Here is a 72,089-nt window from a genome sequence, read left to right as displayed (position 1 = left end):
AGAAGACAGAGTTGGAAAAATGTTCAGTACCTGAGTAAAAATCAATGACACATGGAATGTCAGTGTAACAGAACATGGGTGAGTTATACTGAGAGGGTTAGGCAATAAAGACAGTGTCAGCAAATTAAATGATCTAAGAGTTATTAAGAAGGTAAGGGGGTATATGAATGCTACATAACAGATTATGAAGGAAACACAGATATGTGGATCCAAGCTGCATAATCTGTGATCCAGTAACAGACAGGTGGGCAAAGGAAGAGAAAGAAGGAAAGGCAATACAATCCTAATAGACCAGAAAATGTGTAAGGTCAGATAGGTAAACAAGATGCAATATGAAGAGGACAGTGCAAAGTCAGAAATCAGATGAAAGAGTGCATGGACAAGGCTTAATATGACTGCCTAGGCCTGAGAGCTCAGTCTACCATCAGAAGAAAAAAGTGAACTAAAGATGGAGGAGAACCAACCACAAAGCATTCTATAGCTATGTCAAGAGTTTCAGTGGCAACACTCAACTCTGCTGTGAGTTACAGCACAATGGCACTAAATCTACATAAATACTAAATATACAGAACCAGCTGATATTGCCAGCATCCTGGCAGATAGGTTCAGTGCTAACTTTACCCCCTTCTCACCCCCTAAAGGGCCCATCTCTATACCAGAAGAATACAAAGTTCCTGAAATCACGGCTGCACAGGTAAAAACCATACTCTCCAAAGCAAGAACACAGCATCCATGTGACCTGACAACATCCCAGGCTGCATTCTACATGAACTACAGAACGAACTGGCACCCCACCTAAGTACCATGTTCAATCATAGCCTCATCTCAGGCTTTGTGCCAAATGAATGGCACACGGTGACAGTTATCCCACTCCACAAAGGGGGAGCCACCACGGACCCCGGGAACTACCACCCCATTAGCCTGATGAGCCTGGTCTGTAAGGGTATAGAACACATCATCATGGAACTTATAAGCAATGTCAATGGTAATCTCCAAACTCTGGACCCCACCCATTTCGGGTTTGTAAAAGGCAGATCATGTCTCCTAAACCTGATAGACTTCTTTGAAGTGGTCACCAAAGCTGTAGATGAGGGTAAGGTGGTTCACACAACCTATCTAGATCTCGCCAAGGCTTTCGACACCATCCTCCACTTGGGAATTATAGATAAACTCACTAAACTAGGTATAAATCCCTATGTCACAAGATGGGTTGCCAACTGGCTCACTGACAGAACCCACACTGTGAAAGTAGCAGACTCTAAATCCAACTTCAGGCCAGTGACAAGTGGAGTACCACAGGGTTCAGTCCTGGGTCCTCTCCTGTTTGATATCTACTTCTCAGAAGTACAGGCTAACACAGAAGGTCTTTGGCTAACGAAGTTCGTTGATGACTGCAAACTAGGAGCCATAATCAAAACTCCTAATGATGTGGACATCCTACAAAACGGCCTCACTGAGACAGATGCCTGGTGTCAAAGCCATGGCCTCAAGCTGAATGACAAAAAAGTGCATTGTCATCCCTTTTGGTAAAAACTCTGGACCCATAAACTACCACATAGGCAGTGGTTTACTTAACACCAAAAGTGTGATGAGACCTTGGGACACAGGTGGACAGTAGTCTCTCCTTTGATAATCCCATAGCCACAGTAGTCAGGAAATCCTTCTATGTGGCACACCTCATCACAAAAGGTTTCTCATCCAGGAAAAAAGAGGTCATTGTTCCCCTCTGCTCATCACTCATTAGACCCATTATAGAGTACAACTCCCCTTTTGGTATGCACCTCACAAGACATCTACAACAGCTAGAAAGGCTGCAGAAATACCTCAAAAGAGGATTACTGGCCTCAAACAGATGTCCTACGCCGACCGTCTCAAAAAACTCCAGCTTTACTCCATCACATATTGCCTACTCAGAGGCGATCTCTGCCTAACATACAAAGCTATGTCAAACCCAAAACTGTTGGACATGCTCCACTTAAAGAAATCCCAATCCCTCTGAGCTACACGCTCTAGGGACCAAAACCTTGTCACCACAATAAACAGAACATGTTGGAGGGATAGATTCCTGTCCCAGAGACTTCCCATGCTCTGGAACAAACTACCTATCTATGTCAAACAGAGCTCCTCATTAGCACTCTTCAAGAAAAATCTTGATAATTGGATGGGAGATAGGAAATTCACTCCGGGGATCACTTCTGTGGCTCTGCTCGACAGGGGCACAGGAAAATAATTTTCTTGGGTTACGAAAGCCAGGGTACCTTTTTGGCTTGGCTTATATAGGCCCTAGGGCCAATAGCCTAGTATCTACCTATAAACCTATGAACCTATGAGAAAATATGTGTAGTATAAAATGCATAGTCAAGAGAAGAAGAATTATAGACCTGGAATGGTTTTCTTTTGATCAGAAATTGATATGGTTATGAAAATTGTGGTGGGATGGCATCTAAACAGGTGTGATTACATGCCAGCAGCTGAGAGTGAACTGGACAGAGGTGAAGGAAAAAGTTGTAAAAAAAATCCAGAAATTAAATGGAGATGCTGGAAAAGAAAAGAAAAATGAACAATTTGTAAAACCTGTCACACACAGCACTCCTGTTATTGCTTAGAGTCCCTGGAAGGTGCAGAGACCAAGCTTTGTGACAAGAAATTAGCAAAATGTTGAAAGACTAGCTGAAACTATCAGACATAATGAACAAGAATCTGGTGAGAGAAAGAGAGATTATGGTTTAATGAGAGATCGGAGAGCCAAGTCAGCAGCACCATGTGCTAGTATTTGGTTTAATTTTGCCAAATCTTTTGGGTTTCTAATATTGTAACAGGAATGAACCCCATTCCTAAATCAAAGTATGATTAAAGTTCAAGAAATTAGTATTGCTTCAGTCTTTGATGTTAGTCAGTAGTGCTCTTCACAGCACCTGCAATGTCTCCAGAAGGGACTCTTTCTGCAATTTTGTATGGCGTTACATGTATAGGTAGCATATCTAAATACGAAACTTGATTATTTTTTATTATGAACTACTATTAGAACTTCCTGGGGATCTTTCTTCTACATTGCTCTCATCTCTCCCTGCAAATCCTGATATTTCATGACTTTGCATCTCTTTGTAAGTGAAACACTGTAATTGCTAGGTGTAGCAGTTTCAATGATCAATGCTATTTTTGTCTTTTTTTCATAGACTACTGTATCTAGTTTTCTTGCATCTATTTTTTGAACTGTTAGTAATGGGTGATCCCATGTGATATACACTTCATCATGTTGTATAATGCTTTGTGGTCCAGGTTTACAATGCTTCTCAGCTACTTCTGTATTGTAGTGTTTGCACAATCCTCAGTGAACAGTCTTACCACATTATTGTGCCATACAGTATACAGGCCTTAAGCCATGAGTGTAACACACCCAGCAACAAGGTGTGCAACTGTTTGCAATTCTTTTTTACATAACCTATATTTATCTGTTTCTCCCACATGTTCAATGGACTTTATAAACCAATGTGTAACCTTTCATCCTGTTGTTTCAATTCACCTCTCCTTAACCATTCCTCCATCAAATCCTGATCAACATGAAATTGTTCCAGGAGATCTCTATACTTGTCTCTGTATTTATGGCTTTTCCACATTTCTTTCCTTCTCGTCTGATCTTTCTCCTTATATTCTTTCTTTTGTTTATGGCACATTCAGTTGCTGTCTGGTTTTTGGCTACTTTTCTGGTTTGATTTCCATTCCCTCCTGACACCAGAATGCTTGAAATAAACTTAGCAAAGAGATCATCTTAGACTTCCTCTCCTCAGTTTTTAAAACATTCACTATGCTTGGATCTGATGAGGCAAGCAGATATGCATTGCAGCCCCATGACCGCACATCTATACATGTAATCAGTTTTGAGTAGGCCCATATGCCCTTCAGAGGTGGAATCTTGGTATACACTGATTTTTATATATTGCTTGATAAATGTGAAGAATTTTACTTGTTTTTATGTCCAGCTGATGCAATACCTTTTGAAACTGGTCAGTCACATCAAAACTGTAAGTTAGAACAGGAAGAGTAAATTGGTTTATAGCTTGGACTTTATTCCTAGGTATCAATGCCATTTTCAATAATACTTTAAGTCTTCTGAAGTATTCATTACTGAGTTTTATTCATATTTGTTCATATGTTATTGCTAACCCTTTATCAATTCCCAGCTATTTATAGACTCATTCCTGCTCAAGTTACTTTATATAACATTCCTATCCCAGATTAATATTTTGTCCACACTGCAACGTTCCTACTTTAAATTGCTTTTGCACATTTATTAAGACCAAATGTCATTCTTATATCATCTGAGAACGTTTTAACCACTTGCAGTTGTGCTTTCAACTCATCATCTGATGAACTGTACAGTTTTAAGTGATCCACAGAAAGTAGGTGAGAAGTCTTTAAGAAAGGCTTTTTTCTGGAAGCCAAATTGTAACCGATACCTAATCTGTTAAGAAAACTGCTTAATGGATTAAGGGCAAGACAAAACAACAGGGATGACAAAGAATCACCCTGGAATATCCTCCCTTTGAATTTTTATCCCTGGAATAATAATATGCCTTTTGTCATGGCTTAATTGCAAAGTGGTTTTCAACTTTTTCATGGTCACTGTAATGTAATTGATCAATGTAGAATGTATCATATACATCTGTAAGCACTCTTTTAAACATGAATGTGGTATACTGTCAAATGCTTTTTTGTAATCTATCTATGCCATACTTAGATTTCTCCATTCCTTACAATTCTCTATTATGGCTTTACTTAGCAATAAACGATCCTTTATTCCATATGACTTTCTTTTCTTATCCTTTTGTTCTAAAGCCATGATTGAATTTTTTTCTAAATGACCATAAACTTGGTCTGCATCAATTCCACTATATAGTTTGTACATTGTCAGAAGGCAGGTTTTGGTCTATACTCTATAACTTTTTGGATGGCTTACAGGAGGAGTATAATTTTTTCCTGTTGTTAACCAGGTTGGTGTCTGTTTGGGATGTGAATTTAGGTAATTCTTAACTCAGAAGTAGATCTTTGTTTAAAGATGCTAATACTTTTAGCCATAAGTTAGGTACTAAATCTTGGCCTAGGGCTTTCCATTTAGGAGTTTTCCTTAATTTTGTTTCAATTTCTCTGGCTGTTACTTAATTCTTGTTCATATTCTGTAGATTTGAACTTCTTAATATTTCCTTTAATCTTTCTGTCCATTCAGCATCTGTGTTATATTCTACAGGGTCTTCATAAATATTTCTCAAAATGTGTCTATTTCTTCTTTTCTGGTGGTGTTTCTATTCCTTTTGCTTTGTTTCCCAGTTCTCTATAAAACTTTTTGGGGTCATCAATGAATTGCTTATTTTGCATTTTTACTTTATATTTATCTGTGTACTTTTTAAGGTTTTTCTGCCTCTGCTGATATCTTCAGTTTATTATTTGCAATAGTATAGGATAAACCAGGGTCTATCATGCACTATTTGCAATAGCATATGACAGATCCTGGTGTGTTTTGATACTGTGCATTGGTTTTACTACATCTGTTTTTCTAAGTATTCTTGTTGATCTGTTCCCTCTTCTATATTCTTCTAATAGTGACACTTGTAGTCTTAATTGCTTTTTAGTTTTCTCTGTGTGATGCTTCCATGATGCCATTTGATTTCTTCTCTTCCTTTCCCTTATTGCTCTCTATTTTTCGGTAAGAATTTATGTTATTAATTTAGTCACGCAGTAATATACCCTATTTAATTCTGTTATAACACATGAATTTCTGTTAATTGTCTTGATAACTGTGTTCATCTGTTTTATCAGACTTCTAATATTTTGGGTCTTATTTACTTTCTGTAATCTATTTCTTTCATCAGTCTTAGTATGTCTAGCCATCTTTGTTAAATCAAGTAACTCTTCCCTTAGATCATTTTCTTCTAAATTAAGAGCACATTTATTTGTTCTGTTTCCTGCAGGAATACTACAGAAAGCTCCAGAATGTCTTCCTGTAACATTTCCTCTTCAGTTATATCCAGTGTCTTTTGCTGCTCCTTCATATTTGAACTCATTGGCTCATCACTCCACAACATATCCTGCGTCAGAATTGCCACTGTTTCCTGTTCCTTCCCTTGCTGTGCAACACCAGCTGAACTTTTGTCCTGGTTTCCTACAGAAGGCTTCAGAGCATCATCATGTGGCAAGTCATTAGATGCTTCCAGTTACACCCGTTCCACCTTAGATTGGGGATAAATTTTTTCCATCATGCTGTGACAATACCCGAGTTTGATTTTCTACTCTAAATCTCTTCACTTCGCAAATAATCCATACTTCAGTTTCTATTTCTTTAACTTCCCCATTACTAATCCTCTTTTCTACTTTCCCCCTTTGATTTTTGTGTTGTGAAATGTTCCATATCCAGGTGCTTTTGCCTGTATTTCTCTTCAAATATCTTTGGTGCTCCTTTTTTCCTATTGAATAGCTTTGCTTTCTACTTTGTTTAAATATTGTACAATTACAAATGTCTTTTTCTTCCCCATGTCCATATTTCTTCTTCAGATGTCTCCAGTCCACCTCTTTCTCATTAATTTGGAGACTCTTTGTTCTTTCATGCTGTGACATTACTTGTGTTGTACTTTCCACACTAAATCCTTCACTTTGCAGGTATTCCATAATGTCAGTTTATATTTCTTTAACTTCTACCTTACTAATCTCCTGTTCTGCATTCCCAGTTTGTGTTCTTATTTTTTCTTCTGTGAAATTTTCCATATGTTGGTGCCATTCCTGTATTTCTCTTTGAATATCTTTGGAGCTGCCTTTTTTGTTATTGACTATTTTGCCTTTCTCCTTGGGATAAATAGTGCTCCATATCAGATCTCTTTTTCTCTCTCATGTCTATGTTTCTTTTTTTATACTATAAAAAATCTCTGAATTTTGTTCTTTATATTTTCACACTTCCTCTGTCATTTCTTTTTCCATAGTTTCTTTGTCTATGTAATGTTTTTTTATGAATCTATTGTATTAATGAATGCAAATTTGCATTTGAAGCTTTTGACAGTTTTTTTTTTTGCACAAGTATTTTACTTTCTTCTAATTTCTCTCTTAATCTTTATAAATATCTTCTATCTAGAAATTCTAGACTTCTTGCATAATAGAAACAATACATAATTTCTTCCTTATCCTGTGGAGTCCTACTTCTACAACAGGGGAGCCATCCTACCCCGAGTCTGGCCTAACCCCATTGTAGGAATGTGTGCACACCAGGATTATAAGCTTCTTTAGAGTGAGACTCGTGCACACAGCTATCTTTTTTATTTTTTAACCTATTTCTCACCATGATATGTACTATATAAGATACGGTCTGTAGATCAGAGTTGTCTGGGTGAGATTTTGTGAAAACATGGTCCACCACATGAAGGTACTCACCAAAACTTGAGGATGAATTTAAGTCCAGCAATGCTTCATATCTTCATTCGGACCCCTAGGATGTTTTCCTTTTGAGATGATGTGTACACTGATTAAGTGTAAAGAACACTTGAACCTGGATAGAAGTTAATTGACCTGCAGGAAACAGTGATGGTGATCTTCATGCCAATAATGCATGAAAACAAGAATGCAATGAGCGTGGTTTGGTTGTAAAGTATGGCTGCTGTGACCCTTATGTGAAAAAGTCACAGATCTGCTATGTTCTTTGAAGACCATCTCCTGTCCACAATGAATAAATCAAAAGGGCTAAGAAAAGATGGAGGTGCAGGACTGGAACAGGAACATGTGTTTGTAGAGTGTCAGAGCCAAAGATACAGGCTGTACAATCTGATGTTGTTCCCCAACCTGGCCAGCTAAATATTGTTCCCAATAAGCATCACCAGAGAGGAAGAGCAGAAAAGAGTCAGTTAATGCAAGGAAAGGCTCAAAAATGAAAAAAAAAAAGTGGTTTATCAATACTGACAACCCGAAAAGAAAGTGGAATTAACAGGACTGAAGCAGGAGGAAGAAGGTTTAGGGAATGAAATATTGTGGCATGAGATGACAGCTATATGCAGGACAAACAGAAAGAAACAGGCAGAAGCAGAATTCAGGGCATACTTAGAAAAGCACAAAGCACGCAAGGCCAACCTGGAGTCACTGAAATATGGGTCCATAGCTATGGGCTGCTGGACTGAAGAATGCCTGATCTATCCATCTAGATGACAGAGTGTGGGAGAACATGTGGTGAAGGTAGAGGTGGAGAATTGGAGCTCAAAAGTGTGTATGGACTGATGGAACAGAAAAGGTAAAACATGTTAATAGGGATGAGAGGCAAAGGTGCAGAGCACATTGAGTACAGGACAGTGAGAGAGTAATGGACATTATATAAGAAATATTGAAGGCAGGACTTAGAAGAATAAGGATGCCCATTTTGCAGCTGCGGGTGGCCTGAGCAGCTGAAGTTACAAACATCACTAATGGTACAATTAGTGCATGGTGGGTGGCATGAGCAGAGGTACAATGTAGCTGAAGTTACAAACATCACTAATGGTACAATTAGTGCATGGCGTGTGGCATGAGCAGAGGTACAATGCAGCTGAAGTTACAAACATCACTAATGGTGCAATTAGTGCATGGCAGGTGGCATGAGCAGAGGTACAATGTAGCTGAAGTTACAAACATCACTAATGGTACAATTAGTGCATGCACCAAATGGGATGGAGCAATGTAGCTGAAGTTGCAAACATCACTAATGGTACAATTAGTGCATGTCGGGTGGCATGAGCAGAGGTACAATGTACCTGAAGTTACAAACATCATTAATGGTACAATTAGTGCATGTCGAGTGGCATGAGCAGAGGTGCAATGTAGCTGAAGTTACAGACATCACTAATGGTACAATTAGTGCATGGCAGGTGGCATGAGCAGAGGTACAATGTAGCTGAAGTTACAAACATCACTAATGGTGCAATTAGTGCATGACGGGTGGCATGAGCAGAGGTACAATGTAGCTGAAGTTACAAACATCACTAATGGTACAATCAGTGCATGGCGGGTGGCATGAGCAGAGGTACAATGTAGCTGAAGTTACAAACATCACTAATGGTACAATTAGTGCATGGCGGGTGGCATGAGCAGAGGTACAATGTAGCTGAAGTTACAAACATCACTAATGGTACAATTAGTGCATGGCAGGTGGCATTAGCAGAGGTACAATGTAGCTGAAGTTACAGACATCACTAATGGTTCAATTAGTGCATGCACCAAATGGGATGGAGCAATGTAGCTGAAGTTGCAAACATCACTAATGGTGCAATTAGTACATGTCGGGTGGCATGAGCAGAGGTACAATGTACCTGAAGTTACAAACATCATTAATGGTACAATTAGTGCATGTCGGGTGGCATGAGCAGAGGTACAATGTAGCTGAAGTTACAAACATCACTAATGGTACAATTAGTGCATGGCAGGTGGCATGAGCAGAGGTACAATGTAGCTGAAGTTACAAACATCACTAATGGTGCAATTAGTGCATGGCGGGTGGCATGAGCAGAGGTACAATGTAGCTGAAGTTACAAACATCACTAATGGTACAATTAGTGCATGGCAGGTGGCATGAGCAGAGGTACAATGTAGCTGAAGTTACAGACATCACTAATGGTTCAATTAGTGCATGGTGGGTGGCATAAGCAGAGGTACAATGTAGCTGAAGTTACAAACATCACTAATGGTAAAATTAGTGCATTATGCACCAAATGGGATAGAGTCGGCACAGATAATAAGGAGTAAAGAAAAAAGGAAGAGTCCACTCACCAGTGACTAAAGAAATGGATGCAGAAGAATCAGGTTGATGCTTGAAATAAAAAATAGGGGTGGGAGCAGACATTATAAGAAGGGGAGAGAGAAAATGGATGGATGCTAACTTAACAGTATTTTTCAGTTACATAGGGCTGATTTCAAAAATATAAATCCTCATACAGCCTGTTTTAAAGTCTGAAAAAAAAACACATGCCCTTCATGACAATTACTTTTCAGTTTCATTTTCAGAGTGTATCTAAACGGCAACAGAAAATAATTATAATAGCTTAAAATGTATTTTTGCATGGAGGCAGCAACTTGCAAACCTCTCCATGAGGACAGCTGCAGTCTCAAAGCTATATTGACTTAAAGGAATGACTATCTTAGAATAAAGAGAATATTTTTTGTAATTTTTATTAATTTGAGGTTAGTTAAAGGGAGTATCTCCCCCCTACACACACACACGATGGAGTAAGGAAACTATGCCGTCTTGCAAAAATATATCCATGTTTTGTTTTATATTTGTTTTGTTCTATAGCAATGCCACATGAAACTTGAAAGATCACATTAAATTTGTTAATACAGAGCTAAACTACATTTGCTTTGTCTGGCCACCATATGTTTTGATGTCTCCAAGCTTTCACTAAGCTCATGTCTTGAGCTCATGTCTTCTCACTAAGCTCATGTCTTGAGCTGCTAGCATGATTATTTTTTTGTGGACTGAGTTCAACCACAGTATCATTTTCATCCACAAAGTCCTGCTGTTGTCAGTTGATACAGTCTGTGCATTTAACATACACTGAGAGGATGGTGGTCTTGACTGCACATGGCTGCTAGCATTTTCTGCAGTGATTCAAAGACAGACTCTTTCACCATTCCAACTCATGTCATTGCATCAGCCTTGTTCTGAGTGTTCCTAATAATCACCTTAATCTTCACCAAAGACTACATTTCCACTAGGAATTTTATTGGCTAGTGACTAGATGGAGAGCTATTCAGTTCATAATTTCCAAAGCATCTCTCACTCACCTGCTCTGTGCTTATGACATGCAGTTTTGGTATGATAATGTAGTAGCTTCCTTAATGCACTAGTAGCAGCTGAAAAGTGTGACACAAACTATGGTTGGTATTCAAATATTTGGTGCATAATGTTAACAGAAATAGCATGAACAGCAGTGACAAGGAACTGAGGGCCTATATGTAAATGAGTCTCATCCCATTTGCAAATGATGAAGTAAAGCACGGCAGGTTGATTCAGAAACTTAGCACTAAGAATCATGGTGCTTAATCATTTTGGATGTAGGGGTATCTTCAATGTGCAGGAATTAGACCTGTTGCAAAAGGTTAAGAGATCATTGTAGATATTTTTGAACAACAGGTGCCAGAGGCCACGTCTAGGGGCATTGTTCACTATACTGCCCGTTCTCATCATCTGGGGTACAGGCAGGCCTTCCAACAGCTAACATACCATCACATCCAAAGCTAGGACATTGTAACCACCTTAGTGTATAGAGCAAGACTACATGGCAGTTAGTAGACAAGTGTAACCCACATATGAAATTAAGGAGCTTGCAAAGACTAGCCATCTCTATGGTCACAAAAGCATATCTAACATTATCCATTCTTGTCACAAGGGCTTTCAAGCATCTAATAGGTGAATTTTGCAGGTATCTGCCTTGCAGATCAAGTTCTTTGAGATGATGTTGCAGTATGTGCAAGAGATTTCAACAGACAGTAGGGAAGAGAGACAACAATATTAGGGCATTTTTAAACATAGTCCATTTCTCTGAGGTGCTGAGAGCTGTGGCTTGAACACATATCTCTATCAAGGCCCTATACAGTGTCTGATACATAAAGCAAAAGGACTTCCACTCCATCAACTACCAGGTGATGTACAATGTAAAGAGTAGCATATACAATGAGTCTGTGCACTGCCCAAGCAGTTCCCATGATTCCCACATCTGGTACACATCTGACCTCTATCAACATTTCTAGCAGGGTGACTTCCAACAAGGTCATCTGGTTAGCAGATACACAGATTGGTGAATACATAGACCATTATATAGATTTCCATTTCTAGCTGGCAGGTGGCCAGCCACACATAATTATATCTGCTGCTGTGTGTTGCAGTTGCTTACTCCCATATGACTTCCCAAACAAAGGCTGAGATTGACTTGTACCACTGCATACAGTGCACTGACTGACCATGCTGTGTAGTGGCTGAGCTGGGCACAGTTAACATCATGTGAACAGATGGGTAGTGCACAGTGACAGATGACAGCAATGCTATCATATGGTCAAGAGTCATGGGAGGTGGATGTGGTAGCCACTCAAGTGGGTATCAGGTTGGGGAAGCTGGGGATCACATCCTCTCATGGTAGGATGGAGCTGCCATGTTATGAATTTTGGCTATGTGTACTGTGTTAGCTTACTGTTTCAGGGCTTGATGCAGTTCATGGTAAGAAAAATGTTGAACCTTAGCATTACACAGAGGAATTCCAATGTCATATCCCCTGTTGACACCCAATAAATGTATGGCATCCGTGACCTAGATCTTAGCCTTGGAGAGGTGCCCTATTCTGTTGGCCAACAAAGGATATTGATGGATTACAACTTGAGATTGGGCATAAGGGGATGTTGGCTGATGTGGTCAGAGGTGACAGAAATGTGTTCTCAGGAATGGTGCATGTCTTCTTTGTATAGCTGGACTGTGATCTTCCCCCCCCTTACCCCAAGTCTCCCAATGTCATGGCCAACATGGCTGCCAGAGGCAGAAGGGAGAGCAGTTCTCATGGTTATACAAATGGATGTTGTGTGACCCACCAGGGATCTCATCAGCACTATCTGCTCCTGCTTTCTTTACACCATTTCACTCTGCAGCTGCTGGAGGTCATCCTGCATGTCATATAGGTATCAAACATCATGACATAGGCCACTCAAGACAGCCACAAATTTTATAATGATATATGTGGTAGCTGTCTGTGATTGGATCACTGACCTGTTCATATGTTGTTCCGTACCGCATGTTATACTCAGGTCAGGGAAAAGTCCATAATTATTAATCATGCAGCTTCAAAAAAGGTAAGCATGACTGCAAAAGAAATGCATTTCAAAATTTGTAAAGGCTTCACTCTCTGTACTCGCACAGTACTGATGCTTCTGTATATTCACTCCATGACCAATGTATTACTGAAAAGGGGAGAATACCAAGGCACTGAAATTTTGGATTATTAATTAATTAATGTCTGTTCATTATATTTGCACAATTATTCGCATTATTCTGAAAGTCCTCAGGATTTCAGCAAGCACCTGCACCAGTTCTTATTTTAGAAGGTGTTGCAATAAATAGATTGTATTATCATTCTAGTTTTAGTCATTTTAGCTTGCACATCTAGGTTTAAAACATCAAGTCTTCATCTACACATATTTTTGGAAAGTTCAGCAATGTGATAATTTATTTCTTATAAGTAGCTGTTCGTGAAACATTAACAGTGTGTGTGTGTGTGTGTGTGTGTGTGTGTGTGTGTGTGTGTGTGTGTGTGTGTGTGTGTGTGTGTGTGTGTGTGCGTGTTATTTTTGGTATTTTTTTCTGTTATTCTAGTAACTTTCTAAGTTTATAAGAGCAATTTTTTAAACAATGTATCTCTATTTTGGGGTCTTTATCCTCTCATCATGTTTGAGCTTGCCCCAATTTCTTACACTAAGTGGTTGAGAAGTATGGACAGCTACCACATCCAAATATGCTTTGCACTGTATAACTGAATAATGGAGGTTGAAACACTGGATTTCTAGAAATTCACCTGTTTCACTCTGTATCCAAGTGCCTTTCAGTGCAAATATATGACCAGTAACTGAAACTTGCTGAAACTATTATGTTTTACAAACATACAGTCTTAATGGTAACATGGGCCACCAGTCAGAACTATCTGGTACATCACGTACTTTTAAAATGAGTTGACTGAAAAAACATTAACTAGAAGAAACTATAGAAAAGTAGTCACTCTGCAAAAGGCCAATAGTTAATAATTCACCGTTTTTTGTGATTCCCTTATACACACTAATAAACAACCAGACACAAGTTTTTTTTTAAACTGAATAATACAGTTCTTTCACTGAAATTAATAAAATTAAGCAATGCACTTTGAAATTAAATTTACAAGCAAATATATTATGCAAATGGAAGTGCAAGCTAAAAGGATCAAATAGTCAGATGACATTTAGAAAAACACAGTGTGTCAGCTGTCTAGTCCTACCACGATAAGACAATAATTCATTTATCATTAACTTTTATAATAATTTTATATTTGCAGTGCAGTCACAAGTAGGAATTTATAGAGAATGAGATCATTGACTTCAGGTAGCAGGCCGTCTGTTTCCAGTCCATAAATTTTACAATACATACACCTAAAGGTAAGCAAAGAGTCCAAATGACAACTTGAATAGTTGAGATGGACTAGATTCTCTATGAAGGTCACTTGAAGAAGTCTGGATGGCTATCCTGGAGTGAGTATCACTGGATAAATACAGTTAGAGCAGTCCTTTTTAGGCATATCCTCCTTCCTCTTCACTGATAGGTCACTAGGTCTATTTCCCATTCAGTTTAGATTTCTGATCTAAGTATCCTTTCTACAAACTTACTCAGCTCTGTTGGAAGTTCTAGTCCATTTATCATGATGATGCATTCAGCAGGGAATGGCAGACATGGAAAGAAATTCTGCTAATATGTGTGTCTCTTGAAATCAGTTTCACTTCCAAAACTTTAACGCATTTAACAGAAGAAAAAAAAAACTGCACAATTCCTATGCAGCTTTACATAGCTTTACATTTGTTTACATCTCTGCATGTTTTTGTAGAAAGAATAATGTGTCGCATACAGGTTTTACAGTTCACATGTTTTTGGAAAACAAACTGCGTGTTTAATACATCTTTACATTTCTCTATTGAAAGTGATCATGTTTGCATTGACTTATTCCTACTATTCTGCACCATAATGGAGTGCAGTAAAGGTAGGGATTTTGAGAAAAGCTATGAGATTGGCTTACCGTTGGACATCTCTGTGGCTTCAATTTCAAATATATTGTTCTTGTTTTTATCCAAATTACATAAATAATGTTCTCAATCAAATGAAAAATACTGTTATGTTTTATTGTATTTTATTTTCTTTATTTAATGTTTGTTACTTACGTAAGTGAACTGGTCCAAGGACCCTTATGAGCCACAACCTCAGCCAGGCAGGCAAATACAAATTATAAAACTAAAACATACAAAAATTCCAACCATGTGACAGTTCAAATGTCCAGATAAAAAAACTGCATAAAACACAAAGTTCACATTTACATATGTTATCACTATACAATGAAAATGAGTGGTGTAACACAATAGCATATACAATAATACATAAAAAGAAGAGCAACCATGGCATAATAAGGTGCAGAACCTGAACAGAATAAAACCATCCTTTTTGAAGTGGCCTGAATACAAACAGTGGAATTATGATGATGATGATGATGGTGGTGGTGGTGCTGACAGTGAAGAAGGAGGAGGAGAAAAAAAAAGAAAAAAAACAATTCTATTACAAAAGTACTCGTGCGGCCCCTGCTAAGAAAATAATCTAAGGCTATCATGCCATATAAGGGTGTATTTTAGTGTATATACTTTCAAAGCCAGAATGTAATTTAATAAAATACTGTTTTGTTTTCTATTAATCATTCTTCTAGTATTCTGCACATACATGTTTCACCCAGATATTATATGTCAGCCTGAGAAGTCTCTATATTTTAGTTCTGACTAGAAAGAAAGGTTAAAATTATTGCATTTTTTTGTCATAAAGCTTCCTTTAACTTACAAGAAAGAAACCTATTCTGTGACCCTTATTTACAGCTCTTGGTAGGTTACTATTGCTGTGTTGTATTGGGACACACTGGTAGTTGATAGACTCCTGTGGCATTAAGGTGTTTGTAGCACATTTCTAAGTACAGGACCACAGTCACTACTACAATATCACCCCCTTTATCAATACATTTAAAATTAAATTCTTTCTATTAGGTAAAGATTTTAATAACATCCACTCATCTCTCTTCAAATTATGGCGCACTTCAGTTTTTTTAATTATTCTCAACAAACAATCAATATTTTCTGTGTATTGGTAAAGTAGAAAAATACATCTGTTGTCATATTTATAATAAAATTCATGGTATCTTGTATTCATAGAAACATCTTTCCCTTCAGTATTACTGTTTAATGAAATGTTAAAAATAAATAAATTAGTACCAAAACTGTCACATAAGCAAGGTAGTCTCAAGAGCAGAGCCATTTCTTACAACACTCATGGAAAAACAAACTCCAGTAAGCTCAATGTCACAGAATGATAATACACTAACAACAGCACTGGTGGCCCAGTTTAAATAGCATCTTGGCAGTTGTAGGAGCTGACCACAAAGGGATGGGATGGAGCAGCCATCTCTGGCTTGCTCATCCATGATCTCTGGCTCAGCACTAAGATACGGCAGCACAGGGTGTTATATCCATGGAGCATGGACCTAGGAAACATGTGCTGCCATTGTGCAGAGGCACTTCTGGAAAATCAAGCACATAGGGCATGCTCCTTATGGTGACAAAATACAGCGGAGATCAGGCAGATGCCGAAGGGGGATGGAGAACTCCAGTGGGGGAATGGTAAACTACTCTGTGGGATCAGTAAGCTGGCCTGCTCCCTACCACCCAGCTTTCATCACCAGAGTAATGAATGAGCTGAATGGATTTTCCATGTTGGAATGAATGGTCCAGACAACTCTTGCCTCACCAGGGAATGGTCAGCAATTTCCCCAGTAGAATGAATGAGGCATCTGGATTCATGTAAGGGAGCCACAGGACTAGGTCCTTTGGGGCTGTGCAATAAATATAAATAAAGTGTCTCAGCACTGTGTGGCATGCAGTATTTGCCAGGGACATCCCAGTGGGAGGAGAGCATCTCATAGGTTCATAGGTGTGTACTAGACTAATGGCCCTGGAGCCTTTTCAAGCCTAGCCCATAGAAGTGCCCTGGCATCGTGCCGCCCGACGTTAATTCCCAGTGCCTCTATCAAGTACAGCCACTGGAGTGATCCCTGGGGTGAACTTTCTATTACCCATCCACTCATCAAGATTTCTCTTAAAGAGAGACAGCAAGGTCCTCTGCTTGATATGTATGCAAAGTCTATACCAGAGCATGGGCAGTCTCTGGGTGAGGAATCTGTCCCTCCAGCATGTTTTGTTGATTGTGGTAATGAGGTTGAGGTCTCCGGAGTATGTGGTGCGGAGGGCTTGGGATTTCTTTAGATGTAGCATTTCTAACAGAGCTGGGTCAGACATGGCTTTGTAAGTCAAGCAGAGATTGCCTCTAGGTAGGCAATATGAGACAGAGAATAGCTGGATTCATTTAAGTTTGTCCGTGTAGGACATGTATTTAATGCCTAGGATCCTCTTCGTGAGGTACTTCTGTGGCCTCTCCAGCTGTTGCAGGTGTCTAGTGACATACCTACCAAATGGGGCATTATTCTCAATGATTGCTCTAATGAGGGAAGAGTAGAGAGAGACTATGACCTCTTTCCTCCTGGATGCAAAACCCTTAGTAATGAGATGTGCCACAGAGAAGGACTTTCTGACCACAGTGGCAATGTGTTGGTCGAAGGAGAGATTGCTGTCAACCTGCATCCCTAGATCTCTTATAATGCCACAGTGTTCAGTGGGCTCCCATTGATGTGGTAATTAGTGGGAATTGAGTTTTTACCAAAGGGGATGACAACATGGTTTTGACACCAATCATTGGTCTTAGTGAGGCCTTTTCGTAGGATGTCTGCATCACTAGGGGAGTTAATAATGGCTCCCAGCTTGCAGTCGTCTATGAATTTGGTCAGCCAGAGTTCCTTTGTGTTGACCTGGACTTCTGAGAAGTAGATGCTGAACAGGAGAGGACCAGGACTGATCTCAGTGGGACTCCACTCGTGACTGGTTGATAGTCTGACTTGGAGTTCACTACTTTCACAATGTGTGTTCTATCTGTGAGCCAATTTGCAACCCACCTAGTGATATAGGGGTTGATGCCTAGTTTGGTGAGTTTATCAATAATTCCCGAGTGAGGAATGGTATCAAAGGCCTTGGCCAGATCAAGGTAGGCTGTATACACTGCCTTACCATCATGCACAGCCTTGGTGACTGACTCAAAGAAGTCAACCAGGTTGAGCAGGCATGATCTCCCTTTCACAAAGTCAAACTGCATGGGGTCCAGAGTATGGAGATTTCCTGGATCTTTGTTAATCAGGTCCATGATGATGCACTCCATAGCTTTACATATCAGACTCATCAGGCTAATGGGGTGATAATTCCCAGGGTCTGTAGTCGCTCCCCCTTTATGGAGAAGGATGACTGTAGCAGTGCACCATTTGGTAGGGACAAAGCATGAGGTGAGGCTGTAAATGAACAGGGTACACAGATATGGTGCCAGTTTGCTTTGTAGTTCATGTTGAACACAGCCAGGGATATTATCGGGTCCCATAGAAGCTGCATTCTTGGCCTTGGACAATGCAGCTTTAACCTGTGCTGCAGTAATGCTGGGTGTCTGGCATTCTTCCGCTATTGTGAGAGATGGGTAAAGATGACACTGAATCTGTTAGCCAGTATGTTGGCAATATCTGTTGGCTTAGTATAGGAGGTGCCATTGTGCAGTAACTCAAAGCAAATTTAGGTATTGCCGTGGAGGTTCTTGATATAACTATAAAAGGCTTTGTGATTGTTTTTAGTGTCTGCCACAATTCTGCCTTCATATCTGGCTTTAGAGGATTTGATGAGGGATCTCAACTTTTTGTTGAGGCTAATAAGGAAGTTTTTCCAGTCTTGGGACTTCACCTTTTTATGCAACAGTTTCTTCCTTCTGTTGTAGAGTTTATTAATGGCAGGAGACCACCAGATTGGCTTCCTTTTTTTGGAGAAGAGCATTTTGGTTCTGTTGGGTATGGCTAGTTCCATGCATTTATGTACATGTTCGTACAGTGCATTGGTGTATGATTTGGCAGTCATGCAGCTATTTTCCATTGACATTGGTGCCATGAAGTTAGCCACCTCTGTTTTTAGGAGTCAAAAGTCAGCTTTGGAGAAGTTTTTCAAGGTGGTTACATTTGCGGGGGCTGTGGGTGAGATGTGGATTTCCATGGTGATTAGTTTATGGTTGGATCTGACCAGGGAGGGATTGACTATTGGTGTAGAGCAACAGTTGCCCATGTTAGTAATAACCAAGTCAAGGATGTTGCTTCCTCTAGTGGGGGTCAGAATGAGCTGGTCCAGGGCATTGGAACTGATGAATTCCAGGAAGCGTTGGGCCAGAGTATTGGTGCTTGAGTAGTTTTCCCAGTTGATGGAGGGCTAGTTGAAGTCCCTTAGTATGAGAGTGTTGGGATGGACCTTGATAGATTCCAGGGGGCTTAGGAATGTGGAGTGAGAGTCTAGGGACATGGTTGGGAACCTATAGTAGGCTATGACCTGGATCGCAGTCTTACCCAATGTTAGCTGTACCTGAAGTATCTCAGATGCATTATGCTGGGCTACTAGTCTGGAGGTGTGCATATCCTTTATGAATATGTAGACACCACTGCCTTTGGAGCTTCAGTCCATGTTTCAGGGTCGAAAGGTGTGGAATGAGTTATAGCCTGGTAGTGCAGGGGTGCTTAATGCTGCTTTAAACCAGGTCTCCTTTACAGCACAATTATCAATGTTCTCCATTTTGAGGAGTGCTTCGAGCGAGTGCATCTTGAGATTTAGACTTCTAGCATTCTAGCACTGAGCAGCATGACCCTCAGATTGCATTTATTTATAGCTGTTACAGTGGTAATTTGGTCTTTGGAACACCACCTAAAAAAGGCACTATAGGGGTGGCAAGAGCCTTAGCCAGTACCCGGAAACCCAGGGGTGACAGATGCAGGCCATCTCTTCCAAAGCATCGAGGTCTGTCAGTCATGTCATCCCAAGCAGACAGATACTGGATCCCCTTAGAATGACACCAGAAATGTAGCCAGTTGTTGAAGTCAATCATATTTTGTTTGTACTGCGGTATCATTCTGGGTGATGGTAGGATACTGCTCAGGGCTAGTGTCATACCAGCCTGGGCCACATAAACCGAGAACTCCACCATGTCTCTTTTCATGTAGTCCAGGAAGGTGAATCTCAGGTCATTCACACCCACATGGACAATGACACAGTCATACTTGTACTTGTTGTAGAGTGACCTGAGTGCATGTGTTGGATTTTGGCATCTGATAGACAGCTAACTGTTACCTTCTCCTTATTCAACTTAGTGAGTGGGACATCTGTGTGCCTCACTATTGAGTCACTTATGATTAGTGTATTGGGCAAGGTGTTTAGCCAAAGGGGCTTAGGTTGAGGGGCACACTGTGGAGGTGAGCTATGTGCCCTGTGGTTTGTGCTGTGTTGTGGTGCTCTAGTGCATTTCTGTCTTGGAGGTCTCTGCTGTTTGAGTAAATTTCTATTGAGTGCTTCTGCAAAGGTGGGTGTGTTGTTTGTGTTTTTATGTGAGAGCTGTGATAGTGGGTGTTCTGGAGGGCTATGTATTCCATTTGGTATGGTGCAGGTGTTGACCTTCTCCTCTTGACCAGCTAGTCCAGTCTTGGCTGGAGAGTGCATAGCTTCCAGTTTGGTGATATAAGTGCATCTCTCACAAGTCTGATTGTTGGGAGGTAAGAGGAAAGGGTTGTCTGTGTACATGAGGCAGTTGCTACACTGCCTCAGAATGCCCAAGTCCATCAGGTTAATAGGAGAAAGCACAGGGAACTGCCCTTTAATCATGCCAGGAGGGGTGGTCATAACTACTAAGTCCTGAAGCTATTTCCATGAAGAATGACTAGTGATGAAGGCTCTTAGGTGTGCTATAATAATTGCTACAAAAAAACGGTTGAAGTGCAAAGTGATTAAGCTATTTGAAGTGCAAGAGAGAAAGAACTAGCAAGATCTAAGGGAAACTGAAGAGCAGACTTTCTGGCACCATTAATAGTTTACTTCAGCTCGGCGCTGCTGACAGGTGCTTAAACAAGCGCAAACCTTTTTATTTTATTTTGCATAATTATTTTGAAGCATTTTATTTCTAAAGTAAAATATAATAATAAAAATCAAGTAACTTAATATTTGTCTGTGGTTGTCTAATGTTTCTTACAACACAGTCTATGGAAGACTGAACTTTGTTTTATTTTGTTTTAATTAAATATCACTATCATATAGCCATTATACTTCCATTAGCTTGGATATTATTGTACTGTGATATAGAAGCTGCAGCATGATTAATAGAAACAGCCTTTAAATGGAGTTAGTAGAGTAAAGCGTTTCAATTATAAAAGTCATGTTCCATGGGAAAGCCTACATCAGCATGATGTAAAGGAGACATCATCCAATAGGAGAGTGTCTGATTCAGGATGAATAAGGGATGATGTTCCCGGTTACAAAGGAAGTCATTAACCCTTTGTCTTTAAATAGCTGGTGAATGGATCATGGGAGTTTACAATTACTATACACTCATGATCTGTGAATCTGCAAAAGGCATATGGTTAGGGAATAACTCACAGCTGGTACTATAGTAGTACAGTATCTCATGACTATCACAGTATGCTAGTCCAACCCTGTGTTTTAATGGGGTTAGAGCTGTGTTCACCTAACCAGCTTCAAGATGAGTACATTAGGGCTGTGCAAATGGTTCTGCCAAGTGAGTGCATTGCCTTCTTTCCTTTGTATCATTTTTATGTTTAGGATACTGAGGTACAGCTACTCTTTGAAATGTAACTGGACTGGGGACATGAAAGTTGAATCTTCCATATGATAATGTTATCTTCTTGGCCTCAGGTGGCTATGATCCCAGCAGTAGAGTGTTTCAAAGATTAGCATGAAGCAGTTATGATGGAAATCTACTCCTGCATATCAAAGACTATGTTTCTCAGTGAAAAAAGATTGGGTCACTTTTTGTTGTTAAGCTGGGAGGATCTACCTCAGGTAGATGAGTGTCAGTCTCAATATCTAGTGGTCTTGTTCATAGGTGAGGATAGAGGAGTTAAGAGTTTGAGCAGTGGATGATGTCAGCAGAAGTACTATTGCATGCTTTGTATGAGACTGTGACAGTGAAGCAACAATTACTCATAAGATGACGTTCACAATTAACCAATCAGTTTCCCCATTCCCCCTCCATGGTCACAGACTATAGGTCGTGACTGAAAGGATGAGATCCCAGATACATTTAGTATAACTGAAGTACTCCTTCACAGGGATTGCTGGCTTTGCATCAATGAATGAGTGAGGAGTGAGGATTTGAGTAATCTTCAATGATCTCTGAGTAGGTATATTGCTTCTGAGTGGCAGTTAAAGTGATTTAAGTGCCTAGACAGGATACCTGCTAGGTGCCTCCTGTGGGAGGTATACCAGGCATAGCTTACTGAGAATATTCCCTGGAACATATGCAGGACATGATGGAAAGAATATATCTGTCAACTTACCTGGGATCACATGGGGGTCCTGCAGAATGAGTAGACACTGTTCTAGGGTCTGTACAAGTCTGTTATGACCTGCTCTACCTGCTAACATCAAAGTAATCAGCAGGACAACCATGTTTGGATTGAATTTGTATAATGTACTATTAGATTGGCATTTCTGCCTTTTTCTGGTCTTGGCTTTAAGTATATGCCTTTTTTCCTTTAAATTATTAGAATCAATTCCAACAGCACTTTTCTATATCAGTTATTTACATAAAGAATTATAATCCCATCCCCAGTTATCCACCTAATTAATGGAATTCAGCATGACCAGAAGTGCTTCCTGCTTTCCTAGAGGTATACAGATATACCTGTGCAAAGCATATTTCACTTTCACATAACTAGTTGGGTAATCTGTAGCTTCAGCAATGTTTCTGTTTTTCATTTACAGTAAAGAGTTGATTATCCACATGCAGTTTTTAAAGTTTTTGGGTAAGAAAAATCATAAGTCTGAACATGTAAACATTATACTTATTCACTTGTGCATGTTTTTTGAGCTTGTAGCCCACTCGTGTGTGAAAAGTATTCTTTAGTGTCTACTGGAATCGTTGAATGGTTGAAAAGTGTATTCCCTGTATGCAGAAAAAAAACAAGATTTTAGAAGTTTTTTATTAAGTTCAATTATATTTTTGATTGTCCAAACTACCTTAGGTCCCAATTAGTTCAGATAGTCGACTCTCTACTGTACTTGAGTGTGGTCTTTGAGTTAAAGAATTTTTTTTCTCTTAAACATACTACTGATCTAGAAATAATTTTATGAATTCAACTTGAATTATAAGTCTGAGCCTTGATGTATCTTAATAATTCAGTATTAAACACTTCACTTTCACCTACATTTCTAAGCCAAAATTTTCTAACATCATAGCAAGCATGGAAAAACAGATCTGCTTAATAAAATCCTCCCATTGTCTTATATATCACCTGCACAATAAGACAAAATTTATAAGATGTGGTCAGATGTTAAGATTATGGCATCATAGAAAGGAGATTCCGTGTCAGTCAACCTTGACTAAGATGTTTTGCACCTGATTGGCTTTACCCCTCACTTTATAGAGTGCAAGTATTGTACGGGAAACATTTTATCCCCACTGTGTCCTTTTTAGACACCTTCAAATTATTCCAGAAAAAAAGAAAAAGAAAAATACCGAGGATACAAAAATCTGGGGTAAAATGGCTTTACTAAATACCACAACTATTAGCAAAGAAATAGGAGAATGAAAAGCTTTCTTCATCATCTTGATATGTGTACCACTACTGAAACTTGGTTAAATGTTTCAAAATACCTCAGATTTCAAGGTATAATTTCTTTAATTGTTGTATCTCTGATACAATAGTTCATGGTGTCTCAATATTTGTAAAAAAAAAAAAACAGTGTAAAGCCAGAAGCTAAGAAAGCAACTCATGGCAAGAAATTGATCAAACAAAAGTATATTTTAAGTAGTGTGGTACATGGACTGCTGCAATTACACTGAGAATTTGGGAAAATAACTTTTTAAGCATCTTTTAGATGTAGGAAATGAGTTTAACATGATTTTGTCAAGCAGGTCTCTGTACTGTTAAGCGATAGTCTAGCATTATAGTATAACAGTGGTCAATGGCAGTCAAAACAGAACAGCAGAGAGATGCTAAAACAGTTTTAAAAGCTGTGAGACACTTCACTGTCACATGCTTAAAAGGGTCTAACAGCTTTTAAAGCATCACAGGGACACTTAGATAACTGTGTGGTTGTGATAAGTATCTCAAGGCTTTCAAAGTTCTAAAGCACTTCTCATCCCTGCACATCTTTGTCTTTATTTTATTTCTGAACACAAAGCCTCATCTACTGTAAAGAATTATGATTGCATCTCTCTAAGCATAACTATTTATCATGTAACACATTACTATGTGATGTAACATATCTCAAATGTTTAAATCTCTTATATCTCAAATGCATAATAAACTGGCTATAATCAGAGACCTAATCAGAATCCCCTATCTTGAGAATAGTATCAAAGAGACCTGTTGAACTCCGCTTATGTTTACCCTACAAACCAGGACAATTCAATGACTAAATTTCAGGATGTAAAAGTCACTGAAGATAAAATCATTATAGGGAATTTTAACAATGCCATAATTAACTGTTTTAACTTCTCAACATTAACAAAATAACTATGTTAATCAAAAATTGAAAACAAATAGTATGAAATCCATATACAGATATATTTAATTACATGGCACTTGTTGACCAGACAGGTGGGCTAGTCATAGGACCCTTTTTAGCCATGATTTGGGTGCTATTGAGCAGTCACAGATCTGTCTACATATAGCATGTTTACAAAGCGGTAATGTTAAATAGTAACATGCTTTGTGAAACAGCATCGTTCAGAGACATATTAAAATATAATAGTAACAAAAGTAAAACTTTCTGACTACATTAGACATCAGATTGGCAAACCTGACATCTCTCTTTCTCTCCAATATTTATAGTTTACGTAATGAGCATAGACCATGAAACCATCACCTTTAACCTGAGTAAAATCAAACTGTCATAAATGAACCAGCCTTCCCAGATTTTATCAGTGGAAACTATGAAGCAATAGATTATATACTTATGAAAACAGACAGGAGTACTGTCCTCATTGACCCAAGTTCTATGGTATTAACTTCAGCATTACTGAATATATGATATTATGACAGGAATGTATAGATAAATACAAGAAAAAATGTTGATAGAAATCCAAAATTATTAGAATCTACCACAGAAAAAGTGTACTGTTAGCTTTTTGAAAATTATACTAGATATTAAAATAAACCTTGGTTATATAAAGCATCCAAGCTTACATGTAATATCTTTGAGATATACTTACAAACTCAGGTTGATCTTACAAGTTGAAAGCAGTATTACAATATTCTTTAATTACTTTACATCTAAAATGAAAGGGAAAATTTGTGAATGAAATGTTAATAATAAACAAATACAAAAACTGCAACTGATTGTTGCATAAGTAGGTATTGTTTTTTTTTTACACCTTTTAATGTTATTTGTTGTGCTTGCCATCATTTACTGTATTAACTAGTTCATGCAGCTGTTTAGCTGTTTTGAAGAATCTGCCATTTATTGCCATTTTCACCGAGGAGTGCAAGCATTCTGAGTCTGTTGTTTTTCAACTCTTCATATCAGACTACAACTGAAACCTTGGTATTCATAATGGCACATATTCTGAATAAGAAATAACATCTCAAGTGAGTAAAAATATCATGAAGGCTTTTAACCACTGCATTTCTTGTCTTTCTGCTATGAAACTGGAATGAGAATGAATATGAGTGTGAAATATTTTGCTATACAGCTGTGGTGACTGGTTTGCCTAGCATGGGAGTTAGTATTGTGGTTGTTCATGCTAATACAATCTGCTGTTCCTACTTTTCTTCTGTAGTGGGCACTGCTTGTGTCTTTGCTCCTTGCACTGCCTTTCTGCAGTAGTTTTCAGATGAGAGCTTCATTCTCAGTTTCAAGGAGGCCCATCCCTCCTTCAGAATGGGGAATATATAATCTTGGTATACATTGATTTTATGAATCATTTGGTGAGCATGAAGCATCCTTCTTGTTTTCCTATCTAATCTATCCAACATGTTTTGGGGCCAGTCAATCACTCCAACACTTTAAGTTTGGACAAGAAGAGCAAATTGGTTTATAGCTTGAAGTTTGTTCCTAGATGTCAGTGCTGTTTTCAGGATTAATTTAAATCTTCTGAAATATTCCTTACTAAGTTTTATTTGCATTTCTTCATGTTTTATTGTTGATCCTTCATCAGTTCTTAAGTATTTATACACTCCCTCTTGCTCAAGTTCTTTCATATGACATTATTGTCCCAAACTGTCGTTTTCCTGGCGTTGCAGTTTTCCTGCTTTAAAGGTTACTTTTGCACATTTATCAAGACCAAATGACATTCTTATATCATCTGAAAAAGTTTTGAAAACTTGCAGCTGTGCTTTCAGTTCCTCATCTGATGAGCCATACAGTTTTAAATCATTGACGAAGAGAATATTAGAAGTCTTTACACTATGTTGTTTTCTAGGAGCCATATAATAGCCATGGCCTAAACTGTTACATAGACAGCTTAATGGGTTAAGGGCAAGGCAGAATAGCAGCGGTGACAGTCACCCTGGAATATCCCCCTTTGAATTTTTATTCATGGGATAATAATTTGTCCTTTATCATGGCTTAATTGCAAAGTGATCTGCCACTCTTTCAAGGTCACTGTAATATAGTTGATCAGTGTAGGGTGTATCTTATACATGTTTAAGCACTCTTTTATCCATGAATGTGAGATACTATCAAATGCTTTTTTCTAGTCAATCCATGACATACATAGATTCTTCCCCTTTTTACAGTTCTCCACTATGATTTTATTTTATTGCCCTTTTATTCTACTGTCATAATTGAGTTTTCTTCTAAATGACTATAAACTCTGTCAGCATCAATTCCCGTGTATAGTTTATAAGTCATTGGAAGGCAAGTCATTGGTCTATAATTTTTAGGGTAGCTTGCAGGTTCACTCTTAAGTAGAAGCATTGTTTTTCCTGTTGTTAACCAGGTTGGTGTCTGTTTGGGGTGTGCATATAAATAGTTTTTACTCATGGCTAAATCTTCATGCAAAGATGTTAATACTTTCAGCCAAAAATTAGGTACTGCATCTGGGCCTGGGGTTTTCCAATTAGAGGCTTTTCTTAACTTTGTTTCAATTTCTCTGGCTGTTACTCCATTCCATTTCATATCCTGTCCCCTTGAACCTCTTATTCTTTCTTTAACATCTTCTATCCATTTATCACTTTGTTTTGTTCCACAGGATCTTCATAGATACTTCTCCAAAATTTAACTATTTCTTCTTTTTTTTGGCGGTCTTTCAATTCCTTTTACCTTATTTCCCAATTCTTTATAAAACTTTTTTGGATCATCAATAAATTGCTTATTTTGTACTTTTCCTTTATATTTATCCTTGTATCTTCTACGTCTTTCTGTCTGTGCTGAAATTGTTAGTTTGTTATTTGCAACTGTGCATGATAGATCCTGGTCTATTCTAATACTGCACATTGCTTTTATCACATCTACCTTTCTTAATATTTTTGTTGATCTGGTCCCCCTTCTATAGTTTTCTAACAGTGACACTTTTCTTAACTGCGTTATAGTTTTCTCTATTCGATATTTCCATGACGGTATTTGATTTCTTCCCTTCCTTTCCCTCACAACCCTGTGTTCTTGTGGTAGAGCTTTATCAGTTATTAATTTAGCTGCACAGTAATATATCCTGTTTACTTCTGTTATATCGCATGGATCTCTATGAACAGTCCTAATTACTGTGTTCATTTGTTTTATCAGACTTCTAACTTTGGGTTTTATTAACCTTTTGCAGTCTATTTCTTTCATTGATCTTGATGTATCTGTCTATGTCTAGTAAATCAAGCAACTCTTCTCTTAGCTCATTTTCTTCCAAACTGAGCTATCCGTTGCTGTATCACATGGGAACTCACTGGCCTGTCACTCCTCAACATTGACTGCATCAGAGTTTCTACATTTTCCTGTTCTTTCCCTTGCTGTTTAGCTTCAAGTGAGTGTTTATACTGGTTTCCTGTGGAAGGCTCCAAATTTTCTTCATATAGCACCTGACCAATTGCTTCCTGTTCCACTGATTTCCCCTTAATTTGGATATCCATTACTCTATTCCATTGTGGTGCTTTCTGACTTAGATTTTCTACACTGAATCCTTCACTTTGCAGGTATTCCATGACCTCAGTTTCTATTTCTTTAAGTTCTCCATTACTAATCTCCTTTTCTACTTTTCCTCTTAGTCTTCTTATGTTTTGTGTTGTAAAGTTTTCCATGTCTGGAGTTCTTTGCCTGTATTTCTCTTCAAATATCTTTGGTGGTGCTCTTTTTGGATTAGTTAGTTTTGCTTTCTCCTTTGCATAGATATTACACCATATTAAATCTCTTTTTCTTTCCCATGTCCATATGTTTCCTGATCTTCCTGATTCTCCCTACTTTGGGGACTCACTACATCCTGTTGTGATGTAACCTGTGTTAGGCCTTCTACACCAAATCCTTCACTTTGCAGGCACCCCATAACTTCAATTTCTATTTTTTCTCCTTTGTGTGACTATTTTGGTGTACTGATGAACTCCCCTTATCTGCAAATTCTGTGTCACAGGTATCACACGTATATGGTGCTTTGGAAGTGTGGACTAACTGATGTTTTACTAAACTGTTTTTCTTTATAATAGTCTTGTCACACATGTTACAATTAGGGTTTCTACCTTTTCTGATTTCTTTAAGTCTTTTGGGTTTCTAATACCATGACAGGAATGGACCTCATTCCTAAGTCAAAGTACGATTAAAGTTAATGAAATTAGTATTGTTTCAATGTTTGTCAGCCAAAAGTTCTCTTTGGAGCACCAGCAATGTGCCCAGTAATGACTCCTTCTGCAATTCATATGGGGTTACATGAATGGGTAACATATCTAAATATGATTGTAAATTATTTTTTATAAGACCTGTTGCTCCTACTACTATTTGAATTGTCTCTGTATCTTTCGTCCACATTGCTCTCATTTCTGCCTGCAGATCCTGGTATTTTATGACTTTGTGTATCTCTGTACACAGAACACTGTAGTCACTGGGTGTGGTGATTTCACTGATCAATACTACCTTTGTCTTCTTTTCTTGGACAATTATATCCATTTTTCTAGCATCTGTCTTTTGAACTGTTGGTAATGGGTGATCCCATGTGATATAAACTTCAGGATTTTCTATGATGCCCCGTGGCTCATGTTTCAAGTGTTTTTCAGCCACTTTGATACCATAATGTTTGCACAATCCCCAGGGCTACAGTCTTGCCACATTATTATGCCTTTCTGTATACAGTCCTCCTGCCATTAGTGTGTCACAACCAGCAACAAGGTGTGTGGCTGTTTCCAATTCAGTTTTACAAAACCTACATCTGTCTGTTTCTCCCACATGTTCAATGGACGTTGTAAACCAGCATGTACATAGCCCACTATCTTGGGCTGCTAATATTAACCTTTCATTTCTTGGTTTGAATTCACCTCCCCTTAACCATTCCTGCTTTCGTTCTTGATCAACATGAGGCTCTTCCAGAAGTTTTCTATACTTGCAACTATATTTATGTTTTTTTTGCCTTCTCATCTGGTCCTTCACTTTATATTCTTTCTTTTGTTTTTTGGCACAGTCAGTTGCAGCCTGTGGTTTTTTTTCCTTTTCTGGTTTGATTTCCATTCCTGCTTGACGTCAATATGCTTCTGCTAAATTAAGCAGAGAAGTCATCTTAGATTTATTCTCCTCATGTTTCAAAACTTTCACTACATTTGGATCTTGTGTGGTCAGTAGATATGTGTGGAATCCCACAATTGCAGATCTAGATGTGTAATCAATTTCAAGGAAGCACATCCCTTCTTTGGAATGGGGAATATATAATCTTGGTATACATTGATTTTTATAAATCATTTACTGAGCATGAAGCATCCTTCTTGTTTTAATATCTAATCTGACCAACACTTTCTGGGGCGAGTCAATCACTCCAAAACTGTACATTAGGACAGTAAGAGCAGATTTATTTATAGCTTGGATCTTGTTCTTAGATGTCAATGCCATTCTCAGGATTAATTTAAGTCTTCTAAAGTATTCCTTACTGAGTTTTATTCATGTTTGTTCATGTTTTATTGCTGATCCTTCTGCTCCGTGTGGGTGCTCTGATGACTTATCCAAGTGTTCACGTATCTAAAACTCTTGACACGTGGTGCATTTATATTGTTTTTGCCCACTGTGGATAAACTTGTGCACTGCCAAACCCCCCTTATCTGTAAAGCCTTTGTCACATATATTAATTTATATGGTGTCTGTCCATTGTGGACTAACTGATGCTTTAATATACTTATTTTTTTGTATAAAACGCTTGTCACACATTGTACACTTAAATGGTTTCTCCCCAGTATGCATATATTGATGCTGTATCATGTTATCCTTCAAAACAAATCCCCTGCCACATACAGCACATTTATATGGTTTTGGATCAGTGTCTACATGCTGATGCTTTATGAGGTTTGCCTTCTGTGTAAAACTCTTGCCACATGTAGCACATGTGAAGGATTTATCCCCATTCTTAACATCATTTTTGTCACCTTTATATGCACTCTCTCTACTGATTGTTTATCTGTTGCCACGGTACTCTTTTTTTCTTTTCTCACTGAGAGTTAAAAGCTTACTATGAAATGGCAACATGTTGTTGCAGTTAAGCCATTCAGATGGCTTCTCCCATTCACAAATTTCCAGATTTATTTCTGTTTCAGTTTTACTGATAATTTCATCATCATTTGCCACAGAGTTATGGAGTTTATTTTGAACCTGTAATGCAACACATTGTGGGACTGACAGTTTATTTGGCAAAGCTTTGTGACAGTCCAAATTATGATATTTTTTACGTGATGACTGTTGACTCTGAAACTCACTGGGCTCTGCATTCCTGCTGATTCTGATTCTGCTGTCTGGAACCTGACATTTCTGTACTGCCATCTCTCCTTCAAGACCTGCAGATGTAATTGTCACATCCTTCTTAATAAATACAAAAAGATGATCAATTGGCATGGCATACCCTGTAGAAATCATGTTCTCGTACTTCTGTACCATCACCTCCTTGTGTAGCTCTTTCTCCTGTTTACTCAACATCTTCCACTCCTCCCTTGGAAACTCAACAGCAACGTCTTCAAAACGTTCTGGGATCTTAGTTTCACAATCCTTTGTTTTAGTCTCCAGATCCACAATCCACACCATTCAGCAGCTCAAAAAGCTGTTGACTGTAAGAGCAAAGAACCACAAGAACTTCCTCTAGTGCTGTAAAGTGTTCTTCAGCTACATGTACTACTCTCAGGAATGCCAAAGATTCAGCTTTTTTTAACACTTAACTTAGACTTGCACACTTTTTTCTTTTATCAGGGCCTGAGTGTGGATTAATTCCTATATAGCTGTAAAGATTGTGACCTGCCCAACCTGAAATTTGTGTTGTGTTTTTCCTTTATACTGATTTGGAATTGTGGCTCCTGTTTCCATCCATTTTGTTGATTATTTTACTGCTACCTACACTGGTTCTGAAGTGGTTTAAATTTGAGACCTGGTTTTCTTCAGTATTGCAAATTGTTTTCTGCTACTTCATGCCTGCACTGCCCATTAGATTCCTGTTTATTTCAATTACGAAAGGTTCAGCTTTATTACCACCTAATGCTTTTGTGCATTACATGAGCTAACATTTCTGTCTTCCAACAAGGATTTTATAGGCCACACATGGAGCAAAAGAGGAGTATTTTTATTTTGGAAGCAGTACCGTTTTGCCAAATGCTGCTGATTATCCTGGGGAGTGGGATATGCTCTTTTTTTTTTTATTTTATTATTTCTTATTTATTTTTTTTTACTGTGTCATTGAACCAAGCTATTTCATTTTAGGTAGTGTATGCTGCTGATTCGATGCTAGACAATATTTTAATTTTTTTTTTTGCTAGTCTCTGCCTATGCACTGAGAGAACCTAATTTAGCCTTAGGGAGGTTTAACAATTTATTTACTTATTTACTTTTTTATTTAAAATTTTTGGCCCATATTGAGTACACCATTGACTGTCAATAGTGCATCTCTTCAATCTTGGATTCTTGGAGTCATGCTGACCCTCCCAAACCTAATCTAAAACCCTCCCATTGCATGAAAGAAGATTGAGACATCCCAGTGCAACACCATACTCACTTCCATATGGATATTTTATTTATAGGCCCTACCCATTTTCCCTCCCCAGCACCTAATGTGCAATGAAGTGAGTCCATTATGGCCAAAAACATCAGGTGGTACATACCCCACACATAGGCTTCATACATGCTTGAGATTGTTCAATTGCCATTTGGCTTCCTGCTGTTCTTACTGACTGCACAGGCTACATTCCCACTAGGTAGTTTGATTGCTCTGCCTCATAATATATGGGCTAGAAGGAACTGGACCTTGAACTGTTTTGGCCTTTTAGTGTATAAATCTCATTCCCCTTGTAAGGGGTCACATCAGTACAACTAATAGTGCATTGGTGTGCAGTACTCAACATATTGAGCTTGTTCCTGGATGTTCCGTGATTAGTAAGGGGCAGAGAGCAAGCACCATGTTTTGTTTTAACTTATTTGATTGTTATTGTATTCCTCAGTTGTATATCTCAGCAAGGGGTTGAACTGTTTTACTAAACTTTTAACAAGTTTTGACTGTGTGGAAGGTGCAGACATTTGTGACACTGCAGGGACAACTTAAGATAGGATATAAATCTTATTCCTTTTCTGTAAATATGAGCAATTGTATCATGTGCAATGTGAAGATGCTAAGACACATCTACACTTCATAATGTTTTGTGTGTGTGTGTGTGTGTGTGTGTGTGTGTGTGTGTGTGTGTGTGTGTGTGTGTGTGTGTGTGTGTGTGTGTGTGTGTGTGTGTGTGTGTGTGTGTGTGTGTGTGTGTGTGTGTGTGTGTGTGTGTGTGTGTGTGTGTGTGTGTGTGTGTGTGTGTGTGTGAGTGTGCGTGTGTGTGTGTGTGTGTGTGTGTGTGTGTGTGTGTGTGTGTGTGTGTGTGTGTGTGTGTGTGTGTGTGTGTGTGTGTGTGTCTATGTGACAGGTGGGATAGTCAGGATAAATAGGAAGGGTCTATCAGTAAAAGTGTTGATAATAATCTTAAAAGTATAAATTCTTAAGGGGATACTACAGGTGTTCGCATACCAGTAGCTCGAGAAACACTTGTTTCTTGCCACTTGCTTGAAACAGCAAGTACTCCAACTCCCACTAAATCAATTTCTTGTAGTTACTTAGCACTCCCAACACTAGATCCTGTAAAGCTGTATAACCCTACCAGAGCCCTAATTCTCTCCCTAAATCCCCAACCTGTTCCTAACCCGAGTCCACACTCCCTTACCATAAAACTCCAATTCCCCTCCTTAAACCTAAATTCCCTGATCACTCTACAATACTAAAACTCCTCTCCCACTCCCTAAACATAAGACTCCCCTCTCACTACCTAACCATAAAACTCCCTTCTTTCTCCATAACCCTATATAACTCCCCTACCACTTCCTAATCCTAAAACTCCTCTCCACCTCCCTTAACCTAAGATCCTAAACCTGAAACTCCTTTCCCTAATCCTTCTCCTCATGCATGGCAAAATTTATAATTCTCTTCCTGTTTCCTAACCCTAAATCCCCTTCCCAATCATTATCCTAATCTACACTCCCACCCCGAACCACCCTCCATGGCTGTTTGCCTGAACTTGTATTTGAGTCTAAAATGGCAGCCTACATGATCTACAAGATGCTCGAATCCCTGGTTTCAAGATAATGATCTTTCATCACTTGGGACTTAAGTGTTTGTAGTAGAACGAATTCTTAATTATTATCAACAGAATTATCTTCTAACCTGGGAACTAGTGATTAACAAGCTGGTCCTTACATTTTTCAAGTTTTCAATAGGTCTGAAGATTTATTTATTTATTCCATTTGTTAATGACATATAAAAAATGTTTTCAATTAGATTTGCATGGTTTGTTGTTCACTTAGGTTCAGTTAAATTCAACTGTATGTTATTTTGAGAATACTAAATATTCCTTCACTGTTTATAGAAGTAGGCATTATATTGCCTTGCTTAAATATTATCATAGGACCATAGCAACTACAAGGCATGTAAGTTACAAGGTCCTTTATGCCTTGCCAATACCCACCCTCGTGCTGTACAAGAAGGGCAAAACAGGTCAGCCCCAGAGTAAACTTAGAGGTACCCATCCAAGCATCCACTTTTAATTTGTAGAATGCTAGGGTGTCACTTTATATAACTTGCACATTGTGGTTTGGATGGCTGTAGTAAGTGACTAAACAGCCTAAGTCATTTTTTCCTTAAATTCTGAATATAAAGAACTGCTACACACTGTTAGCAAAGAAATGTATCCTTATTCACTTCAGGTTATGCATAGTCAGTGTTTCTTGTTGTAGCGTGCCTATTAAAGAGGTTCTGCCTTGCTGTATTAGAGCATCAAAAATTTAAAAACTGCAACATTTGTGATATGTTCAGAAATGTCTGTGTTTGATTCACCTAACTGTAAAAAATTATACCTTTTGATAAAATGGTATGATGTCAGTAGATGTCAGAAATAGTTTTATGATGCTGATACCACAGCTGATGGCAATAAAAGAGCAATGGAGAATTTAGGGGAGTTAGTACCTCCTCTTTCACTCAAGATGACACTAAAGTACATCATGAACAAAATATCTTTCATTTTGTGGAGACTGTGCCAGACAATGTTAGCCTAAATGTAGAAAACAAAAACACATAACTCTGTACAACTACCCTCAGGTAAGAAATAAAAACACAGTTCAGATGAACTTAAAAGAAATTAACTTTACACAGACACTAAAGTGAAAGATAAGTGCTTTCACCTGCTAAACTATTTTCTAGAGCTGTAGACTTCCTCAGATCAATGTTCATAATAATGAACGCTGATTTCAAGAAGTCTACAGATTTTCTTTTTAGATGTCCCATCATCACCAGCTTTTGGTTAGGTTTTAACAGTAAGTGTTGCCAGCTATAACAGTTAGAAAAGAAGAAGCTGTTTTAGTGAAAGGGTTTCTGTTATACAGCTTTGGGTGAATATGGTTAAAATAAGAACATTTTCAATGGAAATATTATCTCAGTCAGTCATCTGGGGAAAGTCTGCTCATCAAATAAAATTACTATAAGTGTGAACACTTTTTAGATAAACCATAAATTCAAATGACACTGTTAACTATATAAATAATGAGATTAAACTGTTACTTTGTAATGAAAGAAGTATTAACAGAAAATGAGAAGATCTTCAGTTATCCTTTACAATGATTGATGTTTGAATGATTGATGATTGAATACATTGATGTTGCTGCTATTACTAAATCATGAGTTGCAGAGACTTTTGAGTTTCACCTATACCTAATTACACACATTATCAAACATACAGGAGTTGATGGGATTTTGACTCTAGTTAATAATCGGTTGCAATATTATTTCATTTTGTGACATCTTATGCTGAAATCAATGGACTTATCATAATTATTTGAAAGAGATCCACATCCTTGGTGAAGTTTTATAGCAGCCCTAATTAGGAATCTTTGAAACATCATTCTTTATCAGAACTTTCTAAAATGTCTTAGTAACTGAGTACCATTCTTGATGATTGCCATAAATGTTGTTGTTGTTGGGGAACAGTGGAAAAATTGGCTGAGTCACTTCTGAGGCTGGACAATGTGCCAGCATATCCCGAATGCACACCTGCCCATCAGCTATCAACAGTAGTGCACACAGAAAGGTAAGATTAGGGCATAAGGAAAAACTACTCTCTCCAAGCAGCATGATACAGACTCAGGATGCCATCCCAACCCTTAGCCTGTCAAGTCTAGGGTAGGCCAGGAAGTGTAGGTAGACCAGGCAGTTGAGAAGAGACACCAGGGTCTACTGATCATCAACTGCAGGAGACAAAAACAATAAATAAATAAATGAAAATAAAATAAAATAAACAATGTGGCAGACCTCCAGTCTGGAAGGGTTAGAATGGACAAGGAAGGAACAGATTATGGAGAAGCACTGGCCAGCAGTAGATGATCAGTTGGGATATCGAGGCTCGGTAGCACAGTGGTTAAAGAGATGGTTTTGTAAACTAGAGGTCATGAGTTTGAATCCTCTGAGCTCTTGCTTGAGAATGTGCTTCAGTTCCTGTAACACCCACAGTCAGATGAATTCTGGGGTTGGGGGTTGGCATACCTTGGGGACCAGAAGTATAGGGTTTGATTCTCACCAAGGGAAATCGGCTAGGCTTAAAATGACCCACAAGAGCAGTTAGCCTCTTATTTACCTTTGAACCTATGAACCTATAGAAACAACAACAACAAAAAAATCAAGTTATATTTGACCAGCTACATATCTGGTGAATTCCTATACAGACTCAAGGCAACTGAACCTCTGTGAATTATGTTAAACAAAAAACTAGTATGTTGAGATCCCCCTGATGTATGGTAACAAACCACACATTAAACCCAAAGAAATTTACAACCTTCAGCCTGACTGGTATTCTATGGAAAATCACAGAGAAAGCCATAATGTAATGTCAAAAAACAATGCAGGAGACCTACTTGTTTACACATGGAACAGTATGAGTTTTCTTAAAGGAGACCTTGTGGCATTTCTTGAACAGGTTACAGCATCCCTTGATGAAGGATTGACAGGTCATTCTCCTTATGTTGTACTTGCTAAGGTATTTGATGATATTCTGCATAAGAGAATAATTGACCAATTAAGTGCATTCAATGTCATGTTATAGCAATGCAGAACATGACCTCCTCAAATTACATGGGAATCTTACCTAAGAAGTCAAATTTGTAACCTAACCCCAGGAAGACTGGCATAGATTCACTAGGAGAAAAAACAGGAAGGGCAATTCACAAATATTTGATGTGATCTGTGGATAGGTTGCAATCAATTTAATGGTACAGAAGTGATTGCCTCCTTTGCCCTAGCATATGCATGCTTGATAACTGTATGCTGTGAATAAGAAGGTATTTATACTAGTGAATTTTATCAAGAAAAAAATTATATATTACTAATCATTTCATCTATGACTTAATGTTTTTGTGTAGGGAGACACCGATGTTGATTCTTTCATAGCCTCTTAAAGAGTAATAGGTTTGGTTTTGATTAAACTTATAGTACCATTCAATAAAGACCAATTTCATAGAACCCACTTTATGTGGTGTTTTTGACCTTCAGATTAAAAGCATGGTTTTAAGGAAAGCTACTTCAATACTGGATTATCTGTATAGAAACACCTACCAACCTACTGGACTATCTGTATGGAAATACCCATCATAGGTTGGTACTAGGCTATTGGCCCTAGGGCCTTTACAAGCCTAGCCATAACAATTACCTGGATATTTCATCCCACAATATTTACTTCCCTAGCCCCCTGTCTAGCAGGGCAACCGATGTGATCCCCAGGGTGAATTTCCTATCTCCCATCCAATCGTCAAGCTTCCTTTTGAAGAAGGCCAAAGAGGTGCTCTGCTTGACATGTATGAGCAGTCTATCCTCTACACTTTATTAGGGTGAATGCTTAACAATCAGAAGGTTGTTTAGCTCAGGAAGAATGTTTTTATATGAAAGTAGATATTTGATTCAGATATTTTTGAAACATGGCTATTTTAAAATTGATGAAATGAATGCATACTACTTCCCATGATGTATCAAGCCACAGTGGTGCAGCAGTAGCATTGTTGCCTCACAGCAAGAGGTTCTCCCATTCAATTCTCAGCTGGAGTGCCTTCTGTGTAGAGTCTGCATGTCCTCCCTGCGGTCGAGTGGCGTTCAAAAGACATGCGTGAATCAGCGTGCCTTCATTGAAGGTTGGACATTGGGCTGGCACCTCGGCACCATAAAAATCGACTTCCAATCATTAGCGGACTGGAGTTCTGCTGTGGCGACCCCTAACCGGGAAAAGCCGAAAGAAAAAACAACTTCCCATGATGTATCAATATGCATGGTAGAACAGGTTAATATTAACAGGTAAAAGGACCAATGTATTTATCAAATGAAGCAGTGTAAGAGTCTTTCTAAGAAGTGTTAGGCTTATTTTGTAACACAGTGCAACATATTATTTATGATTATAGTTCCAGGTGTTAAAAATACCTGAGTCTGCTATTAATGATAACGGTGCATTATAACCCTACTGTGAATTTTTATTCTGGTAAGAGTTTGGGGGATATAGTTGTCTATAGTTATTTTAGGACTCCATCTTTAATTGGATCTGTTTCTGCTTTATCTTGCAAGTGCACTGTCTTTTGGTGCCGAGTGCTCAGTTTACCCTTTCATGGTTTTTGATTTTAAGAAATGTGATTGTGGTAAGTTTTCAGTGGCAGGTAATGACAATTGCAATGTTGTAGAATTGTTTTATTGTATTTCTTGTCCCTGTGGGTAGTTCTGCACAAGAGAAACCAAGAGATTTCTAAATATCAAATACAAGTGTCATACTGTAGTCATAATATTATGCTAAATATTCTTCACCTATCTCTACAAATGACTTTCTCCCCATTCAAAATAGTATATGTTCAAATTCTTGCATATGTACTAAAATATACTCACAGATAGGTAACATGCTTTCCAGCCTAACTTCAGCAATCTGAGCAGGCTAAAGTTACAATAGCCATCTTTTTACATGTTAATATGGCTTTTAAGACTACTAACCAGGTTATGTTGATGCATAAACTGTCAGACACAGTTTTCTCATTAGAAGTGATGACAATGGTTTGACAGCTATCCTCTAAAAATAACTTTCTGAATGATTCAATCTTACAATGACACTCAGTCTAGGAGCATAACACGAGAAGTCCCACAAGGCTGAATACTAGACCCTCTGTTATTCTCACTGTATATTAATGATCTACATTAGGTTCTGCCTCACATCAATGTATAATATATGCAGATAACATTGCTTTGACCAAGTCCAATGAAACGTCATTATACCTCTCAACTATACAGATTTTCCCAAAATGTACAGATTTTTGCCTCATATTTTTGGTCCAGTTTTCATAAAATTGTGGTTTTATGGTAAACTAGTGACAAATGATTTAAGACCGAAGGTACAAAATAATGACAGACATTTGAGTTTCAGGCTTCATACCCTTCAAAAAATTCATCCTAATGCAAAACCTGTTATTCTAGCAACTTTCTGAGTTTGTAAGAGCAATATTTAAACAAATTGCACCTGTTTTTGGGCCTTTGTCCCACTTTTCTTTAAGGCTTTGTCCAGATGTCTTGATCTAAGAGGTTGAGAGGCATGAACATCATTTATTTTTAACAATAGATTTCTGAAGGATTTGGAAGCTACGTAGAACTGGGTTTGTTAAAATACTCTCACTGTCAATTCACACACACATGCACACACAAAACACAATGTTGCTATTTAGCACCTCTAGAAAACTAAATAACATCCCTAACTTCAGCTTTACAGACCCTCTGGGTACCCCTCTTGCTATTAATACTCAATGGAGGTACTTAGGAATAATCTTAGAGCATAACCTGATGCTCAGGTCAGCAAGGTACTAACTTAGTTAAAGTCTCGTACAAAATAGTTAACTTGACCACTGAGACTAGGCGAGCTACTGCCATAAATGTACTTGTTCCTCAGAATGGAATACTGCATCTCTTTAACTGTACTTCTCTCTCTTTACACAATACTGTACTTATTCGATCAACCAAGCATAAAATACTCATATGTCTAGCTAAGAAGCACAAACATCATTGTGTGGCTTTCAACTCAAACAACTGGCTATCTGTTACACTCATCTATAAAATATTAAATGATTGCTACTGTTTACCTGTACGCAGGCTGCAGTTTATTAACAAAGCCTACACTCTTAGAAATAATGATGGTTTTCAGATATTCAGCCCCCATTCATACTTGGTGTGTGTGAAAAATCTTTCTTGAAACTAATTCTAACTGTCTGGAACAATCTCCCAGAGAATTAAGTAACTACTAACTTTCAAGAAAACATTCAGAGACCAAGTGCTATACAGATATGAGCTACATAATGGTACAGTAGTTAGTGGACAGAAATTGCTTACCAGTGATACATAAACATAAATGATATAAAACTGCTGATGGTGTGTTGCTTTTTGATCTTCATATAATGTTCTCATTGCTTTTTGTTTTTTTTTTCAATTTTTGGAACTAGTTGATAGTACAACCAGATTATTATTCTAATTAAAAGTTCTGATATAGTTATTCCCTCACAAGAAGGGGTGCAAGAGCATAGATTGTTAGGAATGAAAATTCCTGTAGGCAGTGTGGAGGAACAAACATTCTTCAAAATTAATTTAATTTCTGTTAAGAAAGGCATGGTAATGTTAGTTTACAACGGAATGATCATTCACTTGCATTTGTAATTTGTTCTGTATGGCTTGTTCAGTGTATGCTTGCTTATATTGAAAATAAATAAGTGCATCTGAAATGGCAAATAAAGTACACAAAAATGAAAATGAACATCAGTAATAGAATGATGTGAAAGATAAATTACTTCACCTTTTCCAAGATTATGGAAAAAACAATAGCTTCCTTTAAAAACATACTCTCAATACATATGTGGAGATTAGAAAAGAGTCATACAGGTTTACACAATTTGTAAGCTTAGCAAATGAAGCTGCAATCCTACTTTTGTGACATTTATTATCAGTATGTGCTATAGTCTTGTCATTCCTTCAGATAAAGCTCACTTTCCTGCTCCTCTTTTTGCATTTTGATATATATAAATGTGTTCTATATCATACTTTTTCATTGTTTTTTTTATTTTTTGCCACCATCCCCGATTATATAGACACATGCTTACTAAGCTCATTTGTTCTTATCCTTCTCCTGATGTTGACACTGCAGAGAGGGAAAGGCAGGAGCCTGCAAGTGCAGAAATAATCCTTCAGTGGTCTTGCAGATTCTGTGATGTGCCTCCATTTCTCCCCCTAGAAACCGAAAGATTTGTTGCATTGCTTATTAAGGCAATCTCAAGGCAGGTGCACACTTATACTCCCATTGTTCATCTAGAATGAAAGCAAACTTTGGCTGGACTTCACTGACAATAGCCTGAACATATGGATCACACTCCTTGACCTTTCTCTGGTGAGTGCTACTGCAGAGGTCTGAAGCAACTCCTTCACCTTGGAATGAGCAAGTAAGCTTTGACCAATCAACCACCAATTGTCAATTGACTTCTTCATTGCACTGGTTAGTAAATGAACCGTACTCAGCAGGGAGACAGCTGACTGGTTACTTTTAATGTATATATATGAACATTTCTTCATTACACACGTCAGAAGTTAGAAAACTAATTTTTGCATCCTAGAAGTTTATTCTTGATTTCCAAAATAAAAATGTTATAGCATGACTCCCTCCCCATATACACATAATCTATGTAGTGTCACATCTTTGAAGAAGTACTGCTATTTGCATACCATACATGTTATACTGACATATGCATTTATGATAAAACAAAAACAAGCAGTTATTAAAGCGTTATGAACCAGCTATATAAACAAAAAATGCCTGGAGTTACAACTATGAAGACACAGGGCCAGATTCAATAAAGCCTACGCTAAGTGTAGACTGTTCTGAGAGAACAGACAACACAGACATAACGCACACCTTTTTCCTCCTAATTTTAGTTTTCTTACTGATTTTTTTGCAGCTTTAAATATTGGTAGGGATTCATAGGTTATCACAAAGTGTAGACTACATGTACAATTAATGTAGTCTTTCTGAGTGACTGGAAAGCACAAAAAACGTGATAAGAATTTTATTGAATACATATCGTGTACGCTTAGTGTACACTTAGTGTAGGCTTTATTGAGTCAGGCCCACAATGTTTATTACAAGATTTAAGAACTTTCATCTCAAATTATCATGAGAGTTCATCAGAAAAAAGAAGAGTAACAAAAACCCTTCCTTAAATATTCATACCCACATGACTCATTATCAAAAAGCACACAGAAAAATCATAAGTAAAAATACAAAATCACAAACTATATATTATTGGTTTTAAGTGTTATATACATAGTTAACATTCCAAGGCTTTCAGCTTCAGTACACTTTGTAGTGAAATACATTCATTCAGCACTGGTAATTTATCTGCCATTAATTTCAACTGCCAATCAAGTTCATGGCCCTCTGATAATTCCCCTTCTTAATGTCATCCATGTGCCAAATCACTGCTACGTTATACAAATCATCATCTATTTAGTCAGACAAAGGCTAAGTTAAAAGGGCAAATGGTTTGTATAACTCAGATGGTGTCTGAGGATGAGACTTAAAATAGAAATTAATAAATTAAATTAAATGTTAAAAGGGGGCAGATACCCAAGCATTTTATTGGAGGAAATGGCTGCTGAGGTGACTAAAAAGAGGGAAGGACTGGTTTGATGTCCAAAATTGTGAAAAGTAAAAGAAATACAACAGATAATTACTAAAAATGTAAGCATTTTGGCTATTGAAAGTGAAAAATGGAAGAAATTTATTATAGAAAAGGAAAAAAACTCAAACCATTCTTAGAAAGGGAAGTATGAGAATGTAAAAGCACTCTGAAACGTGAAATGTGCAAATAATGCTCATACATTTTAGAAAAGGTTCATACTGAAATTATGAATTATGGTCAAATTTATTCCACAGGTTGTTTCAACTCTCCATAAAAGGAGTGGTCTGTACAGCTCTATGCAAACAATGTCTAGAGTACTAAGTGGGAAAAAAAATGGAGGGAACTTTCTGACACTGTGTATATCACAGAAAGACAAGTTTAGGGGCAAAGCCCTTCAGAGCTTTCCTGCCAGCAGAGTAAAGGAGGCTGAACCCTGAAAGGACAATGCTAGGAAGAACAAAAAATAAATGTCCACACCCTGGCATAAAAAACATACCAAAAAAAGACAAGGGGATGGACGGAGGGAGTAGTTACTACAGCAGTGATTATTTGAACATCTACTGTTATGGTAAGCTTTACTTATACAACTTTACTAAATTCATTATGTTGCTCACTGCTCCAATAGCCTTAGTTATATAGGTAGATTACCCTAGCTAACTACATTTGGGAGGTGGAAAGAGAAGTCTCCAGGAGCCCCTAGATAATGGTCCTAGCAAATCTTAATCTGGACCTAGAGAAGGAATCAAGCTTATAGTGCTTTAAAAAGTATGTACAGAGGACCAAATAGCAGCTTATAGAGTACTTCTAGAATTCAACCCTTTCCAAAAAGCCAAAGATGAAGCCAAGGCCTGGGTATAGTGGACCATGACCCTACCTGGGATAGTTTTGTTATGCTGAGTATAATAAAAGGTAATAGCCTTAGTCAGCCATTTGGAAAGAGTGTGTGTTGACACAGGCTGTCCATTCCTCTTACCTTCACAAGAAATGAAAGATTGATTTGAATATCGCAAAGATTTAGTTCTGTCAAAGATAGTACCTAAGTTGTCTGTGGGCATCCATGGTGTGGAGTATCCCTTCTCCCTCATTTTTAGGTTCAGGAAATAAAAGGAGGAGATGGATATGTTGGGTTAAAGTAAACTCAGATATCACTTTAGAAATCCTGTCCCTCTGTAAAATGAGATAAGGTTGACTCACCATAAGAGCTTGCAGCACAGATACCCTTCTTGCAGAGGTCAGGGCAATCAGTAAAACTGTTTTCCATGTTAACAACCTCAAATCAGACAGATTATCTGATTCAAATGGAGAAGGTGTTAGCTTCTCTAACAAAATTAAACTCCAAAGGAGGGGCCACCTATTTTTTTGGAGGCCTCTTTGTTTTTCTTTTTTTTTTTTATACCTTTACTGAATTATCACTTGTGACCTAGACAGACTTAACATTTATATAAATGTAAACACACCATATTAACAAATTCACATTTACAAATATTGTACATCACATAAATTGTTCTATACCATATAATCAAAGCAATATTACATACAGTGTTCATTTCCCCCTTCTCTTAAACCTCATTCCTTCTCTAAAACATTATCTGCATGTATTGTTCCCACAGTTTCCATTTTTCTAGGTAATTTACTTCTACTGTTTTCTAAAGATCCCACGTCATGTTATTTTATCTATGTAACAATATTCACTACTTCAGTTATAGTTGGTATAGACTTTGATTTCCATTTTCTAGTAATTACTTTTTTTGGCAGACAGCAGAATTAAACTTAACAAGGCCATACTATGTCAAGGCAATTCAGATCCTGTATTCCAGCTCAAAAAAGTAATTTCCTTAGTTACATTAATTTGCTTTCCTAATATTCCTAACAGAGTAATCTGTAGGGAATTTGTAAAGTCTACCAACTCATTACACTCCAAGAATAAATGCACCCAGATACCTGTTTCTTTCCCATTGCACTTTCACCATTTGCCAACTACCTGAAGAATAATTATTTGGAGTCTGCATGGGGTATAAATGTATCTATGCAAACACTTCCAGGCGAAAATCCTAAATCATCCAGGATTTGTGTATCGGAAGTCATGCACACATCCTCCCACTGATTCTTTGTGTACTCTTTATCTAATCTCTGTTGCCAATCTTTTCTGACCTCCTCTGATTGATTCCTATAATCATCATGCAATGTTTTTTTTATGCCATACTAATTATCCTTGTTTTTAACAGCAGCTTCTATTCTAGATTCAGTTAAAAACTCAACCAGTGCAGGTCTTTCATTTAGAATTTTTCCTATCCCTTTCTGTTTTATATACTTTGATATCAATTCCTGATAGGGAAGACAGTCACTAGCCTGCAATCCAAATGTCTTCTTGGCCTCGTCCCATTCGATTACCTTTCCCTCTCTAATTATTTGTTCTCAGTACCTTGGTTTCTTTGCAAGCTTCCTCCAGTAAATTCCAACTCCCTCTTGCCTATTCTTTGTGCCCCTAACTGCAGTCATCCCTATCTCCTTTTCCAGTCCTGTGTTGGCTTAGTTCTTAGTATAGTTTCTGCTACTTTATGAATATAAAATTCTGTATGACTATTGTCATTCTCCTTAATGATCTGCTTTCAAAAATGCCACTCTTTTCTTATTTCTTGAATTCCTTCCTGTTTCATCATCATCCCTTTTCACTTTGAATTGTAGCTTTCTGCTCATGTTACGTAAAAGAGCCTTAACTGTGTAGATCTACAATATGTCTTTGAATCAGATAATCCTAAACCACCTTGTTCCATTCGAAGGATCAACTTATACCAATTGACTCTCGCTTTTTCCCCCCCAAATAAAATCCTTCATCTCTTTATCCGCAACCTCTCCTCTGGTTAATAAAAAATATTCCTAACCTGTGTATAAAAACTAAAGGATCTAAAAACATTTTTACCATTTGCATCTTGCTATCCATATCTGTAGGAAATAGCTTCCAGTTTTTCAGTTTTTATAATATCTTTTCTTGAGTCTCTTCCCACATATCCTTAACTGCTATAGCGGAATCTTTTTTAATCCACATTCCTAAATACTTCATCTTACTGTGGTCCCCATAAATATAGGCATTGCTGAACCAATTCATGTGTGATTACAAAGTTTATAGTTATACCCTTTTTTATCTTCATTAGTTTTATATCTAAAAAAGTGTAACTGCCTAAGAATGTTCCACAAACCTGAGATGTGCTTTTCTGGTTCCATCAGGTACAAAATAATACCATCTGAAAATAAAGCCAACCTTTCTTCATCACCATACTGATTATATCCTTGAATTCCTGAGTCCCTTATTTTCTTTGCCAGTGGTTATAAATATAATACAAATAACAAAGGAGGAAGAGGACACCCATGCCTGTTTCCTCTGTTTGGATAAAACCTATCAGATAGGAACCCTCCCCTCTTTGATTATGCAGCTAATCCCTCATATATCCTTCAAACTGACCTTATTATTGCATCAGAAAATGCAAATGCTTCCATTGTCCTACTCATAAAATTGCAACTTACTCTGTCAATTGTTTTCTCTGCATCAAGACCTACCAACAGCAGTGGTATTTTCTAGCATTTTGTTTCCCTCTGGATCATCATTGTTGTTCAATGTTTGCCTGCCATACAAAAAAAAACTACACCTTTCCATATAGATTGATTTTGGCATCACCTTTGCCATTCTTTAAGACATCATAGACATAAACACTTTATAATCATGGCTTAAAATTGAAATGGGCCTATATGAAGTTGGATCTGATGGGTCTTTACTGTGTTAGATGTAACAGCCACAGTTTTTTCCAGGATATTGGTGCCTCCCTTCCTCTTAAAATTCTGTTAAACAAAACCTTCCAGATCTTTATCACTTTCGTCCCTTCTAGCTTCCAAGCGTCCATCGAAACATCATCTATTCCTGGAGACTTTCCTGCAGATTGGTTATACAGTAACATTTTAATCTCATCTCCTCCTATCTTAACTGTAAGTTGTTGAGCCTCATCTACCTCTAACCTTGGCACATTTAAGTCATCCATAAATATTTTCATTTGTGCTTTTCTTGATTTCTCCACATCTCTATTGTATACAAATTTTCATAAAGTTTCTGAAATTTCTCTAATATCTCTGGTTTCTTGGAAATCTCTTATGAAAACCCCTTCCAAGAGCATTCTGACATGAGATTGCATTGAAAGGTTAGGATTCATGGGTAGACATGCTGAAATGGCCAATAAATGAACATTGAAAGAGGGATAAAAAAGCTATAGGATAGTAACTCACATAAATATTGTAGAACCAGAGATGAACTAGCCCTGAATGGAAATTGGTTATGTTGATGGCACCAACTAGAAAACCTTCTCCATTTGTTAATGTGTGATTTTCCTAGTAACAGGCTTTCTTGCCTCCATTAGTACCTGCTGCATGTCCTCGGTAAACAGGTGTCTAAACGGAATTAAGACCCTATCATTCAGGCCATCAGTTGAAGTTAATTGATGTCAGGGGGTATCAAACACCCCTGTTCTTGTTTGAGTAGTTATAGTCTGTGAGGAAGCTTCTGGCCATTTCCAAAAGGAGGGAGAGCCATGGTTGTCTGGGCCAGAAGGGAATCACTACAATGATCTTGGGGGATTCCCTCTAAATCTTCAGAAGTACTGTGAATATTATTGTAATGTGTGGAAAAGCATACAGGAGCATTCCTCTCCAAGGGAAAAAAAAGAAAAGGCATCTGTCTTCTAGGTCTTCTTGTATGGAGTCCTGGAACATAATTTTGTCAGTTGATTGTTCAGAGAGGCTGCAAAGAGGTCTACTTGAGGAACTCCTTATAAATGGATAAAATCTTGGAAGACCCCCTGATCTAGTTTCCATTTGTGAGGGTCTGCCCTGGTTTCGCTCAGTTTTTCTGCCACACAATTTTGCTCTGATGGAATGTAGGATGCCTGTAGAGTGAAACTGTACTGTGAAGCTATAGCCCAAGCTAACATAGTTAGTCTGGAAAGGGGGTACAACCACGGTTCCCCCTTGCTTGTTGATGTACCACATGACTGTGGTATTGTCTCTAACCACTTGAAGAAGTCCTGAGCATCAGAGATGGTTCAGAGACTTGAGTGCCTTGCTCAGGGCAAACAACTCCTTGATATTTATGTGCTTGCTTCTGTCCTTAGTGTCCCACACCCCCTGCATTTTTATCCCTCCTGAAACTGCTCCACAAGCAAAGTCCAAAACATTTGTGGTGACTGACTGCTTTGGAGCAGGGAGAGAGAAAGGGAGACATAGATTTAAGGATATCTATTGTCTCCACCAAAAGATTTCTCTTCTGACAAACTACAGAATTGTGATTTGAAAAGATAAAGTGTGTTAATGCTGGGACCAAAGAGATTTAAGATACTGCTGTGTCTTTTTCATATGGAGTTTTGCAGGGGGATCATGAGAATCATAGATGTTGTTAGATCCAAAATTCTGAGGAATTCCCTTGCAGTAATCAAAATCTGAGTTAAAAAACTTAGAAACAGATCTAGCTAAAGATCTAATTTTTCATGTGGAAAAAAAGCTCTTTGAACTGAGGTGTCTAGTTGATATCCCAGGAACACAATCCTGTGTGAATGAGTCAAGAAAGACTTTTACATGTTCTCTTGGAATTACAGCTTTTTGTAAGGGATTTCTCACCCCAGAGAGATTCCTGAAACTTGAAAAAAGAATCTGCAAAGATAAGGAAGTCATATAAATATGAAAAATGTGGATACCCTGTAGCCTGCAATGAACTATAACTGGAGCTAGACCCTTTTGGAATACTCTTGGTGCAGTGGATAGTCCAAAGGGTAAGTTAGAGAAGTGATATTGTGATCCAGACACACAAAACCTTAAGAAAGATCTAAAGTCTGGTTGAATAGGGATGTGATGATAAGCATCTTCTAAGTCTAGTGTTGCCAGGAAACTTGAATGAGGAAGATGAGGTAACAGATTGTGAAGAAACATCATTTTGAATTTGGGCACTATCACAAACAGGTTTAGGAAAGAAAGATCTAGAATTGATCTCTAAGAATGTTCTTTATTCGGCACTAGTGACATCATTAAAAAACACCTTTGCTACCTTTGGAAGGAGGAACTGGTTCTATCATTCCTTGGGACAGCATGTGGTGAAGACCCAGTGGAAACAAGAGTCTGATCTGGAGGATCAGGAATAACCCCCTAGAAAGGAGCACTTTCCTCCCACTGCCATCTGTAACCTTGATGAATGATTTTCAGAACTCATTTGTCTGAAACTCTTTTGCCAAAGAGAAAAATGAAGATTCAGACTTTCTGGAAAAAAAAAGAAGCCGGGGGGGGTTTATAATGTCTCTTGAATAGTCATTCTGACTTGTTAGACTGTTTTTGGTTTTGGAAGTTCTGGAAAATCCTTCTATAACAACTCACAGTATTTTCTGAGGGACTGGAAAACTTCAGTGTTCTTCCATTAAAATCACTGGGACACTCTAGCAATAGTCTTGGAGAAAGAGAACCACCCACAGGGAAAATCAGAAACTGAGCTCGCCTCTGAGTCTGAATCAGAAATCTGAGAAATAAAATGTATCTGACCCTACATCTTCTTGTTCAGATGCCGAATCTTGAATCTCTTCAGGAAAAAGAGGACTCCCTCTTTCTTTTACCTGAAACTACTTCACAAGAATGATCAATAGCCCCAATCAAACTCTGAGCCAACCCCAGTAAACTACTCCTATCCAAAGAAAATTGAGGAGAGTAGATACTTGCTTGATTTTTTGCTTCTTTTTGACAGGAAACATGGGCCAACCCATAAGGCCAACAGCAGCAGCTTCCCCAGGGATGGGTTCAGCATTCCGACACAATAATGAGAACTCCCCATGTTCTCTCTCCCAGCACAAACAAGAGTGTCTCCCTTGTCCACTGTGGAGACCCCAACAGCAGCAGCAGGAGACATGGCTAACCCCCTGTCCATAGTCACTGTAGGTGCCACACCAGAGGGATCCAGGGAAAATATGAGTGGTCTGAGGTACAGCAAATTCCCACAGCAGAGTCATCCACCTGCAGCTGAGGCAAATCGCTAGCCTGCTGTGGTGGCAAGGGCTGTTTGCTTATTTTTCTTTTAATGGCTGGAAGAAGGACTGACTGTTTGACCTGTAGTCTTTTCCATGTTCAAGTTGAAAACGGTGTCTCTTTCCCAGGGAAGACAAGCAGCAATTGCCAGTAAATACTAATGGTGCAAAAAAAATATTTTTCTGACAGTAAAACAGAGCAAAATGCATTTTAAAACACTATGCCAGCAGTAAAATAAACACAATTTCTCTACAGAAAAAAAAAATTCAGTTACTTTACACTACTTTTAAGCTGACAGAAAAAAAACAAGTTCTTCATTTGAAAGTATGTTATGTCTCGAGGGAGTTCATTAAAGCACAATACCGCTAAATTTAAAATAACTTTCCTGAAGTGAGAGACCTGGGTACTCTGGTTGATAATCCCACATTCAACCTTTATGTAGCGGCAGTGGTCAGAAAAGCCTTTTACTTAGTTCATCTCATAAGTAAAGGTATTGCAGCTAGAAAAAATTAGGTTATTACCTCTCTATACTCATCTCTCATTAGACCAATAATTGATTATAACACCCTTTTGGTATGTACCTCTCCAAAGATCTGCACCAACTGGAGAGGTCACAGAAATACCTCACAAAGAGAATCCTTTACCTCCAACATCTGTCCTATGCAGACTGGCTCACATCACTATCACTATCACTCTACTCGGTATTGTACAGATTGCTCAGAGGTGATCTGTGTCTCGCCTACAAGGCAATCTCAGACTCTGCCCTACTAGAGATGCTCCATATCCATAAGTCTAACTCCTCGCACATTACCTGCTCAAGAGGTCTGAATCTAATATGCAACATCAACAAACCTGCTGGAGAGACAGGTTAGTCTCCCCGAGGCTGCCCTCTCTATGGAATAGACTTCTCATACACGTTAAACAGAGTCCCTCACTGACCCCCTTCAAGCTCAACTTTGATGAGTGGATGGGAAACCACAAATTTGTCCCAGGGGTTACACCTGTGTCCTTCATTGACAGGGGTGACAAGTGTTGACTGAAGTTTATTTTTGGGATAAACTCTTGGCTTGGCTTGTAAGGGCCCCAGGGCCATTAGCCTAGTAACCTCTTATGATCCTATGATCCTAAGAGAAAAGTAATAAAACATCAGCAAAATTAAGATAACAAAAGTTTTTTTTCCCCAAAAGGAGCTAACTATCCAGAAAGGAAAGTACAAGACAACTATCGATCCTTGAAAGCATTAGGGGAGTGTACTCTTCTGTGGTAGTAAAGCTCTTCAGGGCTTCACACCCAAACTTTTCTTTTAGTCAGCTTAGCTTGAGCTGACTGACAGTTTGGGCACATGGAAGGTGCTCTAAATTTTTGAAAGCTGGATGGCTGGTATGACCTTGGCAGGATATGACAGATATAGCTAAGGCTACTGCAGCAGTAATCAATATGATGAACATCTATGTTGACCTTGTGCCAGAGTAGTATGGAGCTATGGTTGGTGTGCTAGGTACTCATATATGGCCAGCACTGCTAGGATCGTTTTGTTGTTTGAGCCCCGGCTGATCCTCATATATAAGTATTTCCAATAAACTATTGTCCTTTTTTACAAATTAACTTACTATTATAGTTTAGATAGTTAATTGTATAATATTCCAATGGAAAAAATATAATGAAATATGTAATTTTCTTGGGAAGATGGAGGGTGGGTAATTTTACTGTTTAACTGACCTTTTTATTGAGGATCTATTTTTAAATCTATTACCTAACCCACTATCTTCTTCAAGATGGGTCACTTTAAGAGTAAGTAAAATTTGTGTAGATTTCCATGCAGTGTACCTTTGGGAGGTGGATATTTGCAGGATCCTTGTAGCACAGCCATGAAAAAAAAAAACTATCCTACATTAGGACTGTATTTACCAAGTGTAATGACTTGTGAAGGTGCAGATAGTGGTTCATGTGGCAGCTTCAGATACATTGTGCAGAAACATTTCTAAAATATAGTGCTAATTTAAATGTTGCAAGAGTGGATTGTGATCATATTGTGCTTACTCGGGTTTATCATATTTGTCATAGTGAAAGACAATACTGTGACCTAACCGTTTAGACAAGAGCTGCTTATTGACTGATAGCCTTTCTTTCCATTTCTTTAGTAAAACAAAACAGTTGATTGGACTTTCTAAATTCATTATTTCCTATTCTAAACATGCATAGGAGCTGTACACATTTTTTCTTTTACTTTGGGTAAAACACGGAGTTATGCAGATTGATTCAGAGACACTGCAGATTTAATATTTTGTATAAATTATGGATTTGTCTTCACTGGTCTGGTGGTCTTTCATTATGACAAACAGGGTAAAATTGAGTGCATATGAGAGCTTGAAAGTCTAAAATCTTTCTACTGAGGTAAAATTCATCAGAAATGTTCCTTGTGTTGAAGTACTAATTCCAGTATATCTAATAGATTACATGGAGCTAAAGTACATATATTCAGCATAAAGATTCCACAGAGGTAAACTATGTCTTTCAGGAAGCCTTACATGAAGAGTTTCTTTTAGGAAAATATTAATTTCTTAGCAATACGTTAACACTTCAGAATTCTGCCAGCCTCCTCTTGTATAGACCATTCTTCACTTTCTTTCTACAGCAGGAAATTCCTTCTATAAACTGGCTCCCACGTCATGGAACTCGCTCCCTACTAACATTAAACAGGCCATCACCTCCAATAAATTCAAAAAAATTATTAACACAGGAACATAGTAGGCAAGCAATCACAGGGAACATAAAGTGTCTACCCATATACACTTTTAAGCAGACAAAATTAAAATGTCTTGTCAACATAAAGACCACCTCAAACAGTCCTGTCAATGCAAATGCTTTGACACCTTTGGTTGACTACCCTTATGATTTGAAATCACTGCTCCACTTTTCTAATACGTTATCTCTTGTGCCCACTCACCAATGGCTGATGCTTCCTCTGATATCCAGTCTCTGCTTCTTCACTCTAACTCCTGTAAAGCCCTTACCTTGTACTCTGACTCCACCATCCACGTTTCATCTCTCACATTAACTCTCTTTTTAAAAAGTGTAATATTCAGATGTGTAACAGTAATTTCCATTTACTTTCTCAGTAAATTCTGTATAGATTGTGTAATAGTACTGTAAATGCTGCATTGTTTGTTGCTGTTCCCATTGTATTCAATGTTTCTGTTAACATCACTTTTCTCTTAATTGTATTTTGGCTTGTGGCCACAGGTCATAAGTGAAATGGGTCTCCGGACCAGTATGCTTATCCAGTTAATAAATGTAAAAATAAATAAACTGAAAGTTCTACTGCAGTGTATAGAGAGTCTGACAGACCCATGAACTTTGACAGATGAATAAACTAAGTTTAATTTGAAGGAATTGTTAAAATATCCCAAAAGGCTTGATATAAATCAATGTAAACAATAAAAAGCTTGTGAAGCAGTCCACGTAACAAATTTTCTCCATTTCTCTGGGTAAGATGATCTTGCATTTGGTCTGCTGGTTTCATTTAAGACATTTTAAACTGTGGTAAGAAAAGACTTGCTAGTAATCAAAATTCTATCTTCAGAGCTGACAGACTCTGATGCTGGAATGTAATAATTATCAATTGCGGGGATCACTTATGCAATGTGGCCTCTATACTGCACCCCTTCATATTTGCTAAAATCAATTGTATTATTTAATTGAAAAAGGCAGTGTTTTTTGTACACATGAGTTATTGCAGTGTAAACAAAAGAACTTGCACATTGTAGCTCATACTGCACATGCATGCATTTCAGGGTGCCATTAAGACTTATTGCTCCATTATGTTTAAAGTGATTATAACACCTTATGACACCTCCTGCTGATGTTTAGTGCTGTTTAAAATGTGCTTTTATGGGATCTGATTGGACTGCAAGAGGGTGCAGTAGTTCTAAAACTTTTGATTGGCTCTGGCTCTGTCAGATGACTCACCTGACTGACATCATCACAGCTCTCAACAAATCAGGGGGAAGTGTCAAGAGAATCAAGGTCAAATCCAGAAATAATTAGGGAAATTCAGAGACACTATTAAACTGTAAGTTCTGTTCACTTGAGACATTGCCAAAACAAGAGAATGTGAATTAATATACATTTTCTAAAGAAAATAAGTCTATAACACTAATTGTAGTGCATGGTGCACAGTGGTTATGCTCCAATATCATGAAAAACACAAACCAGTTAAGCGCTTCTACAGTGTAAGACCTAGTCTTAAAAATTGTTAAGCATCTTTGTTTAATTTGCTAAGATAGGGTATTGCTCTAGGCAATTAAACCTGCCACCACAAGCTAGCAAATGACAATGGTAGAATTAAAAAACGATTTCTTTCTGTCTGCTGTCTGTGCCAGTTTTCTGTCCGTGACTTTCCATAGCATAATACCATGTTACAGTTTTCCTTACAGTGCTTGGTAAGTGCTTTAACAACTTTGAAAGCTGGCAAAATATATAGTGTTTTTTTATGTAACTAATAGTATAGGAACAGGTAAAGCTCCATACACTACAAAGAATTATGATCAGATCTTAAATCATAACCCATTATCATGTGTTCTGAACATGGATGCCAAACTTCACTCTTGAGATAAATTTCTAGACATAGATGTCTCAATCACATAATAAGACAGTTATAATCTGATACCCAGTCATAATCTTCTATATTGTCATTATTTATTAAGTGCAATTCACCACCTTTTCTCCAAAATCACCAGTTTTAGGAGGGATTCAAAGTAAAAGAGCTAATATCTGAGTTGAAATCAGGGAGAGTTGAGAGGTATGGGCATCGACTAAAAGGGAGTTAATTTATGAGGTGCTGCTGTTTGTGATTTTTATTTATTTATTTACTTTGAAGAGTAGAGTTCTGATTCTCTGAAGGTGCTTGAAGCCCTTTCTCAGCTGCTGTGGCTGTGACTGCTACACAGAAGAGACTTTGGAAAGAACAGGCCTGTTATCACACCTGCCCATTTATTAATGAATTTTATGAGACTTCTTTTTATTAATGAGTTCTGTGAGACATCTTTAAAAGGTGAAGCATAATGGGAAGGCTTGACTAGACTTATTAGTGGTATCAGTCTGGTGACAGTTCGCTGAATTAGTAGGTTAGATGTACACTACATCACCCTGTGCTTCTCTCTGTATTACAGCCTGCAGCTGAGACAAGAAGACATGTAGCAGAGGCAACAGAAACTGAAGTTTGCTTTCTTCACCAAGAGTCACGTATTTGTTTAATATAATAGGAACTTGTATTGGATCTTTTGTCACATGCTGGATTGTGCAGGTTTATTATGTATCATGTGACTGACTACACTAGTTACAACCATTTTGTTGTGAGTGATACCTGAGGGATAGATTTCTGGATTAGCCGAGAAGGAGGAATATGAGAAATATGGAAACAGGAAACAGAATAAATTTGGCTTTCCAAGTTAGTATCTTGCTGGAGAGGAGTGGATTGAAACAATTTCTGCCTAAAGACTGTTAGCTTATAGTGTTCTTTGAGAGAAGTTTACAGAACTCAGTGACCGGATACGTAATGCTTGTAGGCAATATCTTTGGAACACTTGCAAACACATTCCTAAGCCTTTTTTTCCAGTACATTTTTAAAAAACACAACTGATTTGTAAGTTTTGGCACTGCACTGAGTTTCCCCTTAACATTTTTCTCCAGCATTATGTAACTACAGGTAGTCCTCCAATGTCAGTTGATATGAATAAGAGTTGTGCTGAAATGCACTTTTTCATTAACTGTGCAACAGTGCATAGTTAGCGTGTCTGGAATATATACTTTTCTTAAATTATAAAATCGTATATTATAGACTTCTGAACTTTATGTATTTTAAAGTTTGATTTATCCTTTCACATGATTTTTGGCAGTATATACCTATTTCAGACTTGATTACCCCCTTTCCAAGGTATTCTGAATCCCCCAATCATATACTGTTTTGAAACTATTTAATACACACAAAATCAGACTACATAACCAATATATTGTTGTCACCAATAATTTAAAGAAAGAGGACACATGTTACATCTCCCTTTTCAGAAGTAAAAATAAATGACTTTGTGAGGTAGATGCTTATATTTTTCAATAACATGTACAGATTTTACATTCTGTCTTTGATTATATTCATCTATTGTTCTGTCATTTTTACCACTCAGATTTTTAAACTCGTGTTTCTAAAGTTTATTTATTTATTTATTTACTTACTTACTGACATTTGATTATCGGGAAAGCTTGACTGGGTAGAAGCCCATTTTCAGTGAAAGCCTGGAGAGAAAAGCTCCAAATAATTATAAAACATTTTAAGAAGAATAATTTTTCAGTCGTCAAAAATAAAGCAAAATCATCTGCAGTTTAAATAATTATAACAAATTAGACATAATATAAAAACATTGGTTAAGAATTGACACAGGGTATATGACAATCATTTAATATTTAGAGAAGGTTTAGACAGTTTGTAGAGAAAGGTAAGCTAGTCTAATACAAATAGGAATCTCAGTATGAAGTGAGGGAAAAACAGGCTTATGGTATATTCAGAAAGAAAGGGAAGTGAATTAGATAGCAGTAAGGAAGTAAGTGAAGACCTGAGAGTAAGGAAGCATAAGGAATGAAAAGGTACTCCGTCCTGGTTTTGAGGGAGAACAAAGCCAGATTTTAACTAGGAAGTCTTTCAGAGTGGTTTTGAAAGATGAGAGGGAGGGTATTGACTTGATGGATCCAGATAAGGAGTTCCAGGCCTTAGCAACCTTGTATGAGTACAGACAATGCCCAGCAGATTTGTTAGGTTTGTAGACAGACAGGAATTTTTGGTCAGTGGCTCACAATGACCAACTGGGAACATAGCTGTCTAGAGTGTTTTTTAATACTGGACAGGCAGATGGATGCTGGATAATTTTATAGGTGGTAAGAAGTTGTGTATCTGTTAGTTGATGTGGCAGTTCTAACCAATAAAGGCTTTTCAGTGCTATACAGTGGTGGGTTCTGAAAGGGGGTATGTGCTGCAAATTTAGCAAATTTGTTATAGCATTGCTCATGTTTTAACTTTTGTGAAGCCTGGAGGTTAGTAAGGATGGGAGCACCATAAAGAAGTATGGGGAGGAGATAAGTAGTGGCAAGTGTAGTTTTAGTTGCATCGGTGAGAACGTTTTGGGCTCTGTAAAGCATCTCTAGTTTTTTATTTGTTTTTCTTATACAGTTTTGTATATGCAGGTCAAATGTAAGATTATCATTCACTATCTCCCCTGATAGTTTGCTACTATTCAGTGACTTTAATGGTTGTATTCTCAAGAGAGAGAGAACTTTAAATTTTGTTTTTTCATGACAGAGGGATTTGGGGAAAAAAATAGCAATTTGGTCCTTTTTGGGTTGAGCATGAGTTGTGAGTTATGAAGCCATGTTTTAGTGGCTGTTAAAGCTTCCTGAATAACTTTTTGGAGGTGCTTTTTGGTCAGATGCGGAAATGAGAGTTGAATCATCTGCATGTTGTATTGGGGTGGCCTGTTGTGTGGAAGTATAGAAGGTGTTGGTGAAAATGTTAAAGAGAACGGGGACCAAGGACAGAACCTTGCGGTACACTGGTGTTAAACCACAGAAGGGTGAGTTGAGAGAGACCTAGTAAGGACATTTGAAGTAGAAGTTTGCTGGAACAAACTGTGTCAAAGGCTTTAGACAAGTCTAGAAATAAGTAAGAGACTAGTTGCCATTATCTATAGCTTTATTGATAGCATCTCTGTAGGTAAGAATGGCTTTGCTAGTACTATAAAAAGGACAGAAGCCATGTTGTGTAGGGGATATGAGTTCTTCCTGTATCCCACAAGTCTACTTAAAGCAAGAAAAGCTATTTGGTAATTACATTTTATTCTAAGTAAGTGTCTAGATTTTTGACCTGATGTACTTATTTTTTTTTAGGAGACATTAAGTTTACTGATAGAGATCTAAAGATTACCTGATTTATGCAGTACTTTAAGTCTTCATATTTGATGTTGACAGCTGTTACTGTTTTTACTTGATTTGCTAATAACAGCCTCAAGTTACAGGTCCAAATACATTAACTTATATGTTATTAAGTAGAATAAAAACATAGTGCTGTTAGAATTAGTTAAAAGTAAGTTGATTCTACTCTCCTGTCTTTTTTGACAGAATCTGACTGAACCAAGCCAGGGAAGGAAGATTATTTACCATTTGGATTTGATTTATAAATTTAATCTGAGGACTGAAGTACGATAAACCTTCTGCTTTATGACATACGTGTGGCTTGAATTTTAGTAATTTAAAGTAAATTATATCAACTCAGAGATCTCACTGTCTCTCTGAAAGACTGGCATATTAAATGATCATTGATGTCACAGAGAAATGAGAATAATAAACTAAGGGGTACAGGGGATTGCCCCTTTGATGTCATTACATGAACCTAATTTTCATGAGAGCATACATGTATACCCCATGTGTACTTGAGTAAGTAGCTTTGTGCAATCACATGTGCCAATTAACTCAAAGCCATAACTGTTAAGGTACTACATGTACAGACTTATGTACCAGCCTAGAATTTTTATCTTGAAGTGAAAATTGCAAAGGCATAGCTCTGTAACTCTGGCAAGAGGCAGATAAAGACACACTCAAACTAAAATACTTATCTTTTTTACAAATCCCACATAAAACAACAAGGAAAAATTATAGATAAAATGAAAACCACTTTTTTAGTACTACACATACTTTCTCAGTAATCTCTTTACATGAAAAGATGTCCAACCAAACTGTAGGCTTTTTCATTATAACTCACAATCTCAAGATCCACCTCATCCATATTATAAAAACTGAACACCCAAGACCTACAAATGTACAATATCAACACCAGAAGTTTAAAGCACAAATTACCTGAGCGACACACGTGTGACATATTGTAAACCAGACAAGCTAACACTCGCAGAAAACTATCTTAAACTTGGAACTCTTAACAAAAAATAATCCCGCCAAGTTAGAACATTCTTAGAACAGACATATTCTCCAAAAGAGCAAATTATATATCCATAACGCAAACTATTCAGCTGCCTCCCACTCACACCACTCTAAAAGTCCCCTCTTTTGACAAAGTGGAATTTATACTAATCAATCAAATAGTTAATTCCTTTATAAAATTACACATAGCTACAGTTTACATTTCATCACAAATATATATTAAGAATATTAACATACTAGAAGCCATATTATCATGGGTAGCATTGAATATACAAAACAACAAACCTTACTAATAGGCCAATGTAAGCACAGGTTTGCCAAAATCACAACCAAATCAACTATGTGCACAAGGACTACCTATCATTAACTTGTTTGGTTTTATACTCATATTTGACTCAACAAGGACTGATAAAGTATTTGGCAAACAATGGATATTTGGCTGGATTCTCACCAGACAAATTAACATGGAGGAGCACTTCTCAGGCATACTACCAGATACCATCAATGACCATCATAATATTAAACCAAGAAAAGCAGACACAAACCATAGATATAAAATTATTTTATACCAGCATATGCCACATTGGGTAGCTGGAAAGTGTCTGGTGGCTGACTTCTAAATCACCAGAATATGACACAGATTCATAGAACTGTGCATAACCCTGTGTTAAGTTTTGTCTCACAAACTGTTTTGATAATATTTTGGTAAAAAAGGGACTGCTATGATACCCACATGGCACCTTTTTATTCATGTGCATACATAGCTTGAAAAGAAGACTTTGCTATACTGTGTGAAGAAGCCTTCTTCAACAGGTATTCTTTATATATTTCATTGAGGGTAGATTTTTTATGTGGACTGAAAGACTAGAAGTCGTGGACATATAGTTTGAAAGGGTCCATGAATTGTATTGTCTACTAGAAATTAAGTGGAATTATACCAACGTTTACATTATCTTTTTTCTTTCCTTTTTTATTGGACACAATTATCTGCACTCTCTCTGATATATTGATTGCAGCACATGGTATTTGTAATTCCACAACTGGTGTACACTAACTTCCTAAAAATGGTAAAAAAATACCTTATTTGTTACACAATTTGCAGAATAAAGGGTAATATACAGGTAGCTATCTGGCAACTGTTATCGACATTAGGAAGGTAAAACTTAATGAGTGTTGCATCTACCTGAGTTGGTGGTAGCTCGGTTGCATATAGAAGATCCCACAGTACTTACTGAAAAGAGTAAGTGAAGTTCCCAGGTGTTTTGGCCAAATTTCCATCTAGTCAGTATGAATATCAGCTTGGATCTCCCCTGAAAATATGCCATTGGCCTAGTGGGAATAATCTAGTCATCAAAGTGTAAATAACTAAATAAAGTGTTTCAGAACATTTAAGGGACATTAAAACAGATACTTCAGTAGTGCCTTAGCTGAACATCTTATGGTATGTGAAGGATATTAAAAATAAATATTTGTTGAGTGCCCCTGCTTAACATGTTACACAGTGTAAGGGATATTAAAAATAAATACTAGAACAATGTTTTAAAAAGGCATAGTATAGAGTCTCTGTTTTGGATTTAACCAGTGAAATCCTTTGTTTCAGACTCTACAGGGTATTAATGAAACATTTTTATGTCTGTGACTTTAATGACAAATGATTATGTTACTATGTGCTGAAAGCCAATAGAAAATGTTGTTAGATACAGCACACAGTTATTGCTTGAATAAGTATAAATCTATCAAACTATTTCTAAGGAAATGAAGAACAGTGAAAGTCAGAAGGTGGGTTATTTAACTATGTTTGTTACTCTGTCGGTCCAAGGAATATTCTACAGTAACTGAAGTATTATACATTGGACGCATAAGGTTTTTAATCAGAGTGCATACAGCTTGAAAAGATGTGACTCTGCTATATCCAAAATCTTGTCCTTTTTATTTGATTTTTATTAAGTATTCATTCATTCATTCATTACCTGCATAGTCACAGGCAAGCTAAAATCTAAACCTGACGTGGCCACAAGGCATAGAAAAACATGTTAGAGACACACACACACACACACACACACACACACACCTGTGGTCAGTTTAGAAGATCTTCAAATCAATTGCAGCATGTATTTTGAATGTGGAAACCAGAGCAGCAAGCAAAAAACAAAATAAAATATTGATGGCATATATATATTTTTTCAGATACAGGAAGGAGATGCAGACTTTACATCGAGGATATTCCAGACAAAAACTAGCCTGCAGAACCAAACAGCAACCACTGAAGCACTCTGCTTCAACCTTTAATAAATATTTATTTATTTACTGGTTCCTGGCTAGTTAAAGTAGTTATTTATTTAGTGGTTCCCGAGTTTCAGCCAATTTAAAAAGTATTTTTTAATTACTTACTTGTTTCATCTGGTAATAGTATAACAAATCTATTGGCCCATTTGGTATGGGGAAACAAATCTCACCCATCTACACTGATATTACAAATTTTGTCTTCTGCAATCCCAAGTTTTTCATCAAAAGGATGGATGCACCCTTGGAAGAATTTTATATGCAGTAAAACCATGCTGTCACACAAACCTAATCTATATACATACCATAACAGCAAACAATGATTTATGATACAAATTATAGCTTCACTGAAGTAGCGGCACTGTGATACTTTTAGTGTGCTTGTTATTCACCCCTTAATATAATTCCTTATTGTTTCATTGATGGTGTTAGTCATGTTTATGGAAGATATTAGTGAATATGTTAACTTTCATTTCATTTCTTCCATGACAGATTTGATCCCAGCTTCATCAGTAGGGTGAAAGGAGGTGAACTACTGAATGATGACGATCACTAAAGTGTGCTCAAACACAAGTGAGAGTGAGAGTGTACAAACGTGGGGGTAAGGATTACTTCACTATTTTGGACTATCAGCATTATTAGTAGCCTTATTTAAAGGGACAAGCTGACTATGTAGCTTAAGATACATTCATTTATGCAGACAGAGAGCATCTCAAGCTACCTTCTGTGAGCATGTATACTATTCGTCGGAGGATGTAATGGTCATCATAACGAAGCCTTATCTGATGGGTGTGCCTACTGTTGCTTATTGTGAATGTGAGGATTGTTAAACCATATAGGTTATTTAGATAGATTGAGAGTCTTTATATCCCCCTCCCCTGGCCATCTATTTAGGTACTTATAAAGTTCTAGGACATGACTGCTGCACAGAAGAAGTGTCTAGTGGATTGGCTGATGATCTTATTCTGGTTATGGGTGCAGATTTGGAATCTACAGCTGTGCCAAGAGCTAGACATTCACAACAAAGAAGTTGATGACAAAGCACTTATGAGTGCATAAACTGAGGAGAAGTAAAGACCTATCAACCCAGCATCTAAAACATATACTACCTGGGTTACTACCTGGGTTACTACCTGGGTTACTACCTGGGTTAGTCCATTCATCCAGCCACAGCCCCTTTTGCACATGGGGTTAGGGTGTCACTTTAACAGTGACAATCATCTAGAGCCAAGGTTTACACCACCAGGTGGCTAGCACTAGAACGGTAGTTCTTCCACACAACACACTCCTAGGTAGCTATATACTAACTATGATACTAATGATTTATCAGACTTACTAGATTATGATCATTATGGTTTGAATAACTATCTTTATTTCACAAATCACACAGTACAACTGTTACAGTTGTCATACATGATACATCCTTTATTACCAGTTACTGAGTCTTAATACTCTATAGCAACACAGTTCTATTCTACCCCAATACTTTTACACAAAAGGCTTTAGCCTAGGACTGCTACTTATATTCATCTGATTGCATTTGTTATGAATAATATTTTATGGAAATCATCTTTGTCATCTAATCTAATAGCAGTAATTAAAATCTCTTATACTTACAAAATTATCTGATTGAATGATATTCACAGTTAATTGTAAACTTGAAGAAGACATCATATAACTATATACAATTAAAAGAATTAAAGTGTACTGGTTATGACTAGTTTGATCTAGCTAAAGGCATTCCTGTAACACTGTTATTTTTGATTGGATAATTGGGCTGGTTTCTGTTTCTCTGCCTTTAATAGCCAGTGTTTTAAACCAGTTGTACTTATTTGCTCAAGCTGTTCAAAGCTGCAGTGCTCTGCTGTGATATTAGAAAAAGGTAAGTTTCTGCACTTCTGTTTTACTGTATATCTCTGTAATCTGTGCAAATGTTTTTTGTCCCACCCACCCACCTAGCTGTAGTGGTAGTGTACTGCACACTATCCCAGTCATATTACATCAGCTCATTCTACTGTTTATAGTGAGAGCTTAGTAAAGCCCCACCCCTTTAGCTTCTGAACCTTGAATTATCTCATTATCTTCTGTCTCTTCACTTTCTACTTAAAAAAAAAAAAAAAAAAAACTCTACCTCTTCCTACTTCATTTTGCTGCTTGTGCTTAGGAGTTCAATTGCATTTAGTTGCCATATTTATTACTGCTTGTTGGTAGCCTCACTAAATTGATGACAGTATTCTACTGAATCGCTGCTTTATTTGTGCTGTCTGTTACTGCTGTGATTTGTGAGCTACTGTTTCAAAGCAATCTACTGATTAACTATATTTCATTGCTATCTACATCAATTCATTACTGTTTAAATGCATTTTACTGTATTTCATTGCTGTTTAACTGTATTTTTTCATACTGCGAGTTCTTTTGACTATAAGTGATTAATCTGTGCTTCATTGTGAGTTTTCTCTTACTGGGTTCTAAACCTTAGAAATGGAGTAGCATAGTCTAGATACAGGTCTGTAGCATCCAGAGCTTCAGCATGGTTTTTAACCCTTTGTGAGGTATTCCAGCTACAAGTTTTCCCTTAGTAGCACTTGTGTTATCATCTAGTAGTACTACTCGTAGACCTTCCTCCCTTTACCCTCTTAGCTCTTTCAGTTTCTGACAAATATGGATGGACAATTTCCTCCTGCCAATCTGGTTGATATGGGCATCCTGAAACAGTCTAGCAACTGCCACATGTACATGGACAACCCTGTACTACTAGCACCTAGGAACACAATTTGTGAGAGATGCAAATACATCAAGCACTTAGTGTCATTGCTCTCTCCCCCACAAGCCAGTATATCAGCACTGAGAAGGTTGGCAACCTGAACACCACACCTCAAATACCACCCATACCTACACAACACACTCCCACATATGCAGAGGCCCTCAACAAAAGCATACCCAAACAAAAGAGAGCTCTGAGCCATAAATGCATGCAAACTCCACTGCCCACCACACCACACATCACACATAGTCTGCACACCTGTGTCTCACAGCCACTAAGGCCTAAACACAAACCCAACATATTAGTCATAGGAGACTCCATTGTGAGACACACAAATGTGCCCCTCACCAGGCTGGATAAGGAGAAAGTCACGTTGCGTGTGGGGGAAATGTGCATCTAAATGTCATGACCCCTCTAATTGTTTCCCACATTATAGCCCCATTATGGCTGCAGTTTCAAAAAGGAGTGCTGTAGATGGAGGCCAGATGGTTGGCAATCAAGAGAAAAGCAAAAACGTGTAACAAAACAAAAATCTTTTACATCTTAAATAATGATGCAAATGTTCAGATAAAAAGGAATGTCCATCCAGAATATATACAGGTTCATAGGTAGGTACTAGGCTATCAGCCCAAGGGCCTATATAAGTCTAGCCAACAACGTTCCCTGGCTTATGCCACCCAAGAAAGTTATTTTCCTGTGTCACTGTCGAGCAGAGACACAGAAGTGATTCCCGGGGTGTATTTCCTATTTCCCATCCACTCATCATAATTTTTCTTGAAGAGTGCTAATGAGGAACTTTGCTTGACTTGATGGGTAGCCTGTTTCAGAGTATGGGAAGTCTCTGGGACAGGAATCTATCCCTCCAGCATGTTCTGTTTATTGTGGTGACAAGGTTTAGGTCCCTAGAGTGTGTAGCTCGGAGGGATTGGGATTTCTTTAGATGTAACATGTCCAACAGCTCTGGGTTTGACATAGCTTTATATGTTCGGCAAAGATCACCTCAAATTAGGTGATATGCTATGGAGTAAAGTTGGAGTTTTTTAAGATGGTCAGTGTAGGGCATTTGTTTAAGGCCAGTAATCCTCTTTGTGAGTTACTTCTGTGGCCTTTCCAGCTGCTGCAGATGTTTTGTGAGGTACATTCCAAAAGGGGCATTGTACTCTATAATGGGTCTAATGAGTGTCAAGCAGAGGGGAACAATGATCTCTTTTTTCCTGGATGAGAACCCTTTTATGATGAGGTGTGCCATGTAGAAGGACTTCCTGACTACTATGGCAATGTGACTATCAAAGGAGAGACTACTGTCCACCTGGGTCCCAAAGTCTCTTATCACACATTCGGTGTTAAGTAGAGTGCTGCCTATGTGGTAGTTCATGGGTACAGAGTTTTTACCAAAGGGGATGACACTGCACTTTTTGGCATTGAGCTTGAGGCCATGGCTCTGACACCAGGCATCTGTCTCAGCGAGGCCCTTCTGTAGAATGTCCACATCATTTGGGGACCTGACTATGGCTCCTAGTTTGCAGTCATATGCAAACTTCATTAGCCAGAGGCCTTCTGTGTTAGCCTGTACTTCAGAGAAGTAGATACCAAACAGGAGAAGTCCCAGGACGGAACCCTGCGGTACTCCACTTGTCACTGCTTTGAGGTCAGATTTAGAGTCTGCAACTTTTACAGTGTGGGTTCTGTCAGTGAGCCAGTTGGCAACCCATCTTGTGACATAGGGATTTATACCTAGTTTAGTGAGTTTAGCTATAATTCCAGAATGGGGGATGGTGTCAAAAGCCTTGGTGAGGTCAAGACAGACTGTGTGAACCATCTTACCCTCATGTACGGCTTTGGTGACTGCCTCAAAGAAGTCGATCAGGTTCAGGAGGCATGATCTGCCTTTCACAAACCCGAACTGGGTGGGATCCAGAGTTTGGAGGTTACCAATGTCTTTGTTTATGAGTTCCATGATGATGATACGTTCCATGGCCTTGCAGACCAGGCTCATCAGTCTAATAGGTCGATAGTTCCCTGGATCAGTGGTGGCTCCACCTTTGTGGAGTGGGATAAATGTTGCTGTGTGCCATTCAGTGGGCACAAAGCCTGATGCGAGGCTATTATTGAACATGGTGCTTAAGTGGGGAGCCAGTTTGTTCTGAAGTTCATGTAAAATGCAGCCTGGGATGTTGTCCAGTTCCATGGATGCTGTGTTTTTGGCTTTAGACAGTGCAGCGTGTACCTGTGTAGTTGTGATTACAGGGACTCTGCATTCTTCCTGTATAGATATGGGCCCTTTAGGGGGTAAGGGGGGGGTAAAGTTAGCACTGACCCTATCTGCCAGGATGTTGGCAATATCAGTTGGTTCTGTAATTTGTACATCATTGACATCTGTGATGTAAAAGTAAAGCGGGTGATGAGAATGCATTAAATAGCACCAAAGGTAGGTATGTTAGGAATGTGTTGATGCACTTTACTTCCTGCCCCTAGTGGCCATGGGCTCCTGTCTGAGCTAAATACTTACTGTCTTATAACACTCCTACTTTCATTGTAAACCACCTCCTGTAAAAATCTGATCCAGGGCTGTAGTTAACCATACAGCATGAAACAGAAGCTTTTTAGGGTGAATGATTTACCAAAAGGATTTCTCAGAATGCTTTGCTCTCTACTGACATTCTCATATTTTTCCAAGCACAAGTGCTGAGTTTTGAAATTGCTAATTTTTCCCCCATATCCGCTTCTGTCTGGAAGTCCTTGTATGACACTCTTACTGTAGCTTGAAAGGTGAACTTTTCTTTTCCTTTGATTGCATCTCACATCTCTGTCAATCTCCTTCTTTGAGAAGCTTTTGTCTTTGTTTTTTTTTTCAAATGCCCCCCTCACCATACTTTTCCATAAATCTTTTCTCATAGGTCTGTATAATGAGCAACAACTTATTCCACAGTGCAACTCTACATGTCTGTGAATAACATTGACTAATAATCATACCACCCCTCATGATTGTGTAATTAGGTAATCTTTCGTCCCTTTTAAAATTCTGTGAGCTTATGGACACAGAAAAGTATGTATAATGTGCCACAATCACATGCAGGAATCCATACGGTAGTACAGCATGGTACTTGTATAAAACAAATACAAAAAAGGCACAGATTAGACCAGGCAGACAAAAAAGGAAGGGATAAATAATGGATCATGTGAGCGTCACCCTTAAATTATCCCTCTGGAAAAATGCAGTAGTTTTGGGAGTACAGAGTAGATAATCTATATGTCAGTATCAGGAGTGGCACAATGGGCAGCTATAGATACAAAGAACAATGATATATGGGCCTATGCAGCTGCACATTGTACATATGCCAACTCGACACAATAGCAGAATGTGCAGCAACATTTCTGCAACAGTGTAAACAATTTCAGTTGTCTACATTTTGGCTGTATAGACAGGGTGGAACCAGAGAGGTATTCTGAAGGGGTATATTTGTATGGCTCCTTACTGAATGTGCTAGACTTGTAAATGCAAGTTCCATGTCTCACTTTCAAAAAAAGTTACACATTTCACTTAAATACACTAAATGTCAAAACTCAATGTAAAACATTTAAAATGTTTTTTGCAAGGGAGCACCAGGATTTTGTAACCCCAGTTTTGGGGTGTTAGACTGCACTCCTGATAATATTTGCTAACACTGAGATGACTGCACCTCAAAATAAAAAAACTGAGATACTGAAATCATTGATGTAGTATAAGTTTCCTGTGTTCATATGTATGATCATGCCCTTCCAAGGCTAGAAGATCTGTCTTTGCAGTACCAACGGGCACTCTGTTTGAAGTACAGTAGTTCTGGCAAGTGTACAGAAGAACATGCAGAACATGTAAAGTGCAGATTTACATGTAGAAGTGAACAGTCAAAAAGGAAAATCAGAAGCACTGAAATACTTTACTTGCCAGTAGTATGAACAATATGTGTATATATATATATATATATATATATATATATAGAGAGAGAGAGAGAGAAAGAAAGAGAGAGAGAGAGAGAGGAGAGGGAAACCATGAGATGCAGTTTGTTTTTTAAGTTATATATCTTGTACTGTACGTTTAGGTAGTAAGTTTCACGACAAGCAGCTTCACCATTTGTCATGAAATTAAATTTCCTAACATTACCGTACAAGACATTTCATAACATGATGTGATGGCTCCCTACTCCAGGCCAGCAATCAAGGAGACTCGTTCCTTACCACTGACTCTGGTTAGGGATGGTCATTAGGAGCAAAGATGGATTCACACAGTATTTTCAGATGCAGCCCCTTGTACCAAGCACAATTTCCCTTAACAGCACACAGGGAGCACACTCCAGATCTGGGGCTAGACTCTCTTTCTCTCTCCAGGCCCACACAAAACTCCACACTGACCACTTTGGAACTCTGTGCCCCTGTTCTCAGTAGCTGACACACACACACACACACACACACACACACACACACACACACACACACACACACACACACACACACACACACACACACACACACACACACACACACACACACACACATGCTCTCTCTCTCTCTCTCTCTCTCTCTCTCTTAGATATTTGAGTTTCACACACACCTAGGAAAAGCTGGCACAGATTTACTAGCTGTGCCCCTTTCTGCCCAGGCTTGTAGGCAATCACTCTGCCCCCCAGTCAGCTACCCTAAGGCTCTTACAAAGGGTGCCCAATTATACTGTGTAACATTAATACTAATACAAATGGTACCAAAGCAGTGATGCTTTCAGGAGCAGCCAGTGTCACTAAAACAAGCATAAGCACCCTCAAGATGTTAAAAGTATTCTCTAAAGGACCAGCCATAGTGAAAGGCATTAAAATATTTAATGATAAATATTAAAACAAAAAATAGAAGAATACTGAATACAGTAAACAACAGTGTTTCAACCTCAGAGATATAAAAAATAATATAGTTGGATAGTTTCTCACAGAAGCAGAAAACAATATTAAACTATTCTCACTAAATGTCCCTGACTAACTAAAGAATTACTGTTCCCTGACTACTTACTAAAACAAGGCAAGCTGATGTGTGCTGAGTGTCTTACCACAGCAAAAGCCAGATTATGTCTCTCTTTGTCTGTGTGGATGCGTGACATATAAATCCTGTCAAAAATCTTTCCTATCAGATTTTGTGCTGCTATGAGAATTCTAAAGAAACCAGATGCTAGTTAGAGGATGACATGACCTCTAGTCACCTTACTCTGGTACAATACACACACAGAGCTTTGCTAAGATCTGTGGCAGCATTTGAAAGCTATAACACAATTTCAAACTTTCGACCCATCCAAGGCTCTCTGATAAAGCATACACATTTGATCTGTTACAACAATACAACCTAATATACATGCATACATTCTTTCTGTCAAGCAGCAGCTACTGTTGATGCTTTTTTTAACACAAGTAAATTTACAAATATATTTTTAACTCAAACATCTGTACAAATCAGTATGATAGTCAAATAACATAAAATTCTTTACAAAACTCTAGCTAGCTATGCTGGCATATGTACACATTTACTGCCCTACTGTACCTGGCACAGATGGCACTACCTCATAACATCACACATGACACAAGCCAAACCCCTGTGCATTACACTTATTTTTCATTTATTTTCATATTAGGTAGCTATTTCATTGTTTGTATCAGCTGTATATTGAATAAAGACTAATAGTTTCTGTTGATTTTTACAGGTGGTTTTCTACTGTAGTTTTTAGCAATTTTACCAGTCTAGTCAGAGTAATGTTCAAATATGTTAATAGATTCCCTGTCAGATGTTTGGATTATATGAATCCCACAATAGTGAAAAATAACTTACAATTGCTATAGTAAGTCACTGTTACAGTGTTAAAACATTTTTGCAGGTGGCAAAGCCCTTCTTGTACATCCAATATGAAATCTGTGTTCCTCACACCACTGCTAATTCATTTCACTTATTCTGAGGTCACTGTACCTGGGAGTAAGGGAAATACTTAAAGGTATCACAACCTCAGACTTGTCATGTATTCTAATGTATGCAATCTAATTGTAATTTATTTGTAGTTTATTTGTGTTTTTACGTTATTTTAATCTGATTTAGTACCAATATCCAGAACTGAATCTGCTTTACAAATAATACCATTTCCAGTTGGCTAGTTGCTGCTGTAATTTTTATTTTACAGCTTTATTTTAGTTGTATGTGCCTTAATTTGTTTCTAGTTGTTTGACTATGTAGGATTTTTTTTATTTTTATTTTTTGGCTTAATTTTTGTTTTTTTGTTAAAGTTTACAGTGACTGATTACTCTAATAGATCAGTTGACAAGATACACAATGTGGTAATAAATGTTTGATGAGATACATAGGTTGGTGATTAACTATACTCTTCCTGACAAACCTATTTATCATACTCCTTTATCAGTGTACACTGCTAGGATAAATCAGAATTACAATTTGTACTAATACTATATCGCTAAGTGGTGGTGAATGAGATAGATACTGTAAGAAATGGATTGAAAGGTTATTGCAGGGTAACAGAGAATAAAATATAGAGTGCTATTCAAAGTCATAATGCAGACGTGTTAAGGCTATCCACGTTCTCCATGAATGAGCAAAGGTAAGCTATGATTCATAAAGGCCACTTAAACTAGCACACAAATAAGCATAAGCAAATAAAGTCACAATGAGACATAAATGAGGCATGATATAAAACAACATATTCTAATGAAGCATTCTCTCGCTCACCTACTTATGATTCAGAATTAAATTTTCCTCACTATCCACAGATTCATTATATAAAGAGGAGTCTCACCTATCCTATCCACTTTGCAGTCTACAAAGAGGCTCTTGCTGCTAGACTTGCAGTTTCTCATTGTAAGCTGCTTGTCTTAGCTGAGCCAAAACTGTTTGCATCCAGTGGTACTTGTCAGTCAAGAAGGCAGAGATATAGGAAGAGGATAACACACTATAATTTTGATAATCAGGAGATACTTTATAGGTTTAGAGTGGACAGGGATGTTAGAAAAGTCTTAGTGAGGATGTATGACCTCCATTGTGGTACTGGAGGAATTCATGGACTTCCTATCCCTGTGGATATTAAGGTATGTATAGCCATCACTATACTTGCCACAGGGAACTTCCAGAGACAGAATAGGACACAGTGGATATCTCACAAGATTCTGTCTTGAGGATACTGCAGCAGTTCTTTGATGTACTCTTGGCATGTGTGGATAAGTACATCTATTTCCTGGTGTCACCTCATGACCAAGCCAGTACTATGTGTGCCTTTTATGGGGTGACAAATTTCCCTGAGGCATTCAGTGCAATATATTGCACCCATGCCACAGTTAGGGTCCCTTCTGGTCCATGGATGAGAAGTATCACAATAGGAAGGGCTACCATTCCATCAATTGCTAGGTAGGATGTGATGCGGGGGGGGGTGCATCACCAATGTCTCTGCCCAGCATCCTTGCAGTGCCCTTGATTCCCATATCTGGCACATTAGCTCACTCTACCACCTCTTCCTATATGGTAGACTGCCCAGTGGTCATTTTGGTGGTAAGTGGAAAAATATTTTTTCTGTTTATTACTATTTTATGTTAGTCATTATTAATGGGAAAATGTATTGTTGAATACCAAACCACATTCTCTTTCTTTTGTCTCCGCCATTTCTCTCTCTATCTCTCATACTTTTTTTTGTCTTTCAAGCAATGCTGGATATCCTCTGGAGCCCAACCTGATGACACCAGTGAGAAATCCAAGCGAAGATGCAGAAAACAACTTTAATGTATCCCTGTCCCAGACCCATATTTCCATCAAGAGGGTCTTAGCCCTTCTGAGCAGTTCTCTTAGGTGCCTGAATGGGCCTAAGGGTGCCCTTTAGTATTATCCATCTACTACATGAAAGATGTTTACTACATGCTGCATATTGCACATCATCAATATGTGCCAATCTGGTGGTGATGAGGCCCATGATGTCACTGCAGCTTATAGATCCAGTCCAACAATGATCAATCGTACCCAGCCAACAGCAGTAGCAAGGGACCCACCCCCTGCATCAGGATTGCGCACAGCATATGGTTACACACATAAAGAGGTGGTATCTAATCCAGAACAATGGACTATGACATTCAGTTAAGCCTTTCCTTTCTTGTAAAAAGTAGATATAGAGTAGAATTGATGCATGCGGTGGTACATGGCCTGATGTCACTGTTTATCTGACATTCTTTCTCATCTTCAATTATTATTATTTTTTTTATTTCAGAACGCTTAATTATATTATTGGCTGTAAAAGTCATGCCTGATTGCTCAATGACCCCTTTTCAGTGATTTCATAAGCATCACAGAACTGCTAACCACATGTTTTAATTGTTTTGCACAATAAATTGTAGTCAGGTGGTGTACCTAACTATGCACATACCGAATGTCCTGAAGTGGTACGATTAGCAAAAAGTGTTAACTCGGTATTTAACATGAGTTTATACCTTGCAATTGGATGAAAACATGACTTTTTTTGCATATTATGCAATGCTTTCTCAGTTTGAACTGTATTGTCTGTTGAGGTACTGCACATCATATTATTTTATTTTGTCAAACACAATTATTCATGGCCAGAGAGCCAAAAACTATCATGTGTGCAGTGGTGAAGGTGAAGTGACAGCACTGCTGGTTTACATAGCAGAATACTCAT

The sequence above is a fragment of the Protopterus annectens genome, chromosome 16.part0 (genome assembly GCF_019279795.1).
Source record: "Protopterus annectens isolate FY-2018-M chromosome 16.part0, PAN1.0, whole genome shotgun sequence".
Taxonomy (NCBI): Eukaryota; Metazoa; Chordata; order Ceratodontiformes; family Protopteridae; genus Protopterus; species Protopterus annectens.
The sequence above is the reverse complement of the archived record's forward strand: the minus strand, read 5'-3'. Positions refer to the sequence as shown.